This window comes from Beta vulgaris, chromosome 1, assembly GCF_026745355.1.
Source record: "Beta vulgaris subsp. vulgaris cultivar EL10 chromosome 1, EL10.2, whole genome shotgun sequence".
Taxonomy (NCBI): domain Eukaryota; kingdom Viridiplantae; phylum Streptophyta; class Magnoliopsida; order Caryophyllales; family Amaranthaceae; genus Beta; species Beta vulgaris.
The window spans coordinates 5,992,403-6,064,491 of record NC_079202.1 but is presented as its reverse complement, the minus strand read 5'-3'; the positions used below and the strand labels follow the sequence as shown (position 1 = coordinate 6,064,491).

General features: G+C 37.5%; 2 protein-coding genes across 5 annotated transcripts; one reads left to right on the top strand and one right to left on the bottom strand.

Annotated features, from left to right (window-relative positions):
* Positions 1-14,384: 14,384 nt before the first annotated feature.
* LOC104905105 (gibberellin-regulated protein 1) lies at positions 14,385-18,689 on the top strand. 2 transcript variants are annotated; one of them, XM_010693549.4, is made up of 3 exons: positions 14,385-14,663; positions 18,070-18,109; positions 18,323-18,689. In XM_010693549.4, the coding sequence occupies exons 1-3, from the start codon at positions 14,577-14,579 to the stop codon at positions 18,502-18,504; spliced, it is 309 nt and encodes a 102-aa protein (XP_010691851.1). In that variant the 5' UTR covers positions 14,385-14,576; the 3' UTR covers positions 18,505-18,689. The 2 variants fall into 2 exon arrangements, with proteins under 2 accessions (XP_010691851.1, XP_010691853.1); XM_010693551.4 differs by having other exon boundaries at positions 14,398-14,654.
* Positions 18,690-21,283: 2,594 nt separating this feature from the next.
* Positions 21,284-52,125, bottom strand: LOC104905104 (uncharacterized). Of its 3 annotated transcripts, XM_010693548.2 has the most exons (26): positions 51,601-52,125; positions 51,245-51,337; positions 50,104-50,206; positions 49,487-49,649; positions 43,489-43,660; positions 42,746-42,874; positions 41,082-41,669; positions 39,167-39,790; positions 35,707-35,775; positions 34,873-34,983; positions 34,548-34,790; positions 32,170-32,217; positions 28,934-29,065; positions 27,646-27,789; positions 27,491-27,553; positions 27,284-27,394; positions 27,053-27,136; positions 26,917-26,964; positions 25,602-25,676; positions 24,860-24,955; positions 24,316-24,396; positions 24,162-24,233; positions 22,617-22,661; positions 22,443-22,526; positions 22,158-22,261; positions 21,284-21,806 (listed from the first exon to the last, which is right to left on the bottom strand). In XM_010693548.2, exons 1-26 carry the CDS (start codon positions 51,760-51,762, stop codon positions 21,692-21,694), a joined length of 3,759 nt encoding a protein of 1,252 aa, XP_010691850.1. In that variant the 5' UTR covers positions 51,763-52,125; the 3' UTR covers positions 21,284-21,691. The 3 variants fall into 3 exon arrangements, with proteins under 3 accessions (XP_010691850.1, XP_057252015.1, XP_048503005.1); XM_057396032.1 differs by lacking the exon at positions 51,601-52,125 and having other exon boundaries at positions 50,079-50,206; XM_048647048.2 differs by lacking the exons at positions 49,487-49,649; positions 50,104-50,206; positions 51,245-51,337; positions 51,601-52,125 and having other exon boundaries at positions 42,746-42,869; positions 43,489-43,627.
* Between the last annotated feature and the right edge of the window lie 19,964 nt (positions 52,126-72,089).

Here is a 72,089-nt window from a genome sequence, read left to right as displayed (position 1 = left end):
AAGGGAATAAGCTTACTGAAGATCATTTACAGCTTCTTAACCGTGAATTTACAAGAGAGGATGTGTGAAGGGTAATCTTTAGCATCCCTAATGAGAAGGCCCCTGGAGCAGATGATTTTAACAGCAAATTTTTCAAGCATTGTTCGGAGGTTGTTAGTGATGACACCACAGAAGCTATCCTAGACTTCTTTAGAACAGGCCAACTCCTTAAGGTTATTAATGTGACGACTTTAACCATGATTCCAAAAGTTAAATGTCCAGAGAATGTTTCTGAATTCCGGCCTATAGCTTGTTGCACAATTTTATACAAGTGCGTCACTAAATTGATTAGTGAAAGGCTTAATATGATCCTACCTGAGGTGGTCTCAATTAGCCAGGGAGCTTTTGTTTCAGGAAGAAGCATACTTCATAATATAGTCATATGCCAAGACCTAGTCAAACTTTATAAAAGGAAGACTAATAGGGCTAGTTACATGATGAAATTGGATTTAAAGAAGGCTTATGATATGATTTGTTGGGATTTTATTACACAAATGCTCACTGGAGTGGGGTTCCCTAGTGAATTTGCTGATAAAATCATGATGTGCATTACAACTCCCATGTTTTCCATCATGATTAATGGTTCCCTATGTGGTTTCTTCAAGGCTCAAAGGGGGTTGAGACAAGGAGACCCTATGTCTCCACTCATTTTTGCCTTGTGTATGGACTACCTGGATAGAATCCTATGTTTTGTTAGTGAGCAGCAGGGTTTCAAATTCCATAGTATCTGCAAAGAATTAAAGCTGACCCACCTGAGCTTTGCTGATGACCTATTGTTGTTCTGTCATGGGGACTTTAGGTCAATTTACACTTTACTTCAAGGTGTCTAGATGTTCTCTAATGCATGGCTGTTGTAGCAGCAACTGTCTATATGATATGGTGTGCTAGGAACACAGCTTACTGGGAGAATGTAGTTAACTCTGTTGATAGCACTATTAAACACATCAAATTCATTGTAAAGAATAGAGTTGTGCAGCTTATAGGAAGAAAAGTTAAAGATGTGGATAGGAAGTGGATTGAAGAATTGTAAGTAACTAGGCCTGTCCAGTTTCTTTTGTGGGGCAGCTGAATGGGTCCTCCTTTAAGTGTATTGGTTGTTTGGTTAATATTACTACTTAATTACCAAAAAAAAAGAATTTTATATTAATAATTATACTCATAATATTTTAAAACCTAAATGTTGATTATTCTTCGGTAATCTCTATTATATAAATCAAACTCTTTTCGACGATTGAATCTGATACATAAATTCTTCCACTTTATTTGAGCACAGACTTTCATCTAATGTATATATATATTTCTTTCTCTCGATAATATATTTGAATAATGATGAACAAATAACTAATAAAACCAATGAAACATTGATTTAAGAAAAATATAGTAAAAAGTTAACAATAATTACAAATGTATTTTCGAATCAAATTTTTTATAACACTGATGAATAACTAATTGAGAAAAATAAAAACATTAATAGGACACGCACCCGTAGCGTGCAAAAAATGCTAGTACTAATTCTATGGTAAAGCGGTCTTATACAAGACTTATCAAAGTACTTTCTGTATCAATATGTAAGATTGAATAATAATTTTTGATTGATATATTAAAGTGACAAATGTCATTGTATTGAATATTGAAACAAAAGAAAATACGAAATACTCCCTCCGACTTTATCTACGTGCTACATTTCTTTTTGAGAGTCGAAAGTTACCAACATGGCTAATTATTTTGATTTTTTCATAGGTAAAATATATTTGTCTCAGTGTATAGATTTATAATACTCCACGTGACTTTTTTTAAGTTAACAAAACAAAAAATCTTCAGCTTGTTCAATCTTCTCTCTCCAAAATCTCAAACATAAACATGCTCAAACTTTTATCTCGTAGGAAATAGAACCATCTCAAAGCTCACCATCACACGCCTATATATTTCTTAGTATCATCTCATAAATCTCAATCTCAATTTGATTTATCATCATCTGGGTGTTCTTCAGAATCTTCAAATTTCTTGAATCCCTTTTTTTCTCGCACACATGATCGATTTTTCTCATGTGGGTACTCGTCAAATCCTCAAAAGTTGGAAAATTTATGCAGAATTGAAAGTGGGTTTTTGAGAAATCACAGTTTGGTGCAATCAAAGAGGGGTTTTTGCAGTGATTCGGGCCGAGAATCGATGGAATACGACGTCGTTATAGTGGGTGGGAGATGAGCAGCGAAGGAGACGGGAGAGAGGCGGTTGCTTGGGGCGGTTTAATGGCGTTGTCGGAGCTTGTCGATGGTGGTCGAAAGGTGGGGCAGTGGTGGTTGTTTGGTGGTTGATATGGGTGTTTGTTTTGAGTACCGAATAAAAACAGAGGAAGAGTAATATAAATTCTTGTTGATTTTGATTAATTCTGATTTCTTGTTGTGGTTTTTGTGATGCAAAATTGAATTCAGTCTCCCCTATTTATAGAGTAACAGTATCTCGGTAACAATTTCCTCAATTTAATAATTTCAAAACCATTTGAATCTATGGAATTGAAAGAAATTAAGTGGCTAAATTCATGGGTTTAACAAAAATCCGGTGGGTATAATGTGTTTGTGAGAGCATGAATCGGTGGGAGTAGATGTTGTTGTTCTTGTTGTTCAATTTGTTGTTGTTCAATTTGATGTTGTTGTTCAACTTACTGGTTTTTTTCTTTGTTTTATCTTTCTCTCTCTTTCTATTTTAAAGGGGAGAGGGAGGGGACGGTAGCGGCAGGGCATGGGTGAGGGGGGAGGCAGGGGTAGGGTGGTTGACGTTAAAACAACGAGGAGGAGAGAGAAAGTGGGGATGCGGGTGGCAACGAGTCAGCAGGGGGTCGGGGTGGGATGGAGAGGGGGTGGCAGCGGGTCAGTAAGGGATGGGGAGGGGTGACAGGGGAGGGGGATGGGGTGGCAGGGAGTTGGCAATCAGCAGGGCAGGGAGGGGTGGATGGCTGGGGAGAAGGAAGAGGAGGTGGAAAGGGAGGAAGGAGGGAGGAGAGAATTAAAACATATAAAACAACAAAAAGAAAGTAAAAAATTTTAAAAAATATTTGACCTCTTAAATCGATTACTGGTTAACCAGGACTGTTATTGTAAAGGACCCTTAAAATTTGGGACTGAACAATAAAAACGAAAATTGGGACTGTTTTTATCTGGACGCCTAAAGTTGGGACTCATTAAATCACTTTTTCCAACTTTTTATTTTTTATATGTAGACGGAGTAAGATATATTCACAATTAAAATAACGCCTTGAAGACTATACAAATCAAACAAATAAATTAAAACAGAGAGAGAAAGATATTAGTAAATTGGATATATTATATAGTAGTATAATAGAGGAATTCGGAAAGTCATGCACGAGATGGTGTGATAAGTGTCACCTATCTATACAAATATATTAAAATGCATGCGTGATAATGTATACACGCCATATGGCACCTCGACGCAATGTATACACGCCACGTGGCACCTCGACGCAATGTATACACGCCACGTGGCACATCTGTTACTCCACTAGAATTGTCTAAATTGTACACAAATGACAAGTCATGTCAATTAACAAAAGTAAAATTAACTTGCAACAAGATTAGAACTTGTGACCTCTTGCAATTATATATGACACAATTACCATCTCAACCAACTTTTAATCATGTTTTAAGTGTCCACATTATTATATTTGTACCTTTTGAATGTTGAGTTTTTCTTAATATATTTTAATAAAAATGGAAAAAAATGCATATCAAATTTGTAAAACAGTATCAACCCGGAGCAAAGCCCGTGCCAAAATACTAGTTATCCGTGAATTCTAATAATCATCCTTAATTAATATACCGGCTATGAAGCGCAGGTACTCCTTGAAGTGTTGTTTTTTGTACTGGAGACAAGTACAGGATGGATACGTAAGAAAAGCGTGTCGTTGACGACTCCTAAAAGGTGGGGACGTTGGGTTTAGTAGGGAACGATTAGGGAGGTTGATGGGGACGTTTTGGGGACGAATTTTGAAGCTTTTAGATGTACCCTTCCATCTGCTTCTTCCTCTATTTTTCTCAGATCTAAGGTTTGTAACCCTAAATCTAAGAATTCAGCATTAAACATAGATGAAGGAGGATGAATGGTTAGGGATTAAAGTCACCATTGAGAAGTTACCTATTTTATGGAGTCGCGAGAAGTTTTTGATGGTTGTGCGGTGGGTCGGTGGTTGTGTGGTGGCCTATGAAGCACAAGTAAAACATTAAGCGCGTTAAAGAGCGAGGACAAGTGGATGATGTGTCTATTTTATATAGAATTTTACCCCCGTTCCTCAATTATTGGTGTTAATTGCGCTCTTCGGAGCCCTTTTTAGTACTAATGTGTGTCTTGTAGTGTTGTTGTGTTTTCAGATTGATTTTTGTAGGAATAACCATATTTTGGTGCATTTCCTAATCTTTGTTATCACTACATGAGACAAGAAATCGGGACGTTTCAAAAATCTCGCATTAGGCTAAAAACTTGGTAACCGCCCGACCGGGCGACATCTGCCCCGACTAGTCGGGCGAGTTTTACTTATCCAGAAATCAGAAGCGAAGGTCCAGGAAAAATTACTCCCGCGCCCGACCGGGCAAAATCCTCCCGAGTTGGTCAGGCGGCTTTACTTAACCAATTTCTGAAGAGTTAAAGCAGCCAAGAGAATATTACCTACGGGCCCGACCGGGCGAAATCCGCCCGGGTCGGTCGGGCGAGGCGAAGTAAGTTGGATTGTGCTGATGAAAGGCGCCCGGTCAGGCGCGACGAAAGGATATCAATACCTGACGACCGCCCGGTCGGGCGGAATCTGCCCGGGTCGGTCGGGCGAGACGAATTCTGGGTCATTTTAAGCGCGTATTGCGCCACTTTTACGAGACATATAAATACTTGTTTTCTTAGAGTTAAAAACTACGCCTTTTATTAGAGAATACATTTTACTACTTTTTAGAGAGCTTTTGAGAATACTCCATTGTTGAACATCGATTACTACGATTTTGATTTCTTCAAGTAAAGACTAAGTTTTCTTAATCTCTTTCTTTCCTCATTATTATTATGTCTTGCAATATGTTTATTATTTGTTTTGTTATTTCAATTATGAGTGAGTAGTCTACTAATCTAAGGTTAAGTTAAACCCTAGCGATGATTAATACATGAATTCCTCCATTAATCCCAAGTTTATGTGGTCAATTGTTCTTGTTTGATTGGATTGTTCTTATGTTCATTATCATACTAGGGATAGATGATTTTGATTTGACTCCTTATATCTTGTTTTCAATGGGAATTGAATCTAGATGGTTTTGTTGATTCAATCAATGGTATAAATATCTCTATGGGAATAAGTAGATAGGGTTACTAGGAATTTAATTGTGATGTTATGCTTAATGTCTCTTTCTTGCATGATTCCATGGGAATAGGTTTGATTGCTTGTTTAGAGTAGTCATTGGTACTCGGGAGAGATCTTTGGTAGTTTTATGGTGCCTTACTCCTCTTGAATCCTTGATTGTGTTATTGGGATGGAAATTATTCATGTATTGGTCATGCTAGTGGTGATGCTTAATTCTAGATGTTTTAATAATTGATTATACCTTGTGTGTTTCTAGTAATTGTCATAGTTTAGCATTAGTCTTAGTTCAACACCGTTTTCATCATTGTTTGTCACTTGTTTAGTTAATTTGAGTCAAGATATCTAGTGCTTGATACCGTTTGTCCCTGTGGATTCGACCCTGACTTGCCTTGCTACATAGTTATGAAATAGTTAGGAAATTACTTTTGTTAGGTGCGCGACACGCCTATCAGTGGACTAGTGGAGTACATGTGTACAACACTTTTTGAAACAAAACTAAAGATGTAGTGTTTGTTGTAGACTATTATTTAACATAATTGCTAGCAATATAAAAAAATTAACTTGATTAGAATTGCCTTTTCTTAATGAAATTTTTTTACAACACTTTCTTTAATTATTAGTTTATATCTTGACATGTATTTCGTTTAATATTTTTCTACATGATCTAAATGAATATTATATCTATCGAAAATTTAATTATTAGTTTCTTAATCTTTTTTTTGCCGAATTCATGCCATACAAGCCGGTGTTTGGAAACTTTAACTTTTTCGCTTTTCATCTCCATATTTATATCCGTGCTACCTAATATACGAGTACATAACACCATTAAATCCATGCAAATATCCAACCTCGAACCACATAAATTGTTCGTTTTCTTTTGAGACGGAATCAAAAAAGTAGTGTTGTCAGTTTGGTTGAAAACCTAAACTGCAAACTATTGATCAACTGAACTGAATTGACCCATAACTGAAAAGTTAAAAACCAATAAGTCAATCAGACTAAAGTAAACTGCAATTAATTGAACTGGAACTTAACCGAAAACATACCAAACTGAAATTAACTGCACAAAAAACCGATTTAAACTGAATTGAACTGAACTGAAAAATAAACTGAATTTAACTGAAAATTGTTTCAAACTGTTTTTAACTGAACTGAATAAAACTGTTTTTAACTGAACTGAATCAAACTGTTTTTAACTGAACTGCATAAAATTGAACAAAACTATTTTCAACTAAACCGAATCAAACTGAATAAAGCAGTTTTAAACTATATAGAATACAATTGTATCAAAGACTCAAACTGAACTGTTTCAAAATATAACACCTAATTTCGTAATTTTTTTAATTTACCTAAATTATTGGCATACGATGAGTTGACGCCTTAATAACTACACAAAGATAAAAACACGTGATTTCAATTTTCAATTACTATTTGCATTAAAAAGTTGAAATTCTCAATAGTTAAAATTCAATATATAAGACCTTTGTGTATTTTAATAAAGAAAAATACTTGCATAGTTGTATCACTTGTATGAGTTATGGAGTTATGATTATTTATAAATTCATCTAACTAATTTCAATAAATCAAAAACATCATTTGTTATGATTCTTCAAATATAATTCATGAAATTCATCCTTGTTAATAAAGGTTACTAATTCTGCCATAACTCACCCCACTTTAATTGCTGGTTATTTTGTTTTTGATCACTTCCACTCGGTGTTGCTTTTACTATTTTTGATTACTTGCAAACAAATTATTTGCCAAAGCCATTTAATAATTTAGGAATGTTTAAATTACTATTATAGAAAAATATACAGAACCAAAGAAAAAAAAATATTTAATACTCAAATCTCATGGATCAAATGTAAAATACCAAATCAAAGAGATAAATATTTTAGATTTTGAGTTTCGAGAGAACAGATTAGAAATGGTGCCACTGTGTGAGTGTGTGAGAGAGAAAGAAGTTGTTTCTATAATCTAGATTCTAGGGTTTTTTGTTTGTGTTGTGAATTATGATTGTGTGGTTAGGTTAAGGTTAGAGTATATATATGGAGGCAAGAATAGGATTTAGAAGTCTATTTTGGGCCAGCCCAATCTCCCAAATACCTAACAAACCACACGCATAGTTTATATAAATTAGATTGATGAATTATTATTATTATTATATTATTATATTATTATATTATTATATTATTATTATTATTATTTATTATTATTTATTATTATTATTATTATTATTATTATTATCTTAAACATCAGTTATATATTTTTTAATTGATAAATTTCTTGGTTTTTATGATTTGGTGTTGATTTTAAGAAACTATCCGTGTGTTGCATACTTGCAATGTTGATGTACAATTGTACATATATCATAATGAATACGAAAATTAATTTATACTCACATGTGTAGAAAGTTAAGAGAATATAGCTTAATAACGACTACTTGGAATGGAGTATTGTTATCCTTAACAAACTTATCGACTTACATTGACACATATTAATCCAATTCAATAACATGTTTATAGTTTCAAATTGATTTAACTTAAATACTATTAACTTGAATGCAAGATTGATACTATCTATGATTCTATCAACTTATTATAAGTCACTGATTGATAGTACATTCATATATCTCATCCCATAACAACTTGCATAAATTGAATTAATTAGATGTTTTATGAAATAAATTTAACTTACAGACTATTAAAATTAAATAAATGATTGTTATCTTGAATTAGTTTATCAACTGACATTGATCTGTTCATTAATCTCATCTGACAACAACTTACTCTACTTCAATTAGATATTTTTAGTTTCAAAATTAAATATGACTAAGTTAAATAGAATATAGCTATGCTGAATCAACTTAATGACTTATATTGATACATCGTCCATCTAACCCAATAACTACATATTAGTTCAATCATATGTTTTATGTTTTAAAATGCATTATTTCACATAAAGACTATTAACTCAAATATCGTATTGTTATCTTGAATTAGCTTAGCAACTACCATTGACACATTCGTTACGTGCAATAATAAATACTTGGATTATTTAAGTAGATGTTTTCTCTTTCAAATTCCATTATACATTAGAAGACAATTAGCCTGATGAGTAACAACTTACATTAACTGATTTATAAACTAATTCATCATTATCAATTATCATCTTAAGATTTGACCACAACCAACCACCAATTCATCATTGATAGTTACACATTGGTTAACTATAGAATAATGAAGATTTTGAAATTGAATTTTTCAATATCAGCCAAATGTTGAACCTTTAAAATAATTTTACAGAATATATGGCAACTTCAAAATGCACTTTTGTAGACAAATATAGATATGTCTCATGGTGTTATCATTGTTTTCGACAAGTTTAACCGATGTGATAAAAGTCCAACCGAGTTGGAATTTCCTGCAATGAATAATTGTTAGAATATAAATATGTAAATATTTTGTATGCATATTTGTTCCCTTGAATATCTCTTGTAAGCCTAGCTTGTACTTGATATATATTGTTAATAATATTCAATGAGCCTCCCAAGGGAGATTATCATAATCTGACATGGTAATCAGAGCCTAACCCTAGCCACCCAAACCCTAATTTTTTTCTTCTCTCTCTCTCTCCTCTATCTCGTACCTCTCTTGTCCACCATGCCTACCACTAGCAAGGACGCTACCCCTTCTCCCCCCCCCCCTTCTTCCTATCACCCTGTTATCCATGTCTCCTATCAAAAGGCCATACCTCTTACTCTCAATATGGAGAAACCCCAATACAGTACTTGGGCCACTCTCTTCCGCAACACGCCCCGTGCCTATCAAGTCCTAGATAATATTGATTCCTCCGTCGAACGCCGTACTGACGTTGATGACGCATTATGGAGTCGTCTTGACTCCATCGTTCTTACCTAGATCTATGGCACCATTCACGAGGACCTTATCTTTGCTATTCTTGATGAAAAGGCTACAGCTATGGTGGCTTGGGGAAAACTTCGTGACCTTTTTCAGGATAACAAAGGTACTCGTATTGTTCATCTGGAAAATCAATTCGAAACCATTAAAATGCAAGATTTTTCTTCCTCTACTGCTTTCTGTCAATCTTTGAAATCCGTTGTCGATCAACTTTCGAGTCTCGGCCATCCCGTTTCTGAGGAACGCTTGGTCTTGCAACTCTTGGCGGGTCTTACCGACGAGTATGACACTGTTGCGACCTTTATTCAGCAATCTCAGCCGCTACCATCTTTCCAACATGCCCGGTCGATGGTTGCATTAGAGGAAACTCACCGGAATAATTCCAATAAATCCGGGTCTTCCTCGAGTACCGTTCTCGTACGTTGCTGCTGAATCTTCACACACCGCGGCGCCCTCTCCTCCTTCTCCTCATTTTTCCGGTCACCGTGGTGGCCAGCAGGGCAACAAATCCGGCAGAGGGCGTGGCGGCAGGTCTCATGGTCGCGGGCGTGGCCACCAGCCCCAGGCAGCGCACCATACTGCCCCTTTCTTTGGTTACGGGTACCCCCCTTACGGGCCGTACGCGAGCTGGCAGCCCTACTGGGCTTTTCCCCCCAGCCCGTACCCCACTATGGGCCCCCGACCTCCGTATCACCAGCAGGGCCGAGGCGCTGGGCTTCTTGGTTCTTCCCCTGGCGCGCCACACACTCCCCCGACATCACGCCCACAGCAGGCCTTTGTCGCCCCAACAGTGGCCGAGACTCCTACCCCTACCGAGCTGCCCCAGCTTTTCAATGCTATGACGCTTCAGTCCCCTGATGACAATTTGTACTTTGACACGGGCGCATCAACCCATCTCATGAATGATCCAGGTATACTCCCATCTATTTCTAATTGGCGTAATTGTATTTCTCATATTATGGTTGGTGATGGTAAATTGATTCCAGTTAAAGGAACCGGCTCTTCCACCCTCCCATCCCCTCATCCTCCCCTAACCCTTCGTAACATACAATATGGCCCTGCCATAGTCAAAAATCTTATATCTGTCCGCCGTTTTACTACTGACAATCATGTCTCTGTCGAATTTGACCCATTTGGTTTTACTGTGAAGGATTTGAGGACGGGGACGATCTTGACGAGGTGTACTAGTTATGGGGATCTCTATCCACTTTCCACTCCATCACAATCACCACCATCTACCTTTGCTGTTCTCTCATGCTCAACTTGGCACAATCGCCTTGGTCATCCCGACAATGATGTTTTAGATTATCTTAGAGTTCACAAATGCATTCAATGTAATAAGGACTCCCCTTCCCCCCTTTGTCATGGTTGTCAATTAGGAAAACACTATCGTTTACCTTTCTCTCCATCTAATAATATTACGTTTGCACCATTTTCTATTATTCATACTGATTTATGGACTTCTCCTGTTATTAGTCCCTCTGGTTATCGCTATTATCTCTGGTGTTTAGATGACTACTCTCACTATCTTTGGGTTTTCCCGCTCAAATCTAAAACTCAAGTCTCCTCCACCTTTCTTCTCTTTCTCGCTCACATTAAAAATCAATTCAACTCCACTATTAAAACGATTCAATGCGATAATGGCACCGAATATGTCAAAAATGAATTCCAATCCTATTGTGCTCAGAATGGCATTGTTTTTCGCCACTCATGTCCTTACACTTCTCCCCAAAACGGGAAAGCCGAACGCATGATACGTACTACCAATGACGTCGTCCGTTCTCTTCTCTTCCACGCCTCTCTTCCTCCTTCTTTTTGGGTAGAGGCCCTCCACATGGCCACTTATCTCCTCAATATCCATCCTACCAAAACACTCCACTACCTCACTCCCTTACACTATCTTTATAATCGCTCTCCCTCCTATACTCATCTCCGCACGTTTGGGTATCTTTGCTTCCCTAACATAAGTGCCACCATGCCTCATAAACTTAGCCCTCGCTCTACCCCTTGCCTCTTCCTTGGGTACCCTCCTAATCATCGCGGGTATCGTTGTCTCGACCTCTTGTCAAAGAAAATTCTCATCTCTTGGCATGTTACATTTGACGAATCTTCCTTTCCTTTCTCCTCTCTCCATTCTCCCCTCCCTACGGACTATGCATTCCTCCGTCCACCTCGCAAGGCGTCCCCCGCCCCACCTTCACGGGCCACTCTCCCCCCCTTCCCCTCACTTCTCCCTCTCCGTCCCCTACGGACCAGCCCACCCCACCCTTTCCTCCTTTCCCCTCGCTTCCGCCCCTCGCCAAACCCCCCAGCCCGTCTACACATCAGCCCCCCTCACCCACACACGATCTGCCCACACCAAACTCACCCTCCCACCCTCCTTCCCCTCCCAGCCCCCCTGCCAGCCCGCCCTCTCCGCCCAGCCACCCTGCCAGCCCACCTCCCGCGCCCAGCACTCAACCACAAACAACCCCCCCCCCTCCACCGCCTCGCGCACCCAGCCCACCCACCACACGCAGCCAACACGGCATCTACAAACCTAACCCATACCTTGGTCACCGGTTTTTCACTGTCCAAACACCACCTCCCCTTTCCCCCTTACCTCTCTCCCACCTTCAAGCCCTGCAGGATCCTAACTGGAAAGCCGCCATGTGTGATGAATATAATGCGCTAATTAAAAATAATACAATTGGACTCTGGTTGAGCGCCCCTCCGGGGCGAATGTCATTCGTTGCATGTGGTTGTTTGAACATAAGTTCAGGTCTGATGGTTCTCTTGAGCGGTACAAGGCGCGGTTAGTTGTTAATGGTAAGAATCAGGAGGTGGGCATTGATTGTGATGAGACTTTTAGCCCAGTGGTTCGTCCTAACACTATTCGTACTGTACTCAGTTTAGCTGTTTCTCGACGGTGGTCCATCCACCAACTTGATGTGAAAAATGCTTTCTTACATGGTCACTTGCAGGAAACTGTTTACATGTTTCAGCCTCCAGGTTTTCAGGACTCCACTCATCCCAAGCATGTCTGTTTATTGCAAAAATCTCTATATGGTCTGAAACAGGCACCCAGGGCATGGTACCAACGATTTGCCACTTATCTCTTGTCCATTGGTTTTATCAGCAGCAAGTGTGACCCGTCCCTCTTTATTTTTCGTCGTGGACGTGACATGGCCTACCTACTATTATATGTGGATGATATTGTTCTTGCCACCTCTTCCGACACTTCACGGACCCGCATCATTGATCTTCTCCAGTCCGAATTTGCTATGACTGACTTGGGTCCTCTCTCTTATTTTCTTGGTATTTCAGTTAAGCGTACTTCTCAGCACATGTTTTTATCTCAGAAGAAATATACAGAGGAAATTCTTGCCCGAGCTAATATGTCATCTTGCAACCCATGTGCTACCCCAGTTGATACTAAGGTCAAACTCAGCGCCTCCAGCAGTCCTCCTATGAAGGATCCCACTCTCTATCGCCAGCTTGCCGGGGCTCTTCAGTACCTCACCTTCACTCGCCCTGATATATCCTATGCCGTCCAGCAGATCTGCTTATTCATGTATGACCCCCATGAGCCGCACTTCCATGCCCTCAAGCGTATCTTGCAATATCTTAAGGGTACATTAGATCTTGGCATGCATTACTCTTCTACTCCTGCTACGGGCCTTGTCTCTTACACCGATGCAGACTGGGGTGGGTGTCCTGACACGCGTCGCTCCACGTCCGGGTACTGTGTTTTTCTTGGTGATAATTTGATCTCCTGGTCTTCTAAACGGCAAGCCACACTCTCTCGCTCCATGCTGAGGCCGAATACCGCGGCGTTGCCAACGTTGTCGCTGAGTCTTGTTGGCTACGCAACCTTCTTCTCGAGCTCCATTGCCCTCTTGGCAAAGCCACCGTGGTCTACTGTGACAATGTTAGTGCCGTCTACATGTCCCATAATCCCGTTCAGCATCAACGCACTAAACATGTCGAGATGGACATATACTTCGTCCGTGAGAAGGTTGCCCTTGGTCACATTCGTGTTCTTCATGTTCCCTCGGCATATCAATACGCCGACATCTTTACTAAAGGCTTCCCTAAGCCTCTCTTTCATGAGTTTCGCTCCAATTTGAGCGTTCGTTCCCCTCCTGCTCCAACTGCGGGGGTGTGTTAGAATATAAATATGTAAATATTTTGTATGTATATTTGTTTCCTTAAATATCTCTTGTAACCCTAGCTTGTACTTGATATACTTCCTCCGTTTCTTTTTACTCGCTACACTTCTCATTTCACGGACTCCTAGATAATTTTTGGAGAAGAGAGAGGTAGAGAGTAAAAAGAAAAGGGACCCATGTGGGAGGAAAGAGATAGAGAGAGTTTATTGCCCAAAAAAGAAGTGCAGCAAGTAATGTGAAACTTCCCATAATGGAAAGTGTAGCGAATAAAAAGAAACGGAGGAAGTATATTGTTAATAATATTCAATGAGCCTCCCAAGGGAGATTATCATAATCTGACAATAATGACTTGACCCAGAGCGAGATCCGAAGTGAAAAGATGTACACAGCATAACCGATATCAAGTTTCACCCGAGTCGATGCGGGTTTCCTTCATAAACTGAAATTAACTGAATCTGAACTGAAAATAGTTGTTTAACTGATAGTAATCGATAAAAAGTCAACTGTTTAAACTAAAACTATATGGTCAAACCAAAAGACAATTGTAACACTGAACATACTGAAAATTGAACTAACTGTATGGATTGAAACTGAAACCAAAAAAAATTAAACTGAATCAATTATGCTCGAAAAAACAAACTGAATTAACTGAAATGAAGTCAATTGAACTATTTCGTTTGAACCAGAACTGAACTGATTAACGAAATTGACACCACTAAAAAAAAAAAGTATTATTTGTCTAGAGGACTAGAAGTTGGTAGGAACTAGGAAATTGCTTTTCTCATCGAAGAACCTTCCAGAGCTTATCAAACACAAAAAAAAAGGACGAGCATTTTGCATCTTACTTTACTTTTCACCCACTCAAGTCCACTGTTTTTTTTTTCTGTGTTTTCTCTTGTATCTATGGTCATGGTGTGCTATGAAGTGGCAGCTGTATCTTTCTTAGCTTGCATGATCAAAAGCATCTTTTTTAGCTCTATATATACAAGGATCCCCTACATATCTCCTACTTAATTACTCCAAAGTGCAAAAATTTACAATTTCCACACCAAAATCAACAACTCGGCTAATCTAGCAAAAGAAGTTAGTTAATTATTTTCTATATAAGTACAAGCTATGGCCATTTCCAAGCGTTTCATTGCTGCTTTTGTCCTCTCCTTTCTTCTTTTTCATGCAATTGAAGCTCAAGAAATGGTAAAGCCGGTATTTTTTTTATTCATCTATTTAGATATTAATCTCTACTCTATATGTGAATTCCTAATCCTTTGTTGTTCACCCTTAATTTATTACCTAAATACTCCCAACTATCAACAAATATTACAAAATCAATTCAAATCTATATTATATATACAACTACAAACTTTAATTAAATAAGATCATTACATTTATTATATATGAAGGATTTTATATGTTTTCACGTGTATTGCGTGTATATAAGATTAATATTATATACTATTTCAACTCTTTGAGACACTTCGGGCCTGTTCTCTTCGGCATAAAACAGCTGAACTGAACTGAACTTATAATTAGAGCTGAACTGAACTGAACTTATTGGAGCTGAACTGAACTGAATTGAATTGAATTGAATTGAACTGAATTGAATTGAATTGAATTGAATTGAATTAAAATAAACTGAATGTAATAAATATATAAATAATATTTTAAACAATAATAATATGAATATTAAATAATAATTATGATGATAAGTAATAATAATGAATAATAATGATAGTATTTTGGATATTTTTAAATGATAGTTATAAATAAATAATATTATTAATCATATATTAATAATAATAATAATTAATGATAATAATGATAATTAATAATTATTTATTTATATTATTTGTATTAATATATTAATACTTGATGATGATATATAATAACAATAATATTTAAGAAGTAAATTAATATTACTATTTTAATAATTAGATTTAATAATATAAAAATATTTAGTAATAAAAATAATGATTGGGTTGGACCGCGAAAATTACATCATAAGCCGTCTTGACGCGATTTGATTGGTTTATGGGCCAAAAAAAGTGGGTTTATTTGTGCTTTGACCTAACCATGTTCTTCCTAATAATAATAGTAATAATAATGAGTAAAGCTATAATAAACAAAATGATATATAGAAACAACAATAATAATAATAATACTTAATAGTAATGATATATATTTAAATAATAATAATAATAATGATAATAATAATAATAATAATAATAATAATAATAATAATAATAATAATAAGAGTAATTAGTAAAATAAATTATACCAACATAATAATAGTATTTAGCAAAATGGTTATAAAAGAATGGAGCTGAACTGAACTGATCTGAACTGAACTGAACTGATTAGAGCTGAACTGAACTTATTGGAGCTGAACTGAACTAAAATAAGCTGGGGAGAACAGGCCCTTCCTCCTTTCTCAGTTCTCATGCTTTTTTGCGACAAAAAATAAGCTTCATCAATATCTTCCATTCGTGAATCACTTTCCATAAAACTTTTTATTTATTTATTTTTCAAAAATAGATAAGATGAAGGACCCTACAAAATTCACACTCGCTCAAGTTTGATTAGTAAGTAGGTCAAATTTCATAAGGAAAACCTAATTTCCAAAGAACTTCTAATTGAGGATTGATCCCATGACTAAAGGCTTGGCTCATAAAACTCTTACTAGTTCATATGTATTATTGCATATATTTTTCACTGAAGCTGCATAATTTTTTAACTAAAGAATATACATAAAACTTTTTAGAATTGAATATGCGTATTTTTAGATTTAAATATGCATAAGTACAAACTCTAGAAAAAAAAAATATGCATATACAAATTCAAAAACCATGCAAACAACATTCTTTTTCATCCTTCTCATTTGAAAAACCTTCTCATTTAATTTGAACTTTTTCAGGTTGAAATTACTAATTTTTACATATACATCCCAATGTCTTTGTTTAAAATTTATACTAGCAATTTATGCACGCGATGCGTGCCTCAGTTTTTTTAAAAACAAATTCTACCTTTATAGGCATTAGCAAGGGTAAAATTTGATCCATAATTCCAAAATTGTAACCGAAAAGTATAAACTAATTTCAGTTTTTTTTTCCTTGTCTAACTTCTAAATTCTGTTTTCACACATTGATATTTAAATTTTCATCATTTTAAATCTTGTCCTTTTCTAAATTTTAACAATTTGAGCTTCATTTATATTTGAAATGAAATTTTAAATTTGATATTGTAATTTTTTTTTAGAAAAACAAAAATCGTTAATTTTCGCAAATTAATGTAGTTTTTTTTCTGAAAATGGATTTTTGCAAAAGTTGTTCGCAAAAAGTTTGATATTGTTTTTTTTTTCAAAATTTATTTCTGAACATGGATTTTTTCAAAAGTTTTGGGCAAAAATTTTAATATAGGCATTTTTGAAGAAAAAAAATAAATTTATTTTATATGAAAATGAATTATATTTAAGTCTGATTGTATAAAAGCCCTTTTGAACTCATTGCTATCATCTCCATTTTTTTGACTACATAACAGTCGACTAAGTTGCTATTGTTTATTTCACAAATATGAAATAATTTTGAAGGTTAAAAGAATTATGTACCTTTTTGGAAGTTTGCAAATTGCCAATGGATGAATGTGTGAAATCACCGTCAAAATCTTATGTTTTTCTCAGATTTGTGTTTATAGGTAACTTTTGTGAGTATGTAATTGTGAATGGTTCTTGAGAATAGTGATTTGTAAGCAAATTTTTGTAAATTTTTCTTGTATGTATTGATGTTCTAGGTTATTAGTTTTAGTTTATATGTTAATTATAAGTTTTAATAAAGTTTCCTGATTATTTGAGTGATTTGCGCGATTTTTATGAACGTGATTTTCTCAATTGTATGAGTGATTTGTAAGTTTCCTTCTTTTAAGTGATTTGTGAGTGAGTGTTGTAAATTACTTTTCGTTAGTTTTCTTTGAGTGTCGATTTTGATTTTGACACTCCTTTTGTAATTTAGTAAGGGAAGGGGGTGCAAAATAGGCATTTCAAAAGAGGACACCATTGCTCCTCCCTTCCCTTATATAATAGAGATAGTTAAGGAATCACCAACAATAAATATGGATAATTAAATTATCTAAATCTCTAGTAAGTAATACTCCCTTAATCTACAAATAATCCTTTTAGGCTTTTATGAATGCCAAGTTGCCAACTAAGTATCGTAAGTAAATTGTTCCCGATTGTTCAATTATCTGATAACCAAAGTCATTTTTTGATAAATGAGTTTGAAACTCATGTGATTAACCTCTTTTGGTTACTCTGAACAGTGGGATATAAATGAGTGGACATATGACAGGGAAAAGTAGGTATTTTTTTGGTAAATAGAGTGAACCCGACTTCATATGAATATGAATAAGAGTAAGAAAAACATAATTAGTGAAGCCTTGAAGGAGCACAATGTCACACATGATTGAAGTAGATTTCACATCTAAGATAACATAATATTTTTATATGTGGCCTAAGCATAATTACATGCATATATTTATTTATAAATGGAGGGAATATAACATCTCAAAACCACCTAAAATAAAACTTTTAACCTCAAGGTTCGAATTTCCGATTGTGCAGATTGAGAATAAAGGTCCAAAGAGGACTCTTCTTGGTGTAGGTATGTATTTATATTGTTTAGAGATAATGACAGTTCTTCACACTCATATGTAAACTCAATAATAACAAAAATGAAGATTATACCATATTTAAAAAAAAAAGTTTCACTATTACTTAAGCTACTATAATGTGGACGAAAATGACGTAGAAATCTTATGTTATGTTTGTAATATTATTAATCATTTTGGTGATATTATTGATAATGCTAATACAGATTGTGGAGCAGCATGTGTGGCGAGGTGTCGGTTAAGCAGTAGACCAAATCTATGCCACAGGGCATGTGGAACCTGCTGTGCTCGTTGTGGTTGTGTTCCACCAGGTACTTCGGGTAACCAAGAACTCTGCCCTTGCTACTACAACCAAACTACACACGGTGGAAAACGCAAGTGCCCTTAAAAGTTACTCTAGCTAATTTGGTTCTTAACTTCTTATGTAATTAACTACATATTGCAGACCTTTTCATGATTAACTTCTGTTCCTGTTTCCTTATGATCATATACTTCATGTTGTTTCTTATAAGAGTACCTTTGTTCTGTGAGTGATGAATATAATAAATGGGTACAATATACTCTTTTCTATTACTTGAAATATAATAATGTTTTGTTTTGTAATAATTGCGTTGTTTTGTAATATAGAAAGTGCTTACAATACAGACTTATGACTATGAAAGTATCATTTTATCCCCTACAATATAATATTATCCCTTTACATATAATATTATTCAATAATTTTCAGTTTTGTAACTTACGAAATAACCTTTGATTAAGAGTAGTAGGTTTTGTGTTGTTTGTATATACTTGTTGACAAATAAAAAAAAATACTTGCATGATTCGACTTTGACACTATTCATAACTAACTTTAGTTGAAAATTAACTATACATGATGTGAGAAGATCTATATATGTCTTTTTTTTTGAGGGAAGATAAATTTAATTCGTTGAAAGCCATATAATTTCCACAATCAATATTAATAAAAAGAAAAAAGAAATGTGATCTAACTTGATCACATAAAATCCTTCGGCGATATGAGTATGATGACATGAACTACATCTAAGAATCAAACATAATCTATATTTGTTTAGAATCATTCAACCTCTTTTAAATCGTTTATTACTGTAACACATTTTTAAGAAAAAAATCTCTTTACTAGACCGTGTAAACAACATACGAAAAACTAATAATACTGATCATAAATTAATATCATAGACTTTCAATGAAATATACTTTTTGAAGGAACCACAATAATAAAACTCTAAATTCCTACAAGAAAAAACTAGCAAATCAAACTCCAAACTCTTACTAAAGATGACAAAAAGTCCGATAAATGATTTTAAAAACGTCAAAATTTGAGAAGCCAGAACATAAAATTGAATATTGAAACTTACCACCATAAAAAAAGATGGCAACAACCCTAAAGACTTTTAAGGAGAGAAGGGAGGCAGAGGCCAGAGAGGCATTTTCAGAATTGCAGTTCTAACTTATGGCCATGTTTATTGACAAGCTCTCACTTTCCAGTTTTAACGTGTGGCTATGTTCATTTACAAGCTACTATAAAATTTAAAATTAAATAATTAAAGATATTAATAATCAAAGTTGTGTATAGATTTGTTATTACAAATATTAAAAAAGATATTTTATTGTAAATTAATTATGTTATGTTAACCTTTTTCAAAGACTACTCCCTCCATTTTCTTTTAGTTTACTCATTTCACTTAGGGAGAGAACTAAAGAGAAAGTACAAAAGTATAAGAGATAAATTGAAAAGATAGAGATAAATTGAAAAGATAGAGAGACATCGAAAAGTGAGATAGACAAACTAAAAAGTGGATTAAACTATTAAAAAGTATCTGACATAAGAAAAAAAAACTAAAAAGTAGATGAAACATGTCACTAAAAATACAAAAAGCAACAAGTGTAGATTAAAAAGCCAAACCAAAAAGGAAATTGTATAGATTTAGAACCCGTTTGGTTCACTATTTTTAAAGGTCAAGAAACAAAGTCGATTCCCTTTCTTCATGTTAGGTTTAACCCCTCACCAATCCATTACCATTACTTGGTGGTAATAGACACTTCGAATTTGTTATACCTCCCCTCCCCCTCAAGTAACAGAATCCATTAGTTGGTAGTAATGATTACCATTCATTTTCATTCCATGTCTTCAACCAAACAACTAATAAGGGGTCGTTTTGCTCACTATTTTTGGGTTTCATGAAACAGAATCAATTACCGATTCCCTTTCTTCTCGTTTGGTTCAACCCATCATCAATCCCTTACTATTACTTGATGATAATGGATTCTCCAAATTTGTTACCTTCCCTCTCCTCTATTTGTATCCATTCGATTTCCATTCCATATCTTGAACCAAACGACCTCTAAGACCTTGTTTGATTGAGATTTTTTGAAGTCTGGAAACGGATTTAATAATCTGAATCCATTTCTCCATGTTTGGTTTGGGGAGTAGGTTAACCATTACCCTTACTTGAGAGGATAACCCAAACCCCCCAAAATATTACCCTCTAAATTAGAAGAGTAACAAAATCACTTTCATTCACTTACAAGTGATTCCTTTTCATTGTTGAACCAAACACCGAATAAACGAAACAATTATTGTTACCATTTCTTTCCTCTACTTGATCTCATTCCCTTTCCATTTCTCTATTTAAACCAAGTGCCCCCTAAATGTAATCATTTTTATTACCATTTTCCTTCTTGATTTATTTCCATTTCCTTTCCATTTCATATCTTGAACCAAACGACCCAAAAAAAAACAAAGGTAGTAAATGGCTCACAAACAAATACAATTTTCTTGTTTTTTTTTTGGGTTTTTATGTATACTACAATTACAAACTCCTGAAAAAGGATTATCAAAAGTATTAGGCATAACTGTCTGTTGTTTCCTGTTTACCTTTGAAGATGAGCTTTATAGTTCTTAAAAAATAGGTAAACAAACAGTATAAAGTTCAAACAAGAGAAACCCATCATTCAACTTGCCTTTATACTCAAAATATGGAACCAAGCCAACCTTGCGGATCAAAACTTTCAAAGGACACTCTGAGGGGGCATTGCTTGTTAAATTGGTCAGGTTCACATGCGCGAGATTCTGATCCAATATAGAACTTCTCTTACTCCACAAGAAAGGGGCATAAAAGACAGGGCAGGGGAGGGAAGGAGCGGGGTTACAAAGACATTTTTTATTAGAAAGGCCCAATTGAGGGCTTGAGGCAAAAACCAATACCAAAATCGACATGAGAGGAGCACAGAGAAGACTAAAGAGAAATACAAATGTACAGCTATTATTATACATAACCTGCAGACATAGCAGATTGTCAACACAAAACATCCTAATCACAATCTCTTCATTTCACTGCCTATAATCCTCTTCTGAGATCGCTTTGAAATTCGTTGCATTTCCAACATGCAGATACTTTCTTAGTTCCCACCAAAGCCATTGTTACCAACTCGAACTTTCAAGTGGAACCCAGTTCTCCTTTTTTCATGCATAATGACATGAATCTGGGAAGCTAGGCCAACCTCAGAGAAAAAAAAAACGAGGTGAATCTGAAGCCAATCTGTTACTCCGGCTATCACGTTGATGTTGTCCCAGGAACAGAGCTTGTATCTGACGTACACAAGGGATTTGCATGTTGTGGTTGCGTCGAATGTGATTCAGTTCCAAGCCCAAGAACCTCAAGGATTGATCTTGCCAAAGAAAAACAATATTTCAGTAATACTGCAAATTCCGACATCTTTAGTACAAAAACGAAGATATGCTTGTGTGAAACAGTAATAAGTGCAGCCATCAAACTGGTTAGACCAATAATTTTGGAAAAAAAAAATCATGTATATGTTTTTTAATCAATCTTCAAGCACGTCAACATATGCAATAACCACATCACAGCACACCAATTTACATTTTTTAGTGCAACTAAAGGAGGTCATCTCTAAATACTCGACCATTGTAAAAATACCACAATTGCAAATCTGCAACCACGATTTCACAACGAGGTAGTCTACAGAAATTCCAGCAATAAAGTCCCAAAAAGTCAGTACCTTGGTAGTGAAGATTTGATGTTTGGTTGGCTTGAGAAAGCTGTAAGGGGACCTCTGAGGTTAGCGTATTTGTTAAGTGCGGATTCAAGCTGGAGTGCAGGTAACTGCAAAGTACAACCGAAATCCCGAAAAGCATATGAAAAATTATACAAATTGCAAAATGTAGCAGAAAAAAGCACCCTATAACAACAAAGCCTTGGTCCCAAAATGACTTTGGGTTGGCAGAAAAAAACACCCTAATATTCAAAATAAGTATTGCTCATTTCTTGAACATACTCAGTTTACCTTTAATAATACATGGAATGAGTGTGGCTGCGTCTGGTACACGCATTTTAGAAACCCTACCCAGAGCATTGGCATTCTCCAGATCTACAAGTGTTGCATCAAATTTCAGTTTTGTCCACAATCCCTATTAAAAATTCTAGGCGAAAAACACAAAATATTGGACACTAGGATCACCTGTCTACTGATGAGTTTAGAGAGAACCTCCATGACAAAATCAACCTGGATACAACAGTGTAATATGGTCAAATTCTTTGGATCCATCCAGAGGATTTATATAACTCAGAATACCGATTGTAGACAGTAGACACAACTTTATGTGAAATAAAGTTGTTGAATGTGGAATTAAACCCAATCGTGCCAAAAATATTATGCCCCTCTATGTATCTTCCAAGATCATTGCAAATATTAGAGGGCAGTAGGTTTTCTGTACATAATTGATTATTAACAAACAAAGCATGCATGCAAGAACTCGACGTTAATCTTATACTCCCCTGCATTTCCTACAAACTATTTCTTCTTCATTTATGTTCCTATGTTTGACTTAGGATTTAGGAGCAACTTCAGCCACATTTTATGACACAAATATTATAATGTGTCGAGAAAACCGATCTATTATGTCCTATGCATCATCTCCAAGGAGTTCAGCTGCAGTTATACTAGACAAGTCACAGGTTTTCAAAGAGTAATCTGTTTCAAGCTTGTCTGTGCTTGATACTTGCACCAAATAAGGGTCCTACGTCTGTAGATGTGAAAGCAAAACAAAGTAATTAATCTCCAAGGAGTGCTTGATATTTTTTTTTTTTTGCTTTCTGACAAGGGAGATTAATTTTCTTTGACGTATGGTCTCATGTATGCCTGGGATATTAATCAAACTTTCAAATGCTAATAAAGCAACTTGCTAGAGTTGATCTATACATGTGTTCAAGTTCGTACAAAGTTAACAGTCAGACCCAAGTTCCAACAAAAGCATGTTTATTAATCACCAAACAATACGTGTTCATGCAATTGTTTATTCTACTCTCATTCTTCACACATTGTTTATTATTGCAATTGCTTTCTGACTAGGAAGATTAATATTCTTTGACAGAGGAGGCTCATCAATAACCAACAACTTCTAGGTTATCACCACCCCTCCTAGCTTAAACTTATTAACATCATTAATATTGAGTACCAATTTTTTATTTATTTCCTTTCTAATTAATATTATAACAATTCGTAATTTACATTCGGACCAAACAAAATTAAATCCCCTATTACACAAACCCCACTCCAACTCCCAAATCCACTTCCATGCCCTAACACAAGCGTGTTTTTCCACACTATACATTTCTCTCTTACTCTTCTATTTGTTTAACATCTTAAGTCTCTCTTACATTCCTGTTGACCAAATTGAAGTTTATTAATAAACATACTCTTCGTATTAACACTAAACCAAAACTAAAATACTTCTCTAACAGGATTGAAATGACACCGTACACAAAAGGATAGTGAGCTAAAACCTTTCTGATATAGTACATACATTTATCTTTCAGTAAACACAGAATAGGAACATAGGAGTTTCAAAAAGCACACCAGGACAGACAACAAAAATCTAAGTACCTTCCATTTGTCCACTTCAACTACTTAAATTCTGAATCTCTTATGACAAACACTGATAATGCAGATACTCCTAAACTACCCATTTGAAATTGCAAGGCTGTTAAGATGGAAGGAACTTACCAGAGCAGGGAAGGCATCAATTGCCTGGATCACAGTTCTCATAAAAAGCAGAGGAATCGGAGTTCGATCAACCTGGAAAAGTTTCCATATAGATATATTATTGCATGAGATAAAGAGCCAACTAAATAATTCAACAATCAATGAAAATACAAACCATCTGGTTCAACGCCTTTGCCAAGACATTCTGTGTGAACACGGTACGTTGCTCAAAACAAGCTGAGCAAGCATCTGTTACCTGAAAACGTGAAAAAAAGATTGATGTGCAAAATTGAAGAAACGGACACTAGTGCACAAGCTCTTTTACTAACAAGTTCCGATCCACATGATGCATGTTTTATAAAACATTTGATTAGGCAGGATGCAACTTTATTTGATTTATTTGGTTAACGAAACTTAATGAGCAAGATTGAACACCAAATCAGTACGGAAGGCTGACTCTGAATTGATTTTTTACGGAGGCATGTAGCAATATGAGCATCAATTGTTTTGTCATCCTCAAGAAACTATAACATAGTACATTAGCATCAGACAACTACAAGAAACACACTGAATAACATTGTACTCCAGTTAGTTTAAAACAATTCAGAATTCAAAATGAGGATAAACACACTGAAAATTGTAGTCGTGGACTCATAGTCCATACTCCATAATACGACGTAACATGCATGGACTAAATTCCTCATCAAACAAGAACATACCTTTTTTAGCGCAATACCTTCCTTCTCAGGCACAATGTCATGGATAGCAACCAAAACTTCAGCAGGCGTTAACGCAGGACCAGTATGAGCTGATCCCTGCAACATAATGGGGTCACGCTAGAATTAGCAGTAGGCAGGGGAATGTTCAAAGATGTGTGGATTTTGATCAGGGCAATCAATACTAAATGTGTCATCTAATAATTTCACGAAAAAATTGGCACGAACAAAACCAACTATTGGTTTGGTGCACAAAACAGCACGAACTAAACGAGTGTGATATACAACACAAACTTTATGGCATAGGTGTGCGAATCAACATACATCACGATGTTGGCTTGAGATTCATTTACCCAAGCCTTAAAGTTTGTGATGTGGAACCATGCCAAATCGTTGTTTATGTTTATTCGCGCATCTATGCCATAAAGTTTGTGTTGTGCATCACACCTCATTTAGTTCGTGCTGTTTTGTGCACCAAACCAATAGTTGGTGCTATTCGGGTCAATTTTTTCTAATTTCAATGTATGCTTTCTAAAAGCAAAAGCAGTAAATTTGCAGACACTTTAAAAAAATTGAATTATTTAAGCAAAAGTCTGCTTGCAAAGAGTATAGGGTGCCGATATAAGGCAAGTGAAGGACCATTGATTTCCAGGCTAATTCCCTCCCACAGAGTTCTCAGCTAGATGTTGCTCTAAATCCAGATCGAAAATTGACCATGTAATAACAATATCAAATTTGCTTGCACCTGTAATATGTGAGCCAGCGCCTGCTGAAATTTGTCGAGTGAAAGTTCAACAAGTCGAGGGAATATGGGCAAAACCTGAGACCACAAAACGATTAATCCAGCAGTACACATAATCTAGATATAGAAAAGACTGCCATGTTCACAGAGTAAATCATACAGAGCTTGAAGGACAAACCACCAGGAAAAAAAAAAAAAGAAAGTCAGCCATGAGCCCATGACTGCTACCCTCTTAGGTTTGCAATGTGAAAAGGCAACCCTATATAAAACATTGAGCCAATATAGAGTGGATAAATTAGGAACAAGCTTGAACCTAATATAGCCTCTATTAAAGTCAGCGTGAAATACTTTTTCGATCAAGTATATATTTCACTCTTTCTATGAGTCATAACATACAATTTCCACTGACCACTAGTATCTCCTATATATTTTTTAACAATAATGTGGATTAAGCGAAATCCAGTAACAAATTTGCCTTAGCTCAAATATCATCCTTGTCTTACAGAAAGAAAAAAAAGTTAAGAGCGTGAGCAATATATTACTTCTCGCATTTTTTTAACTTGTAGCATTGAACAATGGCACAAGATTTTAGGAGAGGAGAACATAAGAAAGAAAAAAAAGGACCGACATGTGCTATTAGAGAGAAAGGGAGAATATATTGCCAAAAATGTCAACATTGCAAGTAATATGCAACTTCAGGGAAACATTACATGTAAAAAACCGGAGGAAGTATAAAATTTTCCTGTCACACTCGGTACCACATATCCTTAGTATGTTTGAAGGACCCTGTTAGAAGATTCCAACAATTCTTTAGAGGATACAGGGTGAAAAAGTTAAGTTCATCCAACGCCCGTCAAGAAAGAGAAAGGAAGAATAATAACAGCATCAAAGGTGGGTAAACTGGAAATTTTTCACAAGCTCAGAACCACACGTAATGGCCATAAATATAACCTATCGAAGATTTACCTTTATAATGCATCCTAAAAATTACCCGGTTGGTGATAAATGATGCTAAAAGATGTATAGCTTACCAAGTGCCAAGTACGGCAGCCTGGCACGGGTAGGGATCTGTCCTAATATCACAGTATAGGAGGCAATATTTCAAAATTTTCCATGCTTAGGAAACAGACTACTAACAGTAACATATCAGATTCTACAACGTTTAAGCTTGACTGCATTATGTATCATGCATATAACTCAAATGGCAGAAATATATACATAACACTACCTCTTAACGGAGAAATTGAAGATCAAAATCAAATCTCATAAGTTATAAGAGATATGACATTCGAAATAAGGGTTTAAATAGTAAAAGCACCTCATTTTTGGAAAGAGAAGATAGCATAGGAATCAGGATAGTAGCATCCTGCAACAGTAGCCATTGGTGAAAATTAAGTATAGAACCCAGTTGCTTGTCATGAAATCAATAAGAAATGTAAGGCTAGCATACAGACCTTCAGCTTAGTTTCATATAGATGTTTAACAGTAGAAATAAGATCAGGTGGAGGAGTGGCTTGTTCAGCTAGTATTTGGAGCACCTGTTTACACCATCAGGGAAAGAAAAAACATAAATACGAAAAGAGCCACCACATTTTATTATTAAATCCTTTATGGGGGGTGGGGGGTGATTCAGAACGACTACAGTATCCATCCATGAAATTATGGAGGTAGAGGTTAAAACTTACCAGCATTAACAAGTTTTCACTTCCCATGGGTGGGTCAGATATAATAAGGAGCAGTTGTGAATATGATGACCCCAAAGCCCTCAATAATATTGGAATGTGACGATGGATAGCCTGTCATGAAACCAATATATCATAAAAAAATGAAAAAATACATGCATACTAAGCATATGTAACAAATAGTCATCAAACCAAAGCTTAATAATGAACCTGCTTCACACTTTTACCAGCTCGTGCATAGACATCAAACACAAGCTGAAGGAGACCAAGTTTCTGCAAATTGCATATCAGAAAATAAATATATCAGCATATATGAAGGTGAAATAGATTAAAACATGTCACTCTAAATTAGCACTTAAGTCAACCTTTGTACAAAGGGAAAAATACAAGGATATTAAACGTTGAGCTTCAGAAAATGACATGCTGGCACCAGCCTGAGAAACAGCATGGGATGTGCCAGACCCTGAAACAAGGGAGCCACTAACAGAAGCTTCTTCATCAACCTTTACCTGAAAGAGAATTGGTTGAAGATCAGAAAATTTTGGACACCAAAGATAAAAATTTAAAGAGAATCAAAAGGAAAGCAAGCTTGATCGAATTAAACCTTTCAACCACAAGAAAATCAAGAACCTTTACCGGGCATAAAAAGATGTAAAGGGAGTAGAGAAGAATGAAAATAAATTTAAAATAAAACAAGAATAAAAATAGGATTAAAATACCAAAAAAAAAAGAAAAAGAAGAGAACCTGTATGGGATGAAACTACATTATTAATTGTACATTCAGAGAAAAAATGCGAAAAACAGTTGAGGCAGAACTTAAATGGGTCATGATATCTTTCAACTTCTACGTGATAGAAATGACACGAGGTCAACATGCCTTTTGTTTTTAGGAATATCAGATAAGTTACAAGATAGAACATCTCGGATTTGAGTCTACTAATTTCATGCACGCACTCATACCATCATGCAAACCTCACTGCAGTTCTTTTTTTTTAGGTTGGGGGGAAGGGTGAGAGAGGAGACAATGAGATACTCCAGAAGAACAGGCAGTGATCACAGGAACAGTTCTTATGAACATTAGATTTCTTCTTCGGTAACTAATCGCATATTGTATCAATAATGCAGCCAAAAAAAACACTTTCTTCAGGCTGGGAAGGGTGCAAAGGCAAGGAGGGTGGCATTGGTGGTTGTGGTGATGCCATGGTGGGGAAGCAATGGCAGCAGAGGGCTGTCCGGTTGTCAGCAAAGATGGAAGTGAGGGAGAAAAAAGAAATTGCAAGATATTGACCTGCTAAGACAATTATAGTCAGCCGAAACATTTTGGGCATGCACCCTTGTAGTTGGGTCATATTGGAGTAACTCATAGTTGGGAGTGTCCTTCCAATGCTTCATATAACTGAATCCAGATATTATTGAAGAAAGGACACATTTTTTTGCTTTTTTTATTTTCTCTCCCTTCGTCTTCTACTTTGAGGTTTCATACATATTGTGATTTCTTACATATGCTCTAGCATGTACGGCATACAAGGATCATAAACTGGAAGAAGATATTATTGAATTGAACAGCAATATGTAGAGAGACAAGCAGAGGAAAAGGCTAAGTCTTGCATCTCAACTATAATCGAGAAATGGGCTCATCAGATTTCTACTTACTTCTCTTCTTGAACCAATGGATCCAGATGCATCAAAATCAGATGTGTAGTCCACAGCTGAAAGCAACATGTTCTTAGCATATTGCTCAATGGTTTCAGATACATAATTGAGTTGATAAAGTTTGTTGGAAACCTGCCAAATCAAAGAAAGAGAAACTTTGATCATTATTGAGTTTCAGAACGACGAATAGTAAGATAAAGGAGCACAAAGAGACCCTAGCTACACCCTGCATTAACTCCAAACCCAGAAAAGTAAGCTACTTAGAGACAAAAGGCTTGCCGTCTCTTATATATATATACATATTACAACTAGTAGAATAATTCAAGTTTTTTAATATATTACTAAAACTAAAGCTTAATCTAAAACTAAAATATTACAATTAGTAAAAATGGAATTTTTGGAATTAAGGCTTTGTTTTATTGTTGTAAAAAGAAAAAAGAAAAATAGTGTTTTAATATATTACTTCAAGGTAAAGGTAATTTCTTTTAACAAATACTTCCTCCCATTTCAAAATAAGTTAAACATAGAGAAAGTGGGGGAAACCCAAGAAATCTAGAGAGAGAGAGTTGGAACCACAACAAAGTAAGATAATTCAAGGGGTGAAATAAAAAAGCAATGGTCCCCTCTTGCTTTTTAGTGGCATATTTGTAAATAACTTGTTTTTTGTCATTTCAAGTTTGGTGTCACTTATTGTGATATTTCCATATAAGGGAAGTGTGTCACTCATTAAGAAATGAAGGTAGTATTAAATTTTTTAACTATGACTAGTATATTACTTCCACCATCCCAATTAACTGCATCCCCTTCCAAATTAGATCATCCCAATCTGATTGGTGGACACTTTCATTTAAGGCATGCACCCACTATTACTTCAATTATTTCTCACTCTACCAATATCCCCCACAATGTTACTGACAAATGATAAAACAACAACCAAGTACCCGGCCCACCCATCACCCCCGCTCAAATGACCCACATAATTTACCCACAGCATATATATATATATATATATATATATAATATATATATATATATATATATATATATATATATAGTTCATATGAGAATGCATACTTACATGAGAAATGAGAATGATTTTTTTGCGCTCTTATGAATAAGTGATGTAACTCTAATGAAAAAGTGATGTAACTCCAAAAAATGAATATAAGAAAAAAAAAAATTGCCTCAAAATTTTTTAGAGGGGTATAACTCTAATGAACAAATGTTGTTACATAAATATAGAGGCAAGATCACATGAGAATGCTCCTTACATGAGAAATGAGAATGAATCTCAACCACACAATTGGATTAGAGTTACAACACTTGTTCATTAGATTTATACCTCCGAAAAAACTTTGAGCACAAAATTTGTTTTTTTGAATTTTTTTTTTCATATTCTTTTTTTGGAGTTACATCACTTTTTCATTTGAGTTACATCACTTGTTCATTAAAGTTATAGCGTGTAAAATCCATTCTCATTTCTCATGTAAGTATGCATCTCATATGAACTCACTTCTCTCTCTCTCTCTCTCTCTCTATATATATATATATATGTACATGTGTGTATATATATGTACAAGTGTGTGTGTGTGTGTATATATATATATATATGTACATACATATATATATTGTACATATATATATATATAGTGTGTATGTGTGTGTGTGTTGTGTGTGTTGTGTGTTGTGTTAATATATATATATATATAATATATATATAATATATATATTAATATATATTATATATATATTTTGTGTGTGTGTGTGAATTGTGTGTGTGTGTGTGTGTGTGTGTGTGTGTGTGTGTGTGTGTGTGTGTGTGTGTGTATATAAACCCACGCGCCAACTTTATTTATCTCATGAATTGTTTGCATGAGGGAGTGTTGTGATTAGATTTGGGAAAAAGGGAGTACAAAACTTTGACCAAGATAAATCCACAATATAAAGCGAAAAATTATGAATAGTTACATCAAAATTCGACTAACTAATATAGTAACAACGAAATAAATTTCCTGTCGATAAAGAAGTGCAAACTAAAGCATATAAGGAACACCGACAAAACATCACGTTAACAGCAAACATTCCATTCTTGCATCTACTCTTTCCTTTTCTTTCTACTTGCTCTCAAACACAGCGGCTAAAACTAAAAGACATAACACGCTTTTCGAAAAGATCCTGAAACTTGTCGGTATTGAGACACAACCTACGCATCACAAAAGGAGTGCTTTACGTAAACAAATGATTCCAGAATGATGCAAACCAGCTGCACTTAGTATCTATTGATTAACAAAGCTAACTACTGGAGAGAAACAAGTTGTGAGATGGGTATCGTAGGCTTGTAGCTAGCTTCAGCTGTCAAGACAACAAGACGACACAGGAGGCAGATTCGACTGAAGAACAACCAGTGCATCAAATCTCAAGAAGATTAAAGGGTAAATGGATTTTCAACCTGGCGAAGAAGACTTCATCTGAAGAGGAAACGTCCGGCTGGGGGATAAGCCCATGGACAAAAAAGGCCCCATACTGCCATAAAGATAGACAAACCACAAAGCTGCGGATGCGATCTGGATAGACACCTAGTAGGGAGAGGCTACTGAGCTGGAGGCTACCGGTCTACTGAGGTCAAAGCTGAGATGCATTCTGCTTTTGGGACATGTGACAGCTGAGATACTCAGCCATCAGCCTGAGATACTCAGCCATCAGCCTGAGATATCTGGCCAGCGTTTGCTTTCTTCTAGGGTTAAATTTGAAATTGACCACTTTTGGTGTTCTCTAAATTTAATATCTGAAAGTAGCTTACCTAGTTATCTATGTTCATGAACCATGATTGTCTATTACAGAAATTTATGGAGCTTATGCTACTGATCAGATCCCATTATCTGGCGCCAAAGGTCTGTAACTATAACCTGTAAACCTTTGAGCTTACCTGAACTAACCTTACCTGAAGTTAATGATCTGATCTGAGCTTATCAGCCCTTAGCCAAACTTATTTGGTCTCACAATAAATTCTTAGTCAAAATTGAACTTACTAGCCTCACTCATCGTATTAGCCCAAATATGAACTTATAATTTGATGGAGAACGAAACATTGCATAAGATGCCTCCACTAATTCAGAGTAGGATCTCGAACATTGACTACCTTGCTAGCTATGAACCTAAATTTTCAATGAGAAATGGAAAAACGTAGTATCGCCACACAAGTCATAGTTGCAAGAGGCCAGTAGTAGAAAACATACCAGACGAATGGCCTTAGCACGAGTATCATCTTCTGAGTGAGCAGCACACTGAATCAAAAATATGCATAAAGTCAAAACTTAAAATCAAGTAGATTGCACAGCAAAGAACCAACTAATTAACATGATGGTAAGCTATGAACTTCTGACGCATCTTTGAGGTGCTTTAAGAGAAGATATTTTTACACCTTACCATAACATTTCCCCAAGCCCAGAAACCCCTCTCTAGAAAAATTTAAAATATTTTAGATATCCAGCTTCACCACCCTTCCTCCAGAGCAAAGAAGCTTAGTCAGACCACATTAACCAATTCCATGGTATATTTAACACTAATATTCATATGCTGATAGAACCAAAATCATGGAGGAAATCTCTTTATAACAAGAGAGATATATATTACATGTTTACATTAGATAAGCACGGAAACAAAATACCCTTTTTTATAATTCAAAAGATGTGTGCATACACATAAAGGCTATGGTGCCAGAACCCAATTTGATGCCAGCACTCCTTCGGTGCAAACATGCAGTCCCAAATTGATATCCTAGATATGTTGGATGGTAATAAGCACAAAATATTGAACTCAAGTCATGCATTCACTGTACTCCTTCCATAGTTCCATACTTCTGACATATTTGTGTTATGTCATATTCCCGAAAGCAACCCTCTCTATCTCTGGCTTTTCCCAATACTCCAATTTGGTATCATCAAGTCAATTAATAGCTAACCCCACACACTACAATCTCTCTTGGTCATTTCCCGGCCACAGTTGATATCTCTGAAGCCTTTTCACTGTTTCTCTGACCACCAACAGTTCCACTGGCTTCCTCCGATATTCACTTGCACTCTCTCTCTTCAATATCTCATAAAGTAGCTAGTAAATTACAGTCAGTAGAGGCTGAAGCAAATATAAGCATCAAGTCAGAGAATAGCTGAATACTAAGTTGCTAACCCCACACAGTGCAATCTCCCTTGTTTACTTGTAGGCCATGATAGATCTTTGACACCATTTCCCTCCCTCCCTCCCTCTCTCCCTCTCTCCCTCACTGGTAGACAAACCGCAGCGAACTTCATTTGCCAATAACTACACTATGTAGTGTGCAACCCCTTCATCACAGCTTCCACTCATAGGAAGCAGACAACACAATATTTGAAATAGAATGCAAGAAGTTCCATTTGTTCAATAAATTGCCCCCTCTTCTTTTTTTCAGTTTGTCCTCTACTAAGCAATAACAAATACCAAGTGCTGTTTATTACATGTCTAACGGTACATAAAATTCTGCATATATTTTCCCCTTTTTTTTTGTAGTTTCAAATTGAATTTTAGATGTAACTATCATATCTTATTGCGAAGGGCTTATTTTGTAAATTGTGGATTCTTCAGTTTCGACAGTTTGCTCCAGCGTATCCGTTGGAGAGAGGAAGATTTCCCAAGTTCTCTTTGGTACTAAAATATCTTCATTTGGTCAATAAAACCTTGACCTACATAGATTTGACCCTCATTTATGGTTCAGTGAACCTCTTTATGAGACCTTCATTTCACAGATATCAAAAGAATCAGAAGTATATATTCAACATGAGACTTTAATATTCTATTCTGATTCAATGACCCTAAATCTTGACTTCTTAATCATAGAATCAGAAATGGGCATGTCATTCAAAGAGAATACCCAAGTGAAGGAACAATACTAGGAAAGATTCTTTTTAATTTTGTACAAGAATCCGCAAAACATATACTTCCTCCATTCTGTTTTAAATGAAACGTTTGCTTTTTCACGCAACCCAACGCGCTTCTTTAATCATTAATATCTTTAGTCGTGCACACCTAAAAAAATATATAAAATTTATAATTTGATAGTATGAATCGAGAAAAATCTAACAAGATCCCACTTGACTATGTTTTTCTTTATATAATGGCAATAAATTGGAGTCAAAATTGATCAATGAATAGTGTCATTTCACCCAATGTTTCATTTAAAACAGAACGGAGGAAGTAAGTTTTTTTTTCTAACGGCATTTGACCATGGAAGGAGAAGCACATGACACTCCTAAGATCACCAAGAACATGGATTAGTAGTCTAGCACAGAGGCTTCCTTCTCCATCAGATATTCATTATCCTTTAGGCCATTAATCACTGAGGGACAGCGGGAATCAAGGTCCAAAGACACCTTCTATGCCATCTAAAACTAAGGATACCTTTCTAATAAAACATGCAGACTATGCTGAAATTGTTTCACACGTCAAATCAGCATCAAGTGGTTTTAAGTTATCTTCCTAATGACAGGAAGAAATTGAGTAGTGACTTGACGATTACTGGAATCACATTTAATAGCGGAGCTCTCCAGTGAAAGGTACGTTATCAGTTCCAGAGCCATATTACCTTGAGAGCTATAGTCAAACAGGCCTGTCGATTTAGCGGACGTCCCAAAATTAAGCTCCAGACAGCCCCAAGACCTTGAGTGACACGATCATCTCTAGAATCTTTTCCTCGCACATCCAACCCATCAGGACAACAGAGATTCTCCAATAGTCTCATTACAGAATTAGTCAACATCGGAGCTTCACCAAGGAGTTTACTAAAAGACTTGTCCGAAGCAGGCAAAGTGTCCAGCAAAGATTTCGCCTACAAAAGCATAAAATAAATACATTTCATTACTGAAGATGGAACAATATTAGAAACAGAAAGGTCATGTATAGATTCTTACCACACCAAGAAGAAATTTCTCATACAAAGCAGCAGCACCAGGAGATTGTTCACCTTCTGTTGTCACCAAACCGTGGAGATGATATAAAACATGCATTACAAGGTCATGACCCTGACAAGAAGAAAGTGAATCAATAAACCTAAAGTAACAGAGAAGCACAAAGGTCAAAGTCTTACACCTAGCACGAAGTCTTACACCTAGCAAATATTCATTTTGTGATCCCAGATCTAAGTGGATAGTAGCTACGCTAATATTAGAAGGCATGGTGTGTAAATTGTTCCAGACGCATCACTAGAATTGTTCCTCAAGATAAGGCCATCTGATAAACTCAAACCAATATTACTAAGAGTACCATTTTTATGCAAAGATCCCAGCATCAGCAAATATCTGATGAACTCAAAACACATCTGGAAGCTACAAAGCAAAATTATAAAAATATTAGAATATTAGAGTTCTTAAGCAAATTAGGCCATGCATCTATTTGATTTGAAGTCTACTTCAAAGGCTTAACAATGAACCAGCAAATAGCTAGTCAAAACACTAGACTTCCAAGGACGACAACTGCTGACAACCTGACATAGACAATCAGGAATAATGTCCACTAGAAGAACCCAACATGGTTTCCACCAAAGGTCAAATATGGACCAGGCCATAATTTAAACAGCCTCACCACTATTGGGTCCTAAAACAAGACTGATAAAGAATGCATGCCTGAATGTTGTTTCATGTCCACCCCAATGCCCCCTTCAGTCTTTTCGAGGTGATGGACACAAATATAACAGAAAGAAAAGAGGAGGCCAATGAAGTCCGAATTCTAATCCACAAGCATCATACCTGGTGATCTCGGTAATCCAGTACAATGTCTTGTTGCACCATCGTTGTCACAAAGTCGTCAGCTTCCATCTGTTTAAAACATGAAATGTAATCATAATGCTTATTTCAACATGTGTTCAGGATGTACAGCAAACATTTCCATCTTTTTTGGGGGAAAGAATATATCACACCCAAACCCATAAAAGGGGGGAAAATGAAGGCACAAGACATAAACACTAAATAGTATATTAGCGAAATAAATACCAAGGAATTTTGCAGAACATGGATAAACTCCTAGTCATGATTAAATCAGTTTGGCAAAAACATTGTTGAACAGTTTGTCAGGACTAAGGTTCACATCTGATGTACTCAAGCAATGCATCAGCCCTTTGTACAGGCACAGAAATTACAAGCTCACTAGGCTCAACAGAAGAAAGCATCATAAAATCTTCAGCAAGCGGAGCTAGTCAATACTGAAGGGATGGAATTTCTCTAAACAGGCAATCTGTTCTCGGAATGGAATTTCTCCTGCACTCCACACAAAATCGTAACTCTCTACGGGACATTGGACTACCATTTAGGATAGGAAATAAGAGAAGGCTCAAAGTTGTTACTTCTTCCCTTTCCTTAACATTGCAACAGTTTGACTTTTACACTATTCACTAATCTACATTGACCATTTCAAAACTAATGAAGAAAAACCAACATTCTTACGTGAAATGTGATCGAATTTGTCTCAATATATATAACAAAAATATTTTTGTGCAACTTCTACTTATATGTAATTGATGACATTAATGGTCCAAGTTGTGCGTACGCAAGCGTGTAAGTCAAACTGTTGCAATTTATAGGAGACTGGGTTTTTCTATGAGCACTTTCTTATATGATTATAACAAGAATTACGGGCTAGAAAACAACCAAAAAAATCGCCGTAAAAATGCAACAATATGGAGAATCAGGAAAGCTTCTACTGACACGGACTCCAAACCCGGATAATTCGCATGATTTTCCCGGTCCAAATTTTGAAGATTTTTCTTATAGTAGAAGTATGGGAAAGAAATACTAGTCTTTTTCAACATAAAAGTTGAAAGTAAAACATGATGTATCACAGAAAGGCCATGAAAGGGTGGAAAAATGGCTGAGGGGAAGTTGATATAGACATGGAAAGTTGGAGATGGATAGGTGAATAAGAAAACAGATAATTCTTTTCCCAACATCTTGAGAGCCAAAAACCACCTCAATCAGAATTGAAAGCAACATGTTTGAATGCCTCAACCAAGGACCATAGCCTTTCCACTACAGTACATAGTGCCAAAAAAATTCAGCCCACTCTTTCATAAGCCTTTTAAATAACCCAACTCAAAATGCCACCACTGACATAAACACCTCATTCTACAAGAGCAGCCACTAAGATCCGCCTCCTATCCATGAATTTGTTCCAGAGAGAGAGAGTTCTAATTTCTTAAGCACAGCACTAACACGAGTAAACAAACAAATGAGCCAAAGACTTATTACCTGAGTAGAAATATCCATTTTAGGTAATAAGTAGTCTAAGTACTTTTAACCACAGTCCCAATTATTCAGCAAATATTTCAAGCATACTTGTCAGATCACATCTGAAGAAACTCGACCAGGCAATATAACAGTAAATATTTGACACCACTTTAGGCCAACAAGTTGAAAACAATAGGTCTTCCGTCTGCAGAAAGGGCCACAAAGAAAGAAGAGATCTGCTATGCATTAGCCCCTAGCTCTCTAATAAACCCATCATCTTCATCATCAATCTCTTTGATGTAATTTCTACTCCCCGTTATCATCTCAAAGAAGAGCTCAAATCTCCCCCTCTCTAGTCACCTCCTTTTATATTTGGTACAAGCTTCATTCTACAAGGACCAACCTCTCCAAGATATTCCTGGATCATGATGATTCAATTTTGTGATAGTTGCAGATGGGTTCTCCAAATTAATCCTAAAGGATGCTCTCTAACACTCCACCTCTTTTTGCCAATTAACCCCTCATTTTGGCCCTCGTTAGTCATTAGTCTCACTTTCAACATATTCCTCAGTATTCCAGCCATGGTGTCAAAATAAGGGTGCATCGTATCGTATAGCCCGTATCATAAAGGTTTTCAAATCTACCGAACCGATACTACCCCGATCGTAAAGGTGAAAAAGAAACTGTGTTTTAGGTTGTTAATGGTTCAAGGGATATCTCATGGTCTGAGCCGATATTTGGCGGTACGACAACATCTTCCCCGTTTCCGGATCACTGTGACCGTTGCTGCAATCATGACCTAAACCGTATTTTCGAACTATGATTCCAGCTATTAGCTTTTCCATTTTCCTTGTGAATCTAAAATTGCTCCAACCCTCCACTTTATGTTGTTCCTGAACTCATGATGCAATATTACACATTACACAATAACAAGTGATCCGGCTTATTTCTCATACCAACCTTCTTGTACATGTTCAGAACCAACTTTGTCCACTCTCTTGGTAGTTGGTATATAAGAACCAGACCAACTATGAAAACAGATTATAACCCCCTCCCCAAACCATGTATAGCATCCAAAAGAGGTAGGCCTATTGAATCATGGCAATAAATTCAAGCATCAACATTCTCATATTAGCAATGATCCTATAGAATTCCTCTTCTCGTGACCATACTATGACTCTATTATCTTCACTTATTTGGAGAACTTACTCTTTTTCTTGTTGAAATCAAATCATATCACAAGAGACTCACAAGACAACACCCAAGATTTTAAGCTTGTGAGCACAATTTCGGAACAGACTAGATAAAAACAAATTCTGGATGCATATGCAACCCACACCCAAATATACTAGAATTAGGTAACCATGTTCACAAGGCTCAAAGTACCCATCTAGATTTGACAGAATTTCTCCAGGAATCAAATTTAAGGCTTAACCCTCATACATACATAAAAAAAAAAAAAAAAAAAAAAAAAAAAAAAAAACCCATAGTCCCTCCTTTTTGTATTATTGGCTTATGATTTTTAACTCTATGATAATTAATATGGACTTCAAAAAATGTCCGTTACATATTTGGAGGGTTGTCTGATTCCAATCACTGTTACATCATAAAAAGCATCAACTCCTTTATTCCTGAAATTTTTACTCAATTATTTAATTTGAATAACAATTTTAATAGGTCATATATTCCAACTATTATTGAGAACTCAACACAATCCAACGACTTGATCTCCATCAGTTTTAAGGCTTTCGCAGAAAAATGTAGACATTGGCAAGTAGAAGAGTCAAGCTAAAATGGACAGATTGAGAATATAAAAATACAAGCGATTCAGGTTCGATCTAAAGACTTTTGAGCTCAAGTTCAACTCAAATATGGTTCTTTGAGTGAGCTCAAAATTAGCTCAGTTGTAATCAAGCTCAACACAGCACTAAAAAAAAGACTTGTCATGGACAACATCCAATAAAACTTAAATGAGAAGTCTCCATACCCAAGAGACCAATCGAGCAAGTAGTGACATCCTACTCCTGCAAAAGTCATTGGTTTTGAACTGTTTGCATGATTTCACAATCCGTTCAACTGCCGATTTCCTCAATGTTTGCCTCTGTTTTTCTGTTAAATAAAGGTAAGATGGAACTTCGGGTAAGTCCTCACAAGTGTCTTCCGATGCAGATGCATTTGAAGTGGGTGAAGAATCATCATCAGATTCTTGGACAAACTGAGAACTTGCTGCATCTATTGATTCAATATCCAAAGATGGCGGGGTGATGGAACTCTCATTGTCTGCAAGATCAGGCGAGACTGCACGAGCAACAAGCACATTAACTTCTGAACTTGATGATACATCCCTGGCTTCATCGACTCCCTCCTCTTTGACTATTTCTTCTTTCTCAGGAACCAGAAGAATTCTCATACTTTTCGCATCAACTTCAGCATCTGGCACAGAACTCGGAGATATGTGGTCGGTGATTGGTGCTGACATAAATGCAGCGGGTTTATTTAGAGAAGCAGGACCTTCAAATACAGATGACACATGCGGAGCCTCCTCTGCAACAGGAACTGATGGAGCTTCAACAGTTACGGCAAGTCGCCTAGGATCCAAGCGACGGGGATCCTGAAATAAGCCACAACAACCTGAGTGTGAAGAAAGTAACATGAAATTTCCCTGACATCAGAAAAACATATAACAGGCCCAGATATATCACTCCGTACTGATTCACAATAACTGCGAAATAGTTATGACTTATGATTGCAAAATTCAACAGAGAAGGCAAGCTAATTGCTCCCTACATTCTACATTATCTGACCACTTAGCTTACATTTTAGTATTCCACAATAGCTGACATTTACATATGAAATGGGATGAATTGGTATTGTTCTTCTATGCGTAGGACACTAGAGAAATGAAGCAGGCGAAAGAGCAATTCAGCTTCCAACGTTGCAGATAAACCTTGACGTAACTATCCGAGAAAAGAATTTCCACTTAATCCAATTTATTCCGTCACTTTCTAACTTAAAATAAAAATTGAAATTTTTTAGCCTTTCTCAAAATAGAAAGCGCCCTATCAATTCCAGATGTCGTCTTATTCTAAATAACAAAGGACTAGATATATCAACTTATTTTAATCTACAAAAGACTCGGTATATCAACTCTTATAACTTGTAAGTCACTGGTATCAACTCTATTTAATCTTTTACAGCTAAACGTTGTAACCCTTCTCCCAAAGTTAAGAATCTATTTTGCTAGGCACTTTTTCAAAACCCTATAGCTAAGGCCTAAAAGTCACTGTACGAGAAACGAAAACATCCATAAACCAAATGATAGATTTTTTAGACTCGAGGATAAATGGCCCAGTTTAAAAGAACTTATTGACAGATGACTATATCCATTCATCATAATTGGTGGTGACGATGGGAGTTCAGTTCCCACTACCTACTCTATTCTGTATTAATTAATTGTATCGAATCCCTAGGTTTTTAAACCCAACTATTCGGCATCAGCACAATAAAGTTTAACCACCAAGTTCCTGGTGAATGGTGAAGTTCCTCCGCAAAAAGGCCCTTCTTTTTCCAGCTTCAATTCTCGTCCCTGCTTGACATGTGGGTCTTGCAGTCAACCTCCCTTCTCGCCAGATCCATCTAGACCACATATACTATGACCATCTAACATGTTATTTTCTACCAGCCAGTGAATTGACAAACATATTCTTGAAATAGAAAACATAGAATGACATGGGGCCAGTAAAAATATAAGGATCTTAACTTATAATTGTTTTACCATGAGTTAGCTATCTAACATGTTAGCCATTTAGCCTTATTTCCAAAATACCCATTCCCAGTATTTGTCATACTACCTTCTTATGTGTGAGCCAAACCATTATTGTCACTTAAAGTACAAGACCTACCCTTCTTGGATCGCGTCTAGCATCTACTTGGAGATTAGTTGAACCAGAGAGATCAGGAAGAGATGTGCTAACTGTAGCTGCTGCAAAAATGGAGCCCTGTTGTGCAGAAAGTGATGAATTGACAGGCATTGTGGAGCTATCAGCCCCTTGCACAGTACTCGCGACAGGAACACTCTGTGCACTTGAGGGTACTCCCTGCTTTGCTAAAGGTGCAGTCTTTGGCAAATGCTTCATATTGGTAATGACAATATCAGCCAACAAATCAGGGTGAATTTGAGATACTAAAAGTTCAAGAGAATCAGCAGCCCTTTCTCCTTCTGCTAGTAATGCAGCAATGACAGTAATCATTTGTTCAACAGGGTTCACATTGTTATTCACCAAAGGAACTTCAGAAGAGATATCTTTTAAAGTATTATCATCAACAGACACTTGAATCTGAACAAGATCAGAAGATTTTCCATTAGAAGTGTAACGCATACGCTTTGAAGCCATCTCAAGACCATTGTCAGGCTCTTCATTGTCGAAGGGCAACAGCTTCCTCTTTACTGGATCCCCTGAAAAGGGGACCTGGGTTGGTGGCTTTTCTTCCTGAACATCAGAAATCAGATTATCAAAAATGTACCGTGTATGAAAGAGACCTATACAGTCATTGCATGCACAAACAAAGGAGAAAATCAACAACCGAATATGAAATTTCGACAATGATAACTTTTCCACTTTGATACCATATGAATAGACCAGATCCCTACGATATTAAATGCCATCAGCCCCTTCTCGGCTCTCCCTGATAATCACTAAACCTAAATGCAGATGTTACTGTCCACAAAATGGAAGTTGAAACAGATTACGAAATATAATCAAATAATTCTGTTTCCACTTTCAAGCATCATTTAAACCCTAGCACCACGACCAGCGCTTGAATTCTGCAATATCATCATCTTTCTTATAAAGGAGAGAAGCAACACCGAAAAAGTCAGAACTCCATATATATATTGTGATACTTATCTTGTAAATACTACAGCAAATTCTATAAATCACATATATTTGCTACTCTTTTGAAGTTTAGTTCACTATAAAGATAATTCTTAGAGACTTGTTAGTCTTCTATAAAGGAAGCAGCACATAGCCATCATATCTAACACTGTCCCAACAGAGATGAAAGAGAAGCAGCGCATCCATATCCAAGGCCTTACACCTCAGGTGCAGTTGTGCAACCACTACCACGAGCAATGCCAATGGTTTTGCAGCTGGCAGCCTAATATCCCAATCGTAGTAAGCTCAAAACCTCTAAAATGTAATTACGCAAACAAGATGGAATGACCTCATAATCCCGTAACGTCACTAGAAAATGCATTTCATGCTGAACGATTATGTTCAATATTGAACCAGTGCAGAAGCAGCAAATACTGAACTCCGCAACCCACAGTCAAAGACTTGACTAAGCACTAAGCAGGAAAGATCCTAATTTCTTTTGAAGGTACAAGATTGATGCCCTTTCACTGCTTACATAATGGTATATGTATGACCAAATTTATACATGCATATCTAAGACTAACTTTATTCATATGTTGGAGAAGCGAAAATACCATATTTGCTCTCTGCAAGGATATTCTCATCAATCTCTTAACAACACGTGTCATATCTCAAAGAGAAGAAATCAATACCTTAGCAACCCGAGCCTCACGTGAAGAACGCTCATTATTTCTCATTATTTTGTCAACTTGTCTAAGAACTTGATCAGCAGCATCACCAGCATTCATTTTGCGCAGACGTTCAACTAATCTGTCCCTGGACTAAGAAAGTAAATATACACCTTATCAGACGAGAGTGTAAATCATCCTTTGAGCATGGGAGCGATAATAAACACTATACACAGAGACACACCTATACTAGTTCAGAGGGAAAAATTGATGAAGAACAAAAGACATACAAAGAACAGAAACTATATAACTAAAAGAAGGAAGAATTAGAACTGGCTTCACAATACGGTGAACAGCAACAAAACCTTGGTCCCAAAATGGTTTTGAGGGTGGGGGGGTGCTAACATGAATCGTCATAAGAGATCGAAACATAATGTTGCCGTGGGGATCGGAGAGACAATTAATCGATAAAGATAGAGAATTTGACCATCTCCTTGACCTCCTTAACTCTTTATGGAAACACAGCAAGCTGAAAAGCTGTTACAACTTACAAAATACTGATATACTACGTATAGCGTAACAGCACATATTATGCTTCATTCAAAAACCTAATGTGCTAGGCAAAATAAAGAATGTCAACAAGTCATGGAAAACGATGAGATGATTTTATACTCTGAAGACCTCTGATGCAAGTTTCAATTTACACTAGGAAGAGCAGTTACAAGAAATATCGTCCAATCACACTTGCAAAATCAAAACATTAGTACCTCGCTGATGGCTGGATGTGTACATCTCAGGAACCCCAATAAGGCACTCCTTACAGAATACTGTAGACTAGCAGCATGACCTCCTCTTGTTTCGGAGTTTGACTGGAAGTTAAGAAGTGCAGATAAAACTTGACTATAGTGCCCCGGTCTCTTTCTTGCAATAGATGCCAAACTGCATTTACGATAAACCAAGATTAGAGATGAGCAATGACCTGGAAGTTGGAATCATATGGACAACTCTGGTTAAAATAATAGCAATATTTCTCTCTCTTGCAAGAGGAACAATATATATTGGTACAAGAATGTGATGGAGGAATGTCCCACATAAAAATCAAGGGATTAGAACAAAATCATCATAATCTCTAGCAGATGGCTTCAACCACAAAAGAAAAAAGGAAAAAAAAGAAAAGAAAAAGGGCAACAGGCAAACAAAAAGCCCTCACCACACGAGCAAACAAAATCATCATACTCTCTAGCAGATGGCTTCAACCACAAAATAAAAAAGTAAAAAAAAGAAAAAGGGCCACAGGCACAAAAAAAGCCCTCACCACGCATTGCAAAAATAAGACTTACTCACAAAAACAAAAAAGACGGAACATAGAACAAAGGCACATAACTTACCATTTCAACACATATGTTTAAATGCACTATGCAAAGGAATGCCTACCAAACCTCACCACTCCTCTCGTCTCCCAACACCCTCTCCCCCCCCCCCCCCCCCCCAAAAAAAAAAAAAGAAGAAGAAACAAGCAAACTGAAAGGAAAATTTTCTAGAAGTATTTCAAACGAAAGCAGCAGGTAGTGCAAATACCCAGTCTTCTTTCCCAATTGTATTATTGTGGCAGCTAAAAGAACAGTGTTTAACGAATGATAACTCCCTAAAGATATTGCATAAAACTACCCCAGAGAAATATATATCCGAGTAAATGGACTGTGGACCAAAAGCACCTCTTAGTGCACACAACAAAACGAAGCCATAGTCCTCGAAATCAAGTGATTACACTACAGAATTCCCAACCAAAACTTTGGGGTTCAAGTCCCATTCAACAAAATAATTTGGGGTGTGCTAAAGAGTCTTCTTCACCAATCTCGTCAAAGAAAGAGGGGGAAACAGAACCCCAAAAAATAAGAAAGAAGAAGAAACAAATAAAAGGATCATGAAAAAAATCAACATGAGTTTCAACTTCCAAGAAGAATTCAGAATTCACAATAAATAGCCCAATAGCATGGGATCACAGGTGATCATGCATCATAATGCAGTGATGTAATGGGTACTTTACTTTATAAATATCAATCTTCATTGATAAGAGAAAAGAAATAGGTAAATCAAAAAGAGGACCGAAAAGTCCACTCAGAAAAACTCACAAAGTTATGAGCCAATATGCTGTATATCAGTTAAAACAAACCCAAAACTAAACCTACAGAAAATCACCTGGGAAAAGCAAGAAATACTACTCTACCAGACAAAAAATCCCTGCTAAATATACCTGCTATTAAACCACCAGCTCATATTCTCAACCACAATATAGGCACACACAAAAACTATAACTTCCCAAATCCTTGAAGGTCCTAAAATATAGTCTCTCCCGCCCAGTGAGCACATAAGAAATATCCTCTACATCCGCCCATCAACAATAGAGCCTCTACATAAAAATACATAATCCATTAAGTGCCCGATGGGGATTTTGCAACAATCACATGCCAGCATTATCTAGTCATTGGGGAGGTTCAACATGCTCAAGATATTAACAGCCTGCCTAACTAGCCGAGACTAGTAACAACGATAAATTGTACAGATATAAACAGCAACACCACAAAATCGTCAGAACCTTAATTTCATAAAACTGTGTCAGCTACATGAGTCAAGATTTTATCTCTATTGCTCTTAACTATTATAAATTTACAAAATATATAATTCCATGAAACTAAGACAGCTGGAATTCCAAGCAAAAGGTAATGAAGGCAAACAAATGTTCAAATAAATTCTGCTTCGGATCCATCGATGGTACAGCTAAACGACCAAGACATCAATAGCACACAAATATTTAATCGAAAATATCAAAGCAGAAACGAAGGCTACAGGTTCAAACCCTTAAAAATGCAATACCAAAGTGCCTCAGAGGGATAGAATGTAACAAGTTCTGCCGGAACACAACCATCTAAGAGTATCTAGAGTTGAAAAGCTACCAAAGAAGGCACATCACTTACTATACAAAAGAGAATATACACAAGTATAAAAAGCCATATGCTTAATCTCCAATTTTAAGTTATCTATAAATTTACGACATAAAAGCCAGATTGGCAACTTTGTCATTTACAATATTCATCAATGACAACGTTTCATATTTAAATCAGCAACAACTGCTAGATAATTCATATCAAAATACAGAATTACAGCATTGAGCATTGAGCATCTAGACCCTACAGGCACATGAGTTTTCCTGCACTGCGCAGAACAGAGCACATAAGGTAGAAGACTTATTCACAACACTCAATCACTGAAGCAAGCCACATGGTTCTCCTCTGCACACAGTTACATTCTGGGTCACTACCTTTATTGAGCTACAGTAATATTATAACAAATTACGACTGTATCTCCCACCACAGTTAAACACATAAGACTGGGTTTGGCTAAATTTGTTACCTGTTTCTCTTTGTTATCTTGGAGAAGAAAATGAAATAAAATTTAAGCCCAATTACAGAATTGTAATTTTGTATAACTGTCGATCAAAACAATTTCCTGAAGTTCTTAGTTCTTTCAGATGAATGAATAACCACTAAAGTTTCAAATCTTGGCACCACAACCAGCACTCGTGAGTCGTGATTAACTTTAGATGCAGAACCAATTACATTCCATCACCTTAAGCAGTTCAGTCATGAAGCTGCAAGTCACTTAATCGAAAACTAAGGCCACCTCAAAGAACTTCCCTACAGCTAAGTTGCTTTGCCACTTCCTTTGCGGAGAAAGATATATCATTTACAGATAGGCACATATGATCACATATGACCACTGTTAACTAAGTACTGAGGCCTTAATTTAGATTTATTTTTTTTTGCCAGTAAACTTACATCGACAATGTTATCAGCCAACAAATGCAAGTAGGTTGGCATTTCTCTGATGCAAATATCCTACAACCTCAAGCAGGTAGCATGAGCCCAATGCAGGAAACAAATCAATAGATAGAACAACAAGTCCAATCACCAAAATTTCGTACACAGCTCAGTTTTTTTCAGGAATTTTAGGGTCCAGAAGAGAACAATCATGGGCTTCTCATACGGGCTGAGCACTCTCATATGGGGCTGAGCACACACTGACTATTTAGCTCCCTCGGGTGCAGAAGTAGCCACTGGCAGATCATCACCCTTATTAATTAAACCCTAAAACTCCTATGATAAACCATGGTTTTCTAGATACAAAAATACTCATCCAGCTTTCCACGGGTAAAAGATAAAAAATAGACAGTCCAAATGCTAACCACTGAAATACTCCAGCATTATTTGACTACAAGGAAAAAGTACTGATCTATGCAATGAAGCTTCATGGCTGATATACGGTTCTGTTCTAAGGTTGAATAGCAGTTTCTAGCTATCTTTCCTCGAGTTTTTCATAATGAGAAAATACCCTGCATCATCTAAAATAAGAACAAATCCTTTAGAAATGAGCAGTACCTTGAAAGATTTCTTCTCTCATCCCATTCATCAATGGTAGCTGTTATCTCTTGAGGAATAATGAAAGATCAAAACAAGGAAAACAAACTGAAGTTTTTGACACCAGTACCTGGCAACTATCCCCAGTCTACAGTAATTACTCAACTGAACCGCATTTTCAACTTAAGAGACAACAATCTCAAACCAAATCCCAGACCCTGACAAAGAGACAAAGATTAAGTCCAAAACCCCTATACTTAAATCACCGATAAACTAGTAACCGCAAATTTTTTAGGAGTACCCCTGCAGAACTCCTTCATTTTACATAGGTGAGAACTGAAAAGAAGGATCAGTTTAACCTTTGGAAAACAACACTAGGAAGACGACAGGAACTGTATATATCGAGTGCAACGAATGACATGAAGCTTGCTAAATGAGATTAGTGGTTTATTTTGTCCCCATTATTGACAAAATAATCTTATTTGAAATTTTAGACATATTCAAGCAAGAGTTGATGACATCTGAAGCTTTTTAAAAGTTATTTGCAAGCCAAGACTCGAGAGATTTGTAATCGAAGAACATACAAAGTTCTGATTGGCCCTTTTATCAAACACTAGTTACGATAAAATTAGCTCTTAGCACAATACATAAGCAATGGCCAGCATGCGCTATAACAAGCAAACAAAATATTTATTTATTATAGGTATTTAATGTGCATGGACAGTGAAAAGTATATATACATCCATTAAAAGGAAAAACCAACTCAACTAACAGCTGTGAGCAAACATAGCAGCATAACCTACAACATTGGCCTATAAATGGCCCTTAAACTCGTAAAAACAAAGACTGCTGCTTGAACACCAAATTCCTCTCAAAACACGAAGTGCTCTCTCATACACCATTTTAGCTTCCTATTGCTGTCCAACAGAATTCACACCAGCTAGGACCAAACACTGAACAAATGTGCAGCCTAATATTGTCTAGCCCCATCTCTTGATCTGACCAATTAAAGCAGCAGCTTCAAGGATTTACCCAATGCCAGTTAACGCCATTCAAAGATGCTGACCAGCATGCTGCACTAATACAACATAAGAGAAGTTGATCTGGTACTAGACCTGCTCAGAGTTTTGATTCAATCATTTTGAAAAGAAACAGGGTATCCATATACATGTACAGATGTTCGATGCCTTAATCAATCTAAATACAATTAATGACATCAGTAAGAGGTAAGACGTCATTACCATGTGACGTTCATCAGATCAAACAAGATAAAAAGTATACTTCCAAAAGTGCCAAGCAAGTTCCTGAATGGAAATGTACATTCCACACATTGTCCAAACTCTGGATTTACGATCTAACTCTACATCACAAATTGATAATAAAAGATCAAGGCCACCAGAAGAAAATCCAAGCACCCCGTTTGGATGCTCCATCCAATTGATAAACAGTCCACGCACCACAAATTCAAAATCACTAGAAAATTTTATAATTGTTCAAGGATGTAACCATGAGGATTCAGAAGTTGCATAAAAGTCAATCAAAGATCCAAAAAGATAGGCATTGACTACAAACAGAACCAAATCGATGATTAAATATGTAAAACAAAAAAACCAATTTCACCCAACAAGATATAAGCTTCAGTAGAGCTTGCAGAGTTGCAGACATTGAGAGGAAATACTCATAACAAACCACATTCTACAAAGTAATCTAAGAGCTGGGAAAGCAAACTCCAAACACCAAGCCAGTTACCCTGACAAGCTTATTGGAGTTCTCCTCAAAAGATTTCAAAGATATGGATAAGATATATCGGTACAAGATCACCAGTAATTCTAAATACAGAAGTCTCAAAAGAGTGTAATTTTCACTTTGCAGTCTCCAGGTTTCTTTGCCAGGTTGCATACTTAAGACTTCCCTGTATCCTTCAAGGAAGCAAGGTGATTAATCTCCACAACTCAAGTTTGATACTCATAAGTAAACCTCAAATTCCAAAGCCAGACATGAACACACAGGTTCAAGATGCATCATACAATTCAAGAACAGACACTAGGACAATCCTCGAATCGTCTACACAACTGATTACAAGGATGACACAAGAACTCAAATCTCAAGTCCCTTGAACATCAGCCTAGAGTTGCTAAAGCCATGCTCACATATACAAGCCGAAGAAACCCTGCTTATCAAAATATTAAAAACATTCTTCCTTTTACTTTTTTCTTCCCATTTAATCATTTCACTTTCTTCAACAAGCAAAATATGGGAAATATACAAGTAACCAGGTATACTCTGCAGCTTAACATGTTTATATAAAACAGAAATATTAAAAAAGGAAGAACAGAAGAAAGGAACTTACCAATTGACAACAGTAATTGTCAATGGACCAGGAATGCTACTAGATGATTGCAACATGTCTAGTAAACTGGTGGACAGCCTATTTGCTTCTGAAATGAGTTCAGCTGGATCTAGAACTGGATGGCCACTAGCAACCCATGAGACGTTGAATCTGTGCTCCTTTCCTGTCATAGCCATTACAGCAAATTACAGCCTAAATAAATAGATGAGAAAGGTATAAAACAATTTGCACAGATAAGAGATAGTAACAGCCGGCAATAATGGCTCCACAGATCTCAACGTTAATCAAAGATATACCTAGATAGGAATGCTAAATGCAGACAGTTCATTTATTTCCTACATAAAGAAAGGTTGAATGAAAAATACTCACTATACAAAGGCAAGTTTCGAAGAAACTTCATGGCATATGATAACATCTACAATATTAAATATGAAATGTTTTTCATCACAAAGATATCAAACTCAACTAGAAATAAAAGTGACAAGATGAAGGTGATTGCCCAAAAGGACGAACAATTCAGAGAGCGTCAGTCAGAGGGCAAGAATCATTACTCACATATGAAAATCAAACATGTTGGCTATTAGAAACTAACCAAATCTTCTTTTCAAATGGATTACCTCCTGAGGACAGTCTATCAGTATCAGCTGCATCTAGAGTAAATAGCAATATGCAAGTTTCCATGAACTTCAGCGCCAATAACCTTGTCCCCACAGAAATCGGCTACAGAAGAGAGGTTCAACCGAAAATAACAAAATCAGAAAAAGGATAAATGTCATAAAGCACTTAAAATTCAAATCTTGCACTCCATGTCAACAAAATGGTTAAACGAGACATCCCACTAGTATGGAACTCCACATCAGCAATATTTGAATCATTATTCAATCCTATTGATTCTACAATTGAAAACACAGAAAACTTGCCAGGAATAATCAATAAGCAAAATCCATTTACCTTCAAACTTTATGTGCTCATACAAAAACACGGAAAGCTGCTGAAGAGTGAATATTTTTGGCATTCAAATTTCCTCATAGGTAGAGCCGTAAGATCTAAAACGGTTACCTAGCAATATTAGTCTAAGTTACCTCTTAGGTGTACGTCCACTGGATATCTGAGACCTTACTGGCTGACTATACAACAAATCTTATTAAGTTGGATTCCTAGAGAAACAATCATTTGTAAACATGGGAAACAGGGCCTACCTTCAAATATTTACCTCACAATGTCAGTGCATAAAAGGATTTACCTGTAGGACCATGGAATAACTAAAACCTCACAAACAACAAGACTAAAATAGTAGAATCTAATGGACAGCTGAACAACTGAACTGCTTCTTACTTATGCTGTCTCAGATCCTGGTATGCCAAAGACCAAAAACAGTGGCTTCACCAACACATAATCAGACATCAGCAATGTCCTATTCTTACAGCTAAGACTCTCGCAGGTGGCTATCAGGAAGGCTATTTTCAACTTCACTCTCGCAAAAAGAGCTACAGAGCTGATACTACCCTTTTCAGATTAGAACTAGTTAAATGCAGAAAATATTCAAAAAAATACACCGCCCTTATAAAAACTGAACAGATAAATAATACAGTTCGATAAAAAAAACATATAGAAGAAGCACAAAACGTGAAAAAACACCGGAATCCACATCAATCCATCCAGCATAGTAGAAAATTTAGCGATTAATTAAAAACTAAAACCTTCCTAATTAAATGACAATGTAATCAATTCAGTGAAAAAAGAATGCAACGATATTACCTCAAAAACAAGAGAAAGTACTGCAGCCTTGAACTCGATCATATGCATCCATATCTCCTCAGCCCATCTCTCAACTTTACCATGTTGATGAAACTGCAACACTCAATACATGAATCAGAAATTTCTACCTGACTTCTCATATGCAGCAGCAATGTGAGGGGAAGAATTAGAAAAGAAAGCAAAATGTGAGAAAATACAACAATTCTGAAAGGAGGAGGATAGCACCCTAATGTAATTGCTCACATTTGACCCTTGGAAAAAGAAAACTCAACCTAACATGCAATAAAATTGTGATGATTGACATATTTTCATTTCTATTGCTCAAAATTCGAGAGAATAGGAAGAGAGATACAGACCTGATGAACCAACTCCTGAAGAATAGAATGGAAGAATTTCATGCCATTAACAATAGCTTGACGCACTACACCAGGATCTTCATCTTTTAGCGACGCCAAGAGTACTGGCATCTGCGCTAGCATGGAGGAATAATCCGACACTCTCAATCCAATATCTTCCATCACCCTAAACGTCTCTAAAGAAACCCTCAATAACCCAAACCCTAATGTTATCTCTTCCGCGTCTCTCTCTTTCCAGTCTCCTGTCTTTTGGTGAGGAAGAAGCTTAGGGAAGAGACTTCTGTGTTTGGTGAGTAAGGGGTTGGGAAATTGGAATTGTAGCGAAAGGAGAGAGGTTGAAGATGATACAGATATGGGGGGAGGGGTGTTCAGTGTAGTTGTTGCAGAGGAGGAGAAGTAATGAAAAAATTATTAGTGGGGGACTGGTGGCTATTCATCTTAGGTTTTTTTTCTTACTTTCTTATCAATTCTTTCATTCTTTTTCATCTAATTTCAGTTGTTGATTCTGGAACCTATGATTTATGAATTGCGAGTTTATGAACTTATGAGTTGTATCAACTTATGAATTTTTATTTTTGGTATGAAATCGTTAATTTACAGTTGTGAAATGTCAACTTTTGTAAATTTTTGGTGCAAAAATTATTAAAAGAAACGGTCTAATTTTAATATCAAAGTAGACCTAGTTACTAAATGGATTAAATTAATCACCGAAAGAAATTAAACTAGTCACTATTGGGTTAATTCTCTTTTTAATATTGGATTTACCATTGCCTAATTTTAATTTAAAAGTAGGCGATATCTTACAAGACAAACTTTTTTTGGTGAATTACATTTGGAAATTTTTGGTGAATTATAAGTTGTGAAATTTGAATGATATACAATTGTGATGTTATAACGTCAGTTATGGGGTTGCATTTTATTGCTCGATTGATGGATTTTAATGAGAGCAAAAATAATAGTAGTTGAATATTGATTAGTTAGATATTGTGTTATTTATGTTTCTAATTTATTTCACAATTTTGAAAAGAAAATATAGAGGGATACCTCAAACCCTTCTCATTAGGGATATAATGAAAATTAAGTTAATTGTAATATAGGTTTCCTTCGACTCAACTAAGTCAACAAAATTTGGGAACGATTTGTAAATGTTGATCGATTAATTATAATTGGTTTCAAATTTAAGTATTTGTCGTGCATAATTGTAATTTTTGTTGTTGATGTTATATTTGGATAATGTATAATTTTAATTTAGTACTTATGTGGATTTTTTTTGTACTCGATACAAAGCAAAACTCTGCTACCCCTCGTCCCAAATCCTGGCTATGCACCTGATTGATCTAATAAACCTTTCATACGACACCAGACCATTCAATTTTTAAAAAATTAATATAGTCCATAATCAAATCAAATATTGGAAGATACTTGACTCTATTGGAAAGAGAACACTAATTTAGCAACAACCCAAAGACAGGCAAACCTCACATGTACAAAGTTACTAAATAGTATGATTTTTATCTAAAACATAAGAAAAAGTTTACCACCAAAGATTAAGTGAAATCTACCAGCTATTTGAGATATTAACAAAGTACTCAAATATGAAGCTAATCTTAAGAATTCAATTAATAAAGGTGTTGGAGGGGTGTCCATGGACGTTTGACCAGCACTCGGTGATGACGAATGAGATTGAGGGGAGTGCCCAACCCTCATAAATTGCCCTAACTCATTGCCCTTTTTGGCTTAGACTTTATAACCTTCTTATGGACTGTAGAACGGAGGATCATGTTCGTCTCATTGGCAGCAATCTCGGTTCTGTTATTAAGATTGAATTGAATGGTATTATGTGGGATGAATCAGTAAATTAAGAGTTGATTTGGAAATTACCAAACCGCTTCGTAGGGTTTGTAAAATTCGAAACTCCAAAGAAGTAGTGGTGCTTATCGATTTGAAATACGAAAGACTACCCACATTTGTTGTGCATGTGGTGTTATTGAGCACATCGAACGCTACTGCAACTTCGAGGCTGAAGATGAGAGAGAAGTTGAGAAACAATAGGGGTGTCGTTGCGGGCCTCGCCAAGAAAAGGGAGGTAGAAACAACTTGAGGAGGCAAAAACTTTCTTGTCCTGCAATAAGAGTCTAAATTTCTCGACGAAGGAGGGGGAGGTTCATGCCCATATACGTAGTGATTGTGTGGAGTTGATCGAGAAGCAAGTTGAGGATGTTGTTGTCGAGCGAGTGTGGAGCAGTCAGATGATCCGGCTTTGCACGCTCAAACTCCCACCCATTTGAACCAGGAGTCACCGATCTCTGATGTAAGTCCTACCTCTTGTTTGTCTTATTAATGTTAGGTGTGTTGTCCCCCAGAAGGTGGGAAAAAAGGTTAAAATTTTGAAGAAAAACGTGTGTAATAAGGGGTCCGTTAAGTGAAATTCGGTTAAATGTATTATTGTTATTATTGATGCTAACTCAATTTCAATAATTAATTGGGATAAATGCAAATTTGTTAATGAGTTGATTGTGGATGACAATGTTGGTGTCGATGAAAGTGGGGGAAAAAAGTAATAACCAGAAAAATATATTAGTAAGGGATCAAAGGTTAAAGTATTATTATAAGATAAACTAGTCCCTAAGATCTTATATACGTTATTTTGTCGTTTATATGATTATTTTAGGTGAAGTTATGTGTTTCCTTGGCTTTGTACATTTGCTCAGGGAAAGTTATATGTGCATACATATATCATTTATATTAACAATTATATTTATAAAGTACTTTAAGGGTCAAAGATTAATAAAATTATCAATTACTAGTTTATGAGCTTATAAATATATCTAGTAGGATTTTTAGTAAGTACCACATAAACCTAGAATGCTCCAAACTTATAAATGGTTAGCCTAATGGCTAACGTTATTTAGTCTTTAGAATCGTCACTAATAAGTTTACCTAAGGACTGACAATCGTTACCCATTTTTAGACAATACGTAAAATACAATATTGGTATGTTTCGGATTAGCAACTTTGTGACACTTGTACTTTACTAATGGGTTCAAGATGAAAATTCTTTACGTAAAGTGTCAATCTGCTTGGCAGCAAATACCTAAGCCTACATAGATTAGATAGGGTTGATGAATTGTAGCACCTGTAGTGATCCAGCGAAAACAAAACAAAAGTAAACACTAGTAAAATTCTTTACGTAAGCCGCAATTCGTAGTTTCGTACACTATAAATAGCATGAAGCTATTCGGTAATTTTTCAGAAATAACATGAGTTGAGTACTGTAAGAACCAAAAAAGAAAAGAAATAGAAAGAGAGTGTAAAAGTAGTAAGTTGAAAATTGGGTACGTACCATCAATATTATCAGGTACATTCTTGAATATCCCTTTTTAATGTTGTTTTGCTACAATGTGTTGTTATATTAATCTTTTAGTAGAAAAATAGTTTTACTTAATAATAAAGGTACATTGTGATTTGAAATAATGTGGTTATAATGCAAATGATATTTGTCACATTATGATTTATATACAAAGGTGATTCTAAAAGATTATCATATGTGGTAATAATGAGTTATATAAAGATGTTACTATGTAAAATAAAATGGAGGTTCGTGGTGGAGGAAAAGATGTTATATAAATGGAGGTTCGTGGTGGAGGAAAGATGTTAAAATAAATGGAGGTTCGTGGTTTGTGTTGAGAAATGAATTATATAGGAGTGACGTACGTCATTGTAGGGGTGTGCACACGGAAGTATCAGGAGAGGCTAAAGGCCTGAAAATATTATCGGAGTGACGTACGTCATTGAAGGGGTGTGCACACGAGATTTGTCGGAGAAACTAAACCAGATAATGTTATCAATTATAACTGATTATTTTATATAATTATCTGCAAGGTGTTTTTACATGGTATTGAGAATGTACTGGACCCTTTTGGGTTGACTGTTATAAAATGTTTTGTTTTCAGGTACCAGTATTGGAAATGGGCAAGAGTGAGGAAAAAAAAATTAGGATTAATATACTATATGTGTTAACTTATGTTTTATAATATTAGTATCATGTTTTAGGTTGTTTTCGCCTTGTATTTCTATTATTAGGAATACGGCAGTAATGTCCTGTAAATCTTTATATCCTATAATAAATAAAGATGTAATATTTGGTTCGATCCTGGTACTGGCATTTGAATGTTCTTTTATTAGAATTATATAAATTACAGGGCGTTACAGTTTGGTATCGAGCTACTTTTAAAATAATATAATATTACAAATAAAAGTAAATGGAATAAAATATTAGTAACCTATTTGAGAGAAAGGGGTGGGGTATTTATAGTTTATTGCTTATTGAAGTTATCTCATGATATTTATAATGTGTTTTATTATCTTAGAATGGTAGGACCAATTGCTCCACAGGCATTAACGATGGATCCTGACTATAGTGTCATCGATCACATTAACCGTTTAGCAAGAGCTATGTTGCATTTAATACTCACTTTCCTGAATATGGAATGACTGCACCTTACTTTTCTTTTGCTCTAGTTGAAACTCTTCCAATGAATGCTCCGTGGGATTCCTTTAAGAATAAGTATAGTGACCTGATAGTTAATGGGTTTCCAAATTGGGAAAAATACTTAAGGTTTGGATTAGGAAGACCAAGATGGACCCCGACTTTTGAAGAATTATCAGGAGAACTGCTAGCTTATGAGAGGGACCACATGGTATTTGTCTCAGATGATGAGTCAGAATCATGTGGAAGTATTGATCTCAATAAGGACCAGGATACACCAGGAAAGGATGGCGACGAGTAAGGAAGATATCAAGCTGAAGAAACTCTTTTATATATTAGGTGTTAACCATTTTTGTCTGTATAATATGTTGACACTCGACTTAAGATGATGTAGGGTGCATATTTTGTTGTTTTCACCCTATCGGATGGTTGAATAGAAATAGGTTTGGTTAATGTACTGACATGCTATGTATAAATTTATGCACACACACACACACACACACACACACACACACACCCACACACACACAAACACACACAACACACACACACACAACAACAACACCACACACACACACACACACACACACACACACACACACACACACACATATATATATATAATAACCTAACTATAATACGATTTTAACTTCAATCTTTTATGTATTTAGGATAATGGAATCTGCAATTAATCACTCTACACAAGAAAACCAACCAGTTCCAGACCATGATAACGGAGAGGGAAATGTTAAGGAAGTCACATCACTTTTATTTGAAATGCTTAAAAACAACATAAATCATGAAGAAGAAGAAAGTGCAAGGTATTCTAGAAAAATGGCCAGTTATAATCCTAAAACCTACAATGGAAAACCTAACCCTGTAGAATTTGAGGATTGGGTAAGAAGCTAGTATGGATAAATTGTTTGATGCTATAAATTGTCCTGAAAAATGGAAAGTAGGATTTGCTGTTTATTATCTAGTTGGGCAAGCAGATCTATGGTGGGAAACTGTGAAGGAAAGGAGAAATAATGAAGATTTCGGATGGACTCAGTTGAAGGATCTTATGAGAGCAAAATTTTACCCATCAGCCCTGAAAAGACAAAAAGAGGAAGAATTTAATCAATTAGAGCAAGGCAATAGGTTTGTTATGGATTATGCAGCAAAGTTTATGGAATTGTCCCGATTTGCACCACACCTGGTAGCAACTGAAGAGTTAAGAATGAATAAATTTGAGACAGGTCTTAATTGGGAACTTCGTGACCGACTTTCCACCCATAATTGTCATAGCTACCAAGAGATGTATGATAAGGCATCAAATGCTGAGAGAATAATTAGAGAAAGAGAGGCAGAAGATGTAGTGTATAAAAGGAAGTGGGAAGGAACACGTACTACAAATAGAAATTTTCAGAAAAGGCCTAATATCGGGAATGCAAAACCCTTTGTACCTCCAATCCACTATCAATACTCAATCCACTATCCAAAACCCCCTTGTGCCAAATGTGGTTATTTCAACCATTCAACTGAAAAGTGTAGGTTTGCAAATAATCGTTGCTATACTTGTGGGAGTACAAGTCACTTAAGAAAGAATTGCCCGTTAGAGAGAGGTAGAATGCCAAATGCAAAAGTAACTACACCTAATCCCTACACCTCAAAACCTACCTCTAGATATCAAGGTGGAGCTATCCAACGTCAAAATCCAACTCTGGTCGTGTGTTTATGATAAATCCACAAGAGGTCGAAAACTCAAGTGAAGTAGTTACGGGTAACATTTCATACACTCTTTCCCGATACATGTTTTATTTGATACCGGGCATCCCATTCATTTATATCCATTACCATGTCTAAAAACCTACATTTGGATCCTAGTGAGCCAAATTTAGAATTTTGCATTAGCCTCCCTACAGGAAATATCATCCCATGTCAAACAATATATAAAAATTGTCCTTTAAGCATAGAGGGAAATATATTTCATGCTGACCTAATTCAATTTGACCTTAAGGGATTTGATGTTATTTTAGGAATGGATTGGATGAATAAACACCGTGCCATAGTAGACTGTCAAAAACAATCTGTAACCTTAGTAAATTCTGAAGAAAAGATAGTTACATTTCAGAATAATAAGACAAAACTAGAATCTAGAATCATCTCTTTTCTTCAAGCACAAAAGATGTTGAGACAAGGTTGTGAAGGATACCTTTGTGATGTTATTAGTACTGAAAAATCTGAACTTAAAATTTCTGACATCCCTGTTGTTAGAAAATTCCAAGATGTCTTTCCTGAAGAAATTGTAAATATGCCTCCGCAAAGAGAAATTGATTTCACTATTGAGTTAATACCTGGGTAGCACCTATCTCAAAAGCACCATATAGGATGGCACCTGCAGAATTAAAGGAATTGAAGATACAACTTGATGAGTTATTGGAAAAAGGATATATTAGACCAAGTACGTCACCGTGGGGAGCACCTGTTTTATTTGTAAAGAAAAAAGATGGAACCCTAAGGTTATGTATAGACTATAGAGAACTTAACAAGATAACCATTAAAAATAAATATCCTTTGCCTCGTATTGATGACCTTTTTGACCAATTACAAGGTGCGTCAGTATTCTCAAAGATGACTTACGATCTGGATATCATCAATTAAGAATCAGACCTTTAGATATTCCGAAAACTGCTTTTAGAACGAGGTACGGGCATTATGAGTTTCTTGTTATGCCTTTTGGTCTTACCAATGCCCCAGCTGTATTTATGGATCTTATGAATAGAATTTTCAGACCTTATCTAGATCATTTTGTTATTGTGTTTATTGATGATATTTTAATATATTCCAAAGATAAGAGGAAGCACGAGGAACACTTGGGAATAGTTCTAGAAACTTTAAGAAAGAACCAATTATTTGCAAAGTTTAAAAAGTGTGAATTTTGGTTAGATAAAATAGCGTTTCTAGGACATGTTGTGTCTAGAGAAGGTGTGCAAGTAGATTCCCAGAAAGTAGAAGCAATCATTAATTGGCCTCGACCCACTAATGTGTCAGAAGTGCGAAGTTTCCTAGGGTTAGCAGGATACTACCGTCGATTTGTGGAAAACTTTTCCCGAATTGCTCAACCTATCACAAACCTAATAAGAAAAACAACGAAGTTTGAGTGGAGTGACAAGTGTGAAGTAGCATTCCAAGAACTGAAATTTCGTCTTACCACAGCTCCAATTCTTACTCTTCCTAGTGGTACCGAAGGTTTAGAAATATATAGTGATGCCTCCAGACAAGGGTTGGGATGTGTGTTGATGCAACATGGGAAAGTGATAGCTTATGCATCTCGTCAGTTAAAACCACACGAGCAGAATTACCCTACCCATGACCTTGAACTTGCTGCCATTATTTTTGCATTGAAAATTTGGAGACATTATCTATATGGGGTTAAGTGTAAAATTTACACAGATCATAAAAGCCTTAAATACATCTTCACTCAGAAAGATATAAACATGAGACAACGAAGATGGTTAGAATTTATAAAGGATTATGAATTGGATATTCAATATCACCCTGGAAAGGCCAATGTGGTAGCTGATGCTCTTAGTCGGAAAAACTACACTACCCTTAACTTACTTACAATTCAACCCGTTACCCAAAGAGAACTTCGAAAGTTAGAAATTGAGTTGATTGTAGGTAAACTGGAAGAATATTTAGCAGCCTTAGAAATCAAACCAACCTTGAGTGAAGAAATTAAGGAGTTGCAGAAAACAGATCCGCAATTAGAGAAGATTCATAAAAGAGTGTTGATTGGGAAAGAGACTGGTTTCGTGATATAAGATGATGGGTCACTTCGTTTTCAAGGACGATTATGTGTACCGAATAGGACAGATTTGAAAAACAAAATCATGAATGAAGCACATAATACCCTTTACTCTGTACATCCAGGTGGAAAGAAGATGTATAAAGATCTTTGTGGTATGTTTTGGTGGAGTAACATGAAACAAGAAATTGCAGAGTTCGTTGCTAAATGTCTGACTTGTCAACAAGTAAAAATAGAACATCAGCGCCCTTCAGGACTTCTACAACCTTTGGATATACCCACTTGGAAATGGGAGTCAGTCGCCATGGATTTTGTTATGGGGTTACCAATAACTCCTCAAGGGATGAATTCTATATGGGTTATAGTGGATAGGCTTACAAAAAGTGCTCATTTCTTAGCAATTCATAATACTTGCTAGAGCGATTAGCAAGAAAGTATGTTGAAGAGATCATTAGACTTCATGGAGTACCTAGCTCTATTGTGTCTGATCGAGATTCTCGATATGTGTCTAAGTTTTGGCAAAAGTTACAAAAAGCATTGGGTACACAACTGAACATTAGCATAGCCTTTCACCCAGCTACAGATGGCCAGACTGAGAGAACAATTCAAACTTTAGAAGACTTGTTACGAGCTTGTGTTCTAGAATTCAAAGGTTCATGGGAAAAGCATTTGCCATTAATAGAATTTTCCTATAACAATAGTTACCATGCTAGCATTGATATGGTACCTTATGAAGCTCTATATGGACGAAAATGTAGAACCCCTTTATGTTGGAGCGATATAGATAAATCAAAGATAATCGGACCTGAAATGATACAAGAAACATATGACAAGGTTCAAATCATTCAGGAGAAAATGAGGACTGCACAGAGTCGTCAGAAAAGTTATGCTGACCTTAAAAGAAGACATGTAGAATTTTTAGTAGGTGAGTCAGTATTTCTAAAAGTTTCTCCTACCATAGGAGTAGTGAGGTTTGGCAAAGCAAGAAAACTCCGTCCTAGATACATAGGGCCATTTGAGATTATCGAGAAAATTGGAAGCGTAGAAACTTCACAAAAATATAATACTTGGAGTCTTATGAGATCGTTTATATAGCTCTTTTGATGGGCCAATGCTGTTTGAAGGGGATTTTAATGAAGTTTTGTGTTCTAGTGAAATTGAGGGAGGGGTTGACGGAGGGAGGAGGGTTATGTTGGATTTCCGTGAGTTGATGGAGGAGTTGTCGTTGCGTGATATGGGATATTTTGGTGCTTGTTACACGTGGGAGAGATGGAAGGATCCTAGGATTCGACTTCGTGAACGGCTAGATAGGTTCGTGGTTAACCTTGCATGGTGTGAGTTGTTTGAGGAGGCTGAGGTTCAGTATATGACCCGATTTAAATCAGACCACATCTGTAATACCCCAATAATTCTCTCTTTTCCAAAAATACTTTTCAATTATAAAACTTAAAGAATTATCAAAGCGTTATCGCGCATGTGATAACACAGCTTATTCAGAATTTTGCACTGGAAAACATATAACTGAACTTTAGAATTGAAATGTAATAAATAACAAATTAACTTTAAAACCAAACAACAATGTTAACATTAACTCCAAACCAAACTTAGATATAATGTATCTACTATAAAACAATAAATAATCAACATGTTACACAAACTCTCCATTTCTGAAACCCCGTGATGCATCATCTGCACACCTGTAGATGTCAATGCACTAGAGAAACTGCTTACCAAGAATGGATCATCATAGGATCAATAACGCAAAGCCGTGATCAACACATACAAACAAATTAAAGCACGTAGTCAGCAAAGCTAGGTACTACATAATAATAAATAGACATTTCTAACATGATACCAATAAATATTAAGTAGGGATAAATGACAACATAACAATCTGCAAATAACTTTTATTGAACTAAACTTTAACAACCTTTTTATTACTTTAATGGAATAGTCATTGGACCGAGTTGTCTTACTAAAAACCAGCCTTTACCTAGGAAGACGAAATACGAGTGCGACTCCGTATTCCAAATGACCTACAATATCGTGGAACCTTCTAAATAAAACTAGGAACGATGATCAATCCGATTCCCAGAAAAAGTCATGGCCTGCTCACCATGTAACCCTACTTCTGATTGTCCAACTTCAGACGTGCATCAGTCTAAAGTTTATTATTTTCCAAGTTTCACTTTACATGATTTACCAATTATTACTTGTTATGACACACAAGCAACACATATAATATATAATCAAACATCCACAACTTTATTCCTTTTATCTTAGGATTAAATAAGTGATCATATAACTTACAACCCAAGATTAATTCCTTCTTTGATCTAATCATTCTTATTTGTTGAACCTAGCCAATAACCAACTTACCTTTCAAATGTATAAATTATCAACTTACCATATAAGGCCCTTAGTCCTCATAGAGTAGTGACACTAGGGGAAAAAAAAGGAAGGGCTGCGCTGGAAGGGCTGCGCTTTCTTCACTACGCAGCCCTTCTATACAGTAGGGCTGCGCTTTTAAATAAAACGCAGCCCTTCGTTATAATAGGGCTGCATTTTAATAGAAAAGCGCAGCCCTGTTTTGTGAAGGGTTGCGCTTGTTAAAAAAGCGCAGCCCTACTGTTACAGAAGGGCTGCGCTTTTTAAAAAAGCGCAGCCCTACTGTTACAGAAGGGTTGCGCTTTCTAAAAAAGCGAAGCCCTTCTATGGGCTTTTTTTTTAATAATTACGCCCCCTCTTCACACGCCCCCTCTCTCTCTCTCTTCTCTCTCACCCTCCCTCTTCTTTCTCTTCTCTCTCATACGCCCCCCTCCTTCTCTCTCACCCTCCCTCTTCTCTCTCAAACTTCGTCGGATTTTCACGTTTTCTCTCCTCCTTCCTCTCATCTTTCTCTCTCCTCCTTCAATCACAACAACAACCACCGTAAATTACACTTCGTTGGATCTAAAAACAAGAAATCTACCTTCGCCATCAACCCCGACGAGTGGGGTTACGCAAAAACAACAACCAACGTCTCGTCGTTCGTCTCCTCACAACAACAACAACCACCGTTGCCATCAATTAACCCCGACGAGTTGGTCTTCAGATCTAGAATTTTAGGGGTTTTTTTTGCATTTTTGTTTATTTTCGTTCATCTTTTTTCATTTTTGTTCTATTATCGTTCCTTTTTTTTCTATTTCCGGTCGTTCGTTGCAGCAATTTCAGATCTATAATTTTAGGGTTTTTTCTTCATTTTTTTCATTTTCGTTTATTTTTTGTTACATTTTTCGTTTCTGATTTTGTTTTTTGTAATTTCGAACCCTGCGTGTCCGTATAAATTTCTGACCGCACGGAATCTCCATAGCCAATTTTCCATTTTGGATTATAAATTTCAGATCTATAATCTCTACCATCAAGTTTCAGATTCCTTTCTTTTTCGTGCATATAGATTATACGCTTCATCACATTAGTCGTAACAGTATTCTAACTTGTATCAAATTTATGCATTAATTTCATTTCATCCCATAAACCAAATCTTCCTACATACTTCAACAATTTTTTTCTGAATATATACTTGTAAATTTAGCGTTGACTATTTATTATCGAAGGGAGGATGAAAGCGGGAAAAAGACGACGAAACCCTTTTTTCTTTGTCAGCCGACTAGACGCAGTTAAATGGTAAACCAATTAGCTATCTTGCTGGAATACCATCTGTTCTTATGCCATTTTCTCTATTGAGATGTGATGTAATTTTTTTCGGTTTTTCTTTTCAGGATATTAATTTCTGTTTTTTTGGTTTGTATTCAATTTTTTTTGTGTAGTTACTATGTAATTTTTTGTAATTCTTTTATAGTTTTTTGGGATATTTTTCATTTTGGTGATTTTGTTGAATATTTTGCTGCAATTATTACTGTTTGGGCCCAAACGTGGGCCCTCAGTAATCATGCCTAAATCCTCCCCTCCAGCATGGAAGCCTCCCAGTGGGGCCCACCAGCCTTGAATTCTGTGCCTACATGGCAGGGAATTTCCTCACACTTTTCAACGCCTATAAATGCAGGACAGATCCCCATTTATTGAGGTACGCAATCCTAGACAGCACACTTGGCAACCATTAATTAATACACTTACTAACTTGATCGTCGGAGGGGCGATCCCGGATCCACCCCCGGGGTAGTCTAAGCTTCGCTTTGTGCAGGTCTCCGAGCAAGCGGGCCTTCATCAACCCTAATCCCGATCATTCCCACCTAATACAAGTTTTTACCCGAAACAGGTTGGCGCCGTCTGTGGGGAATCAAACTAAAAGTCATGGCCATCACTCGGAGAAACCAAAGGAGGCAGAGGGCTCCCGCTCCCTCTAACCGCTCGAGAGCGCCATATCCTGAAGTGGCGGACGAGACGGCATGAGACCCCCGTCTCGCTCCCATGCTCTCGGCTCGAAATCAGCATGTCCTCGAGGAAATCAACCCTCGAGAGGCGGCGAGTGCTGTGAATCTTAGGATACCTCGAGATAGGACTGCTCCAACTCCAGGGGGTCCTCAACTCCTCGAGCACACCAGTCCTCATCCGGTCACCCAGCAGGACCTTCAGCAACTAGCTGATCGTCTCAGCGACAACTTCAAACGTGGCGTCCGAGCCCTGATGCTCAATTTCCAGGTAGGAGGAGAAGGAACTTCGAACAGGAATCCTCCACCTCCACGACCTCGACCAATCACAGGTCATCAAGCGGACAATCAAGATCAGCCACAGGTCATTGCCCTCGATCCCCCGGGATCATCACGGGTGTCTCGACGGGCAGCTCAGGCCGCCCCCGGAAAGGGGATGCCCGACATGTCATCAGCGAACGTTACAGGAGGAACGACAACCGCGACGCCAGGGACATCTTAAATGAAAAAAGTGGTCAGTCCAAGGCAAAGGACGCCAACCCCCACCCTAACCGGGAGCAGAGGGAACCTCGAGAGAGGGAACCTCGAGAGAGGGAACCTCGAGAGAGGGAACCGCGAGAGAAAGAGCCTCGAGAGCAAGAGAAACATGGAAAGGAACCTCAAGAACATGAGCCTCGACAAGAGAAAGAGCCTCGGCGTCGATGGGGCCATAGGCAACGGTCGTCGAGCTCCGAGTCCAGTCATGGATCAAGTCTTCAAATGGGGAACCTGGGATCCACCACACCATTCAACGAGAATATTATGAGAGCGTTTACCCCTCGAAAGGTCAAGGTTCCCCCGATTGACCATTATGACGGGACAACTGACCCATCGACCATTAGCCGCCTTCAAGGCACAAATGAGGCTCGTCAGACCAGCAGTGAGGCGCATGGTGCAATTCTTTCCCACCACCTGAAAGGCCTGGCTTTAACTTGGTTCACCGAGCTGCCTTACGGGAGTATATCGAGCTTCACCGCCCTCAAAATGGTGTTCAAGCAGAACTTCATCGCAGGAAGGAGGCATCGGAAAATTAGCATTCATCTCATGTCGATCAGACAACGGAGGGAGGAGGACTTAGCAGAGTACATCAAGAGGTTCAACGCGGAGTCCCTCAAGGTATGACCTACAGGATAGCGTGGCCTTCACCGCTCTTATGTCGGGACTATACCCTTCGAGTAGGTTCAAACTGAAGCTGGCCGAGAGTGAAGCCTCTTCGTTCTCAGAAGCCATGAACCTGGCCCAGAAATTTATACAAGCCTCCGATATCTGCAAAACTCATGAGGAGCCAAGCTCCGGGAAAAGAAAGCATGAATACACCCGGCAGACAATCCCAGGGATCCCCTGAAAAGAAAAAGAAAGAAGCCTCGGTTGGAGAATCATTGGAACGACCCTCGATACAACCTGAACCAAAGAGAAATCTACCTAGACATCAAAGGGAAGTACCCCTTGCCAAAGCCTCATCCAATTCGAACATCTGTCAATAAGCGAGACAAGAAACTCTGGTGTGAATTCCATCATGACTGTGGCCACACCACGAGAGAGTGTCGAGAGCTCAAAAGAGCCTTGGACAAGTTGGCTGACGAAGGAAAGCTGAATCGGTATCTGAAAGACCCCAAGGAAAACAAAGTCGAGCCCCGTCCGGAAAAACAAACTCGAAGCGATGAGACCGCAGGATACATCAATGTCATCGCAGGTGGATTCGCTTCAGGAGGCTTAGCCAGTCGCTCTCGCAAGAAACACCTCTACACCCTGAAACACGGAAGTGATGTAAATTCTACTGCCACATGCCCGACCATGACCTTCAAGGACAGTCACCGACCAATACAAACCCCGCATGATGACCCGCTGGTTGTCGAGATGAAGATTGCCAACCTTCGGGTAGGCCGTGTTTTGATTGACAGTGGAAGTTCTGCAGATATTATCACTATGGATTGTTTGAGGAAGGTGAAATACGACGAAAAAGACCTTAGCCCCATCGATCAGCCGCTGGTGGGTTTTGGAGGTCAATCAGTTCATCCGCTAGGCTCGGTCAAGCTACCGACCCGGATGGGGGAAAAGAAGGCAGGCCGAAATGTCGTGGTCGACACCAGCCTCCCTTATAATGTGATCATTGGACGACCTACCCTCAACAAAGTAAAAGCAGCCATATCAACGTATCAATTACTTTTGCAGTTCGAAGGGGACGACGGGAAAGCCGCTCAATTATTTGGCGATCAGAAGTCTGCTCGCGAGTGCTATGTCAATAGCCTGAAAAGCAAGACGGAGGGACCCACTCGAAAGAGGAAGAGCGTTGGGGCTCCTCACCCAGGACCTCAGCAGCGTTGGCAGCATCGTTCACTTCGAGCACAGGGCTGGTCTCCTGACCCTCGTGAAAGGCCTCGTGAACGGATATGTTGTACTCCGCCTCGACCGGAGACCAGCTAGCTCGAGGATACACCTTCCTAAAGGCAGCCTCGAGCCTCTCGACCGCCTCCCGAGTGGCCACTTCGGATGCTTCCAGACCCATGTCCGCCGCAAATTCGAGACCAGACCGCGAGTTTTTCCATTCCTCGATTATCTCGTCCCGTTTACGCTGGACACTGTTCCTTTGGCTCGTTAAGTCCTTGACCCTGTTCTCAAGGGTGGTTTTCTCAACAGCCCAAGCGGCCCTCTCATCCTCGAGCGTCTTGTTTAAGGCCTCGATCTCCTTAGCTTGCTCCTCGCACAGCCTCGTCTTCTCCTTCAGACCCTCTTGAAGCTTGCGATGGCCGGCGGTGTATCGATGACTCATTACCGACATACGAATCGATTGCTGAAAGAAACAAACCAAGTTAGAAAAGTAAGGATAAGGACCAGAAGAATAAAGACTAGGCCCAGGAGAAATTCCAACTTACATCAACCCAGGACGAGTGAAGCTGCTCGACTTCCTCCTCCTCCGACAGACCCCGAATCAGCGTCAAATCGGGCCTTGAAACAAGCCTCTTGGCCAACGAGTCAAAGAGGTCGGCCTTCTCAAGGGTCGACTTCTGAGTGAAGTCACGAAGGTCCTCTTCGGCCTCCACCACCTTTCTCTTCTTAGCAAGGGGAGGTACTTCCCCTTGAGCCAAGGAGTCTCCAGTCTCCGAGGTCGCAGCCAATTTACCCTTGGACCTCGAAACCTCCCTCGCAGCTCGAGGGGCGAACTCTACCTCAACAACTCTTCTCTCGGCCTCCTCTCGAGGCGCGATAATGGCAGACCTCGTTGGAGGGCGGACCTTCAACCTCTTCGAAGGATCCTAAAAAAAGGAAGAGTGAGACAAAGCAAGCATACTAAACAAGATAGCTTCTGCATCTTAAGCTGCATCTTAACTCCAGTAAAGGTTACCTTTGGGGCCCGGGGGACTTTAATCTCGCCTTTCGACAGCTTCATCTTAAGCTGCCCTTGAACCCGTTGGTTGGCGGTTAGGCGCTTCTGCATCTCCTCGTCAAGTTCTTGGCGAGCTATGACTGCCAAAGACAAAGGTAAGCGATTAGTACATTAAAACACAGGCAGGTCGAGGGCCTTAAGCATACAAAGTCCCTACCCGGAGGATAGGCCGGGCTTAACCCCATTGTCGACAAGAAGTGCTCATTGCTTAAGTCATCCACAGCAGGGTTCCAATAATACTGAGGCACCTGTTTCTTGTCCACCCTATCGAGGATGGTAAGACACTAGCAATAAATGGCTACCCGAGCCTCCTCCTTCGACATGGGAGGCACTGACCTGTTCATCCACAGATTGTGGCCCTCAACCAAAGGAACCACTGGGAAATCCCACGGCTCAGCTCGATATATGTACAAAAACTACTCAGTACGAAAGTGCTGCTGATTCGATGGCATAATACCCACAACTTTGTAGGGAAAACGGACTTGGAAGCTCCACCAGCCCTCTCCATTCGAGCGAGGGGACATGACGACCAATTTCATCATATTCCTCCATAGTACCAAGGAAGGCTGGGTACCCATCATTTTGCAGATAGCTAGGAAACCAACCATCGAGCCCACATTGTTGGGCATCAGTTGGCACAAGGCCAGCCCATAAGAATCCAGTACCTCGATTATAAAGGGATCTATAGGAAACCTCAGCCCCACCTCGAGGTGGGCTTTGTACACCGCTATACAACCCGTGGGAGGAGTGCAGACCGTCTCTACAGGCTCCGGGATATAAAGAGCATAGGGGTGTCTGATGAAGTATGAGCTTTCGAGAAAGCGTAGGTTATCCGACAAAAAGTCCATAAACGGCCCTCGATTGTGGAAGCGGGCTATTCCCTGGGCAGGTTGTCCTCCTCGCTCCTACCACTGTGCTCGCGTAAGGGAATTACTCTCGTTACTCTCTTCCATCACTCGAACAACCTGGTTATCGAGGAGATCATCTAAGTAACTCCTAACGGCTCGGGATCGAGCAATTGTAACAAGGTGGGGAGGATTATCTAGCTCCCCCTCCCCACCAGAGAGCACGGATAACCCGTCACTCGAGTATGGTAGGGCGTCAAGGGTATGAGCGGGGCCCATGCACTCGAAAGCCACGGACACCATAGGGACCCCCCCGATGAATACCCCGTCGAACAAAGGTTCTAGGAGGGGAGGAGGGGTCCCCGAGCTGGAAGAAGCTCTCCCCAGGTCCATCGATGGGGGACTCCATGAAGAGCGGTCCATAAGGGCAATAAAAAGAAAAAGAAAGAGATCGTACCTTGTTTAAAGACACACCCTCAAAATCCGTCCGCACCACGAGGAAAGGCTATCGATCTTCAGGGCTCTCGAGATCGTAAAGAAAGAAAGAAGGCAAGATTCTCAAAAGGATCAGCGCAACGCAAATGAGACAAAAATCAAAGTACCTATCTTCACTTATATAGACCGCCTGAAAAGGACGGTTTACCTTCCGACAGACTCCAGACCACCTCAAGACGCCACGTCAATGGGCCTCCCCAAAAGCCCAAGAGAGTGCTAAGCATCCTGGACCTACACCACCCAGTTCCTCCGAAGCTTGGTTATGAACCTAGCTCGATCCAACGTAAGCACGTTCGGGGTCTCTCAAAACCCATCCGCCGGAGCTCTAACTCCCTGGGCCAGTCGCGCCCAGACGGAGGCCAAAGCCCTACCCTTTAGCACCTCACCCTGATCGAGTGAGGGATATCTCGAATGGCTTCATCATCGAGATTGACGCCCGTAAAGCGCCAAGGCGTCATACCCCTCGAGTGAACCAGGGACGCTTGGGTAATCTCGAGCGAGGCTACTTCCTCAGTGTTGTCCGAGGCTCATCAGCCCCACAATCACGAGTGAAGACTCAGAACTCCTTCAAGTTATACAAACCCGGTCGATAGCTTCGAACGAAGTCTCTGAACCCCCTCGAGTTGCTTGAGGCTAATCGGCCCAAAAGCAACCTCGAGTGAAGTCTCCAAGGTCCCCCGAGTTGCTTAGGGCTCATTGGCCCTTGAAGCAACCTCGGGTAAGAACCTTGAGCCTCCTCGAGTTGCCTAGGGCTTACTAAGTTCCCAAGGAACCTCGAGGGAAGTCCTTAAGGTCCCTCGAGTTGCCTGGGGCTCATTGGCCCCTGGAGTAACCTCGAGTGAGAACCCTGAACCTCCTCGAGTTGCCTGGGGCTTATCAACCTCACGTAACCTTGAGCGAAGTCCTTAAGGTCCCTCGAGTTGCCTGGGGCTCATTGGCCCCTGGAGCAACCTCGAGCGAGAACCCTGAACCTCCTCGAGTTGCTTGGGGCTCGACGGCCCCCAAACAATCTCGAAGCGAAGTCTTGGACGTCTCTCGAGTTAACCTGGCTCAACGGCCCCTGCGCGATCTCGAATGAGGTCCCTGAGACCGCTGAAGTTGCCTAGGGCTCATTGGGTTCCGCGAAACACACGATGGCGACCGAGGCCCCACCATGCATGGAAGCCTCCCAGTGGGGCCCACCAGCCATGAATTACGTGCCTACATGGCAGGGAATTTCCTCACACTTTTCAACGCCTATAAATGCAGGACAGATCCCCATTTATTGAGGTACGCAATCCTTGACAGCACACTTGGCAACCATTAATTAATACACTTACTGACTTGATCGTCGGAGGGGCGATCCCGGATCCACCCCCGGGGTAGTCTAAGCTTCGCTTTGTGCAGGTCTCCGAGCAAGCGAACCTTCATCAACCCTAATCTCGATCATTCCCACCTAATACAAGTTTTTACCCGAAACAATTACTTTTTGTTTTTTGTTGTATTTTTCTGTTTTATTTTGATGTTTATGTCAATTTTTGCGCAAATGGTGATGGTGGATAATGAATTGTGTTTGTATTTGATGTTTAATGTCAATTTTATGTTGTTTTAGTAATATTTCTCTATATAAAAAATGCAAAAAAAAAAATTTATTTTTTTTTTGGGTCAAAAGGGCTGTGTTTTTTTACTAAAAGTGCAACCTTTTAAGCTTAGAAGGGCTGCGCTTTTTACTAAGAAGCGCAGCCCTTCTAAGCTTGAAGGGCTGCGCTTTTTAGGCTGCGCTTTACTAGCGCAGCCCTACTTGAAAAGTGAAGGGCTGCTATTGAAACGACTGCTGTCAAAAAGCGTAGCCTTACAGGCCATTTTTAGCGCAGCCCTTCTTCATTTTTCCACTAGTGTGAAAATCTCTATTACATAAGCCAAGGGGGGAGCTATGATGTCCCCTCTTGAAAAGACTTATATACCCTCAATCTCACAAAATAATAATGAAAAGATTTTTTCGTAATTCTTTCCTCATTTACGAATATGGGTAATGAAGAAAGTTACTTTACCAAAAAGAATTATATCAATATGTGGAAAAAGAAGAACCTCACAATTGAAAATATAAACTGGTGACTAAAATCAATTTTTAAACAATTATAAAAGCAAAGATTTATAGAGATTATTATTATCTAAACTCTCGGTTGGAATAGAAATTTCAAATAACATGCATTAACAAATCATAAAATAATTAAGAAACTTTACAAAATATTTCATTTATTTACTTTTTTGGGTTCACAATCTGTTAGGATAATAAATAATTAAAGAGATAAACATACATTATGATATAATATCAATTTATAATTTTTTTATTGAAGCACTATTCGCCATATTATGCCTAAAAATCTCAATTATCCAGTGAAATTAAATTGAACTACTACTACTCATTAAAAAATACGTCTATAGAGTATATGTATTTAAATAAAAAAAAACATATCATAGATAATGTTTCAAAGGAGAGTTGTTGAATTATCTACCAAATATTAAGATGAAATATAATGTCCTACCTCGACATAGTCCTTTCTGGAAAACATTACTCTTTACACTAGAGAAATGCAAATAAAAGATCATAACGTTCATCAATATTCAACATATATATTACACTCTTAAGTTAGTTTATTAACACTTTTTTATGTTACTATTAATATTAATCTACTGTCACATGCATCTCGTGCATATAGTGCTATTTTAGCTTATAGAACCTATCTGAACTGATTCGAACTTTTTTTTTGCTGAAAATAACTTCTATTAATATGTTGAACAAACACATAAATTTTAATGAAAAAATTGTCAGCTTAAACTACTATAATGAGTTGTCGCTGCATGTATTGCGTTTATGTAAAACTAACTACTCGACATTACGAAATATCACAACTTGAAAATTATCGTCGCATGCATCGCGTTTTTAAAATGCTAGTAATAATATAAGGGAACACATGATTCAATCATAATCCAACTAATAAATACATTAATTCCCCCATGTGAATTAATAAATAAAGTTCCCAATCAACATGCTTGCATCAATATTCAATACAAACATGATATAAATCTCATACTT

Excerpts from the sequence above, each read along its gene's own strand:
- LOC104905105 (XM_010693549.4), top strand. The coding sequence starts at position 14,577 with ATGGCCATTTCCAAGCGTTTCATTGCTGCTTTTGTCCTCTCCTTTCTT. Across the intron at positions 14,664-18,069 it reads CTCAAGAAATGGTAAAGCCG|ATTGAGAATAAAGGTCCAAA; the intron begins GTATTTTTTTTA and ends CCGATTGTGCAG. Across the intron at positions 18,110-18,322 it reads GAGGACTCTTCTTGGTGTAG|ATTGTGGAGCAGCATGTGTG; the intron begins GTATGTATTTAT and ends ATGCTAATACAG.
- LOC104905104 (XM_010693548.2), bottom strand. The coding sequence starts at position 51,762 with ATGGAAGATATTGGATTGAGAGTGTCGGATTATTCCTCCATGCTAGCG. Across the intron at positions 26,965-27,052 it reads TATATGAAACTAAGCTGAAG|GATGCTACTATCCTGATTCC; the intron begins GTCTGTATGCTA and ends CTACTGTTGCAG. Across the intron at positions 24,234-24,315 it reads CAAAGGCGTTGAACCAGATG|GTTGATCGAACTCCGATTCC; the intron begins GTTTGTATTTTC and ends AAACTTTTCCAG.